Source organism: Triticum urartu, chromosome 4, assembly GCF_003073215.2.
Source record: "Triticum urartu cultivar G1812 chromosome 4, Tu2.1, whole genome shotgun sequence".
Taxonomy (NCBI): Eukaryota; Viridiplantae; Streptophyta; class Magnoliopsida; order Poales; family Poaceae; genus Triticum; species Triticum urartu.
The window spans coordinates 402,947,706-403,019,794 of NC_053025.1; positions in this window are offsets into that span (position 1 = coordinate 402,947,706).

The window sequence follows — 72,089 nt, forward strand, 5'->3', positions numbered from 1 at the left end:
GGTGAATTGTAAAGTCCACGCCTCTTCCCTCATTGGTTTCCCGCCACCAGCTAATGGCTTGCTGCATATAACCCAGGCAGCAATGCACCGTCACGACACTCTACGCAGATCTAGTCCTCACCCATCTACCATTAGTTATTCCAAGCATGCCAGGCAACGACCAAAGCTTCGATGTCGACCCCTACCTGCATTACATCTTCGGCGAGGAGAACGAGCCAGAGCAGATTTGGTAGCAAGAGCTTCATCGGCCGATGCAGGCACCAGGGCCCATCGGCAGTGACATCGGCGTGACAATCCTTGGGCACACAATCGACATATTGTAGAGGAAGTCTGATGAGCAGTTTGCCATCCACTGTGTAAAAGATCCAGAGCTGCTCTGTGGCATGATCGACGACCCACCCGAAGAGCCTTCATCACCAGTGCTCATCGAGAGCCTGATGCCCCCCAATGAATGGGCAGAGGACCTCTGTCATTCAGTCAAGACACAACCATCATATCTCTTCATCATTGTCGGCGGCGGCCATGTCAACCTCGATCCCGATGATGTGGTGGCCAGGCTCGAGCGCATGCTTGGTGGAGTTGACGTCCCCGACGAAGTAGAACATCGCCAATGTGGTATCTTGAGGATGCAGGTGATGGATGGAATTTGCTATCAGGCCAGAGACATGGAAATGGAGAGGTTTCGTGGAGATATCATGCGCGCGATTGCACACTGTCAAGCTCTTCTAGAAGAGGCCCAGCAGCCCCAAGAGCCTCCCAGCGCCAGCAGCTCCATAGGCGGGGCGGGTCGGGACACTTGGAATGAACGGCCACAAGGGTGCTATGCTGATCATGGAGTCCGAGAAGACCGTCGTCGGAAGGCCGCCAACTTAGCCTTTTAGCCAATATTTTATTATAATTCTATGCATATGTAGGTCATGAGTGTTTTGGGCGTTGCCGCATGTGGCATTTTAAATTATCCTGAATATGTAAGACAATTATTAACTATTGCCATTGTAAATTTGCCTCAACGGTGAGCAGAGCTTGCACAGGGGTGCCAGAGCGAAGCGCGCCGTGGCCGCCTCAATGGCAAGCAAAACACGCGGATGGACGTGAGCAAAGCGCACCGTGGTCGCCTCAATGACAAGGAAAACATGCGGATGGACGCGAGCAGAGCGCGCCATGGTCGCCTCAACGACGAGCAGAGCGCGCCGCGGCCACCTCAATGGTGAGCAACCACATGGTCAACCTTCTAGCACCCCGTGGGAGGTGCGATAGCGCATCGATCAGACATGATGGTGATATCTTGACCGCATGTGATAGTGGGCAGACACGTACACGTACATCCGAGAACACAGGCCCCCGTACGCCATCCGAGGAACGTTTCGGCCTTCTAATGCATGGCATACGGTTGATCCATAAGAACTGATTGCGATGAGCCAGAACAACAGACATGGGCTTTGTAGGCCCAGAACCATCAATAAAGTTTGACCTTTTTTCTCATCACATTGCTTATTACAACGCAATAAGTAATTGCAAATCTGTTCACACCGATCAAACCAATATGTGTTCACACTTAGCACCGGGCTATAAAAACTACCCACTCAAAAATTACTTCACAGTTCCTCTCCTCATCACCCACAAAACTGGTCTTTCCTTTCAAGTCATTCCGCCATGACCGGTAGGAGGAGTTTCGGATGGACATATAACCAGGGAGCAAAGACCAAGGCCGCAGAAGCACTAGAGAGGTCCCGCCGCCATGCAGCAGCCGCAGTAGAGATGTCTCATCGCACCGCGGAGCCCTCGAATGAGCTCTCACTGGCACGCAAGGGCTCTCACAAGTGCACTCGCAACGTCGGCGATCACGACGAGCTGGCGTTGCTGAAGTCCTTGGCCGGCGATGACGACATTCTCGCTGGCCTCATTAAACAACAGAAGCTGGTCGACAGCTTGATGAAGCTGCGCGAGATCAGTGATGCCTCAGTTGAGAAGGCAAGCGGCCTCGTCGAGCAACTCATGGGTGACAATGCAAAGCTCCTCAAGGCGCTCACCGAGAACGAGGAGGAGGTCGCTGGCTGGAAGATGCTGCATGAGGATTGAAGTGCCTCGGGGATGATGTTGATAACAGTCATCAAGGAACTGATGGGTGACTTGAGGAAGCTCCGGATCGAGCGCAGGCAGGAGGTGGAGGAATATGTGGCTGCTTTCAAGCAAAGTCATGAGGAATTGAATAAGGAGCTAGAGGATGTCATCGCTCGGTGATCCATCAAGGAGTAGAGACAGTAGCGACCCAGATCGTTGTCTGCAATTTCCTTCTTCTCTTGTCCCCGTGTGTTCCGGGCTTTGCCGCATGTGTCATTTTAAATTATCCGGAATATGTAAGACAATTATTATCTGCGCCATTGTAAATTTGTCATTGTATTATCCATTGCCATTTTATTTGTCATCGTATTATCCGTTGCCCTATGTGGCATTTTAAATTAGGCAGGAATATGAGTTGAAAACACAAACAAAGCAAATGCTAACATTGAGCGGGGCCATGAGATCAAAAGCAAACACCCTCCGTCCAGGTGCTTTAATTAACTGCATGTTAAACAGTGGCTCGGCCGCCATTAATGGAGAAGTTGTGAGCGAGGCGTGCGGCTGGTGGATGGAGGTCAAAGAGCTCGCTTCCCGGTGAGCATGGACGGCGTTGCTGCTCGCATGTGTCCCGTCGAGCCTGCGAGGTGGACAGGATGCACGTGTCCCGTCGAGCCTGCGCGGTGGACTGCTCGCACGCGTCCCGTCGAGCCTGCACGACGGACTTCTCACGCTCGTCCCGTCTAATCAAACAGTTGCATGAACGCCACCGAGTATGGTTAAATTTGGCACAAAATACAAACATGATCAATGAACGAGGACAGAGGTAGTACTATCCCATAAGAAAAGAGAGACACATGGCCGCACTTAAATGGTTACAGGAGCACACGGTTCATATAATACAACCATTTGTGATATTAACGTGTCAGCTATTCATTTCAAAAGGACTTTGTTGGCTATTAATGTGTGCGCCTTGTCTCAAACTGGACGATTTTTTACCATGGCATATATGCATCATGTCATGAAACCATGCCAAGTTTCATGTTTTTGGGTGAGTTTACGATTTAGTGGGATTTTGAAACCGAGACTCTCAATGTTTCAGGACGAACGTAAGTTTTTAATTCATTCCCATTCCTTCAATGAGACCTAAACATGCACCCAATGACACATGTACAATTTTCCACCCATTTTGCTTCACTGGAGCATGTGCTTGTAGTTCAAATTTCAATTATGGACTACATTAAATGCCTAGAAAACTCAATTAATATATATAATGGCCAAATGAAACCACTAGGGTTCTTGTGACATGCTCCGGTTTGTAAGAGCTTTGTAATAAAGCTTGGCCCAAATTGTACAATGTTTTTACCATGACATATATGTGCCATGACGTAACACCATGCCAACTTTCATGACTTTCTGGTGAGTTTTGGATTTACGGGGATTTAAAAACTGACATTTCAAATGTTTGAGGACAAGCCAGGACGCCGGTACGGTTGTAATTCATTCCCATTCCTTACATGGGAGCTAAACATGCACCCAAGGACACATGTATGATTTTTATAGCCATTTTGGTGAACTGGAGCATGTATTTGTAGTTCAGATTTGAATTATGGACATTAAATGCCTAGGAAACTCAGTGAGTGTATAAGAAGGCCAAACGAACCCTGAATAATTTTAAATTTTAGCACGGATATCCCGTTGTTCCATGTTGCCTATTGAAGAAAATACAAGGCGAAAAGAGGCAGTGATTATCGTTTCGCTATCGGAACCATGAGGCTTCTTGAGAGAAGCTCCAATTTGTAAGAGGCTTGTAATTAAACTTGCCCCAAAATGGACAAAATAATTCCTCGACATATATGTGCCATGTCATGAGACCATGCCAAGTTTCACGATTTTCGGGTGAGTTTTGGATTTACGGGGATTTAAAAACCGAGATTCTTCTCACGAAATGTTTTCAAATAGCACAAGGTTCACTCACGGAAGTCGTGTGCCTACAAAATTGTGGCCGATGCCCCTGCTGCGTGCGCGATCTGAGTCGTGCGTCCTGATTGGCCAGAGCCCAAACCCCACGAATCATACGTCTGCACCATTGGATGCTCCCAGATCGAATGGCAATCCTCATCCCTTTCAACAGTACATGTAGTTCTGGTTGTGATTTTATTTATATGGGTAAGCACTGTGCGCATGCGTCGTGCTAGCTCACGCTTCCTTCTCTACTAAGTTTTCTATATTAATGTTGTTATACATCCAAACACGCTACCAGTTTCTGCCACTCCTCCCATCGTTTTCCCGCTACCAATGTCAGTGCTCATAGAAGGCTAGGCGGTGACACACCGACCATGTAAATATAGCACAGAGTTTCTAAAAGCACAAATGTGTGTGATAGTAGGGAGTAGGCCCCATAGGGTGACCAGCGTGAAATGCCTTAAAGGCAAGGAGGCAATTCCTATCAGCAAGGGGCGGCTTCTCATCCGCTAGCCTCGAATAGAATGCAGAAGTTAAGCGTGCTCGTGATGGTGTAGTCTAAGGATGGGTGACCCGGTGGGAAGTTGCACATCTCAAGCTTCATTTAAACGCTATGATACAGTCGTTATAGAGATAAATGTCTCTATAGTGACCTGTCATGGCAATTATATAAACCTTGGGATCCTTGTTTTGTTAATTTGTAGACTGTGTTTTTCATTGGTTATTTTTTGTTCTCAAAAATCGAAGAATGATCGAATCTATAGTGACCTGTCATGGAGATTATATAAACCTTGGGACCCTTGTTTTGCTAATTTGTAGACTATGTTTTTATTGGTTTTTTTTGTTCTCAAAACTCAAAGAATGGTCGACATCTCTAGGCCCACACAAATTATCCCTTTGACTCAACGCATGAGAATGGTTTACTCTTTGCTCCGTGTGCTATGTTAGAGCAAATCAAGTTTCAGCACATGCGTTGGACGGCACCCGGCCCCTCCCCCCCCCACCCGCCTCGAAGTTGTGTTCCTGACATTGTACGTCTTTAACCTGGCCGCAAGGGTACGATGTTTAGTTTGTAATGTTACTGATGTAGTTGGTGCCCCGTCGAACTTGTGCTTTCAGGATTAGAACAAATCACACACTAGATCCATACATTTTTTTCAGGTCACATCCAGGGTATAGGGGGGCGGGTGTTCTGATTGAGCATGTCTCCCTTGTGCGGTTTATAGACGCCGCACATATCTGTGGGCTCCACAGGTATATATGTTATCCTTGACTGATAACGAGGGGGCCCACACAATCTATCCCTTTGACCCAACATACGAGAAGGGTTTGAACAAGATGGTTTCCTGTTTGCTATGTGTGCCATGTTAGACCAAATAAAGTTTGAGCACATGCATTGGACGACAGCCCCCCTCCAACCTCAAAGTTGGGAAACCGACATCGTACGTATTGAACCTGGCTTGGGGTCAGGTACGGTGATCTGTTTGTAATGTAGTTGGTGGCCCATCGAAGTTGTGCATTCGGGATTTAAACACATCACACACCACCGTACCCATGCATATTTTCGGGCCGCATGCAATGTATACGGGGTCTTCTGATCGACCTCGTCTCCCTTGTGGGTTTTTTGTGACGACACGCATATTTGTGGGCTCCCCAAGTGTATATATATCATCGCTTTGACCGAGAACAAGGGGGCATGTGTTGGCCATGAATGGATTCCTCCTAGTTCGTGTTAGGGCCGGTCACCGCCACATGTTGTTCAACCAAATCTCAAGCTCATGTGTTGTAAGGATTCCCTCCCACATGCTCGGATTGCTGGGTTCGACCGACACCGTACCCTGCGTATCTCGTCCTTAACTACCTGGCTTTCATGGTTGTTGTCTGTATCGAGAGGCAGGCGCCACATCTAAATTGTACATTATTCAACATTGAAAACACACATCACCCCTTCCAACGTACATCATTTTGGGCCGCATGCAGGCGGTGCTGGTTTGGTGGTCCCTCTCGTGCGATTTTTTATGATGGTTCAATCTATTGGCCCAAGCAGTTATGGACAACAATAGTTGTCGTTTGACCAAACGATAGATTCACTGGTATGTCTTATGGTAGGTCATGGCGACATGCATGTATGACCAAAGTATCATTACGTGCATCCGCCCCGCTGACACGAAGTGGGAGGTGGGTCAAGCATCCTAGGTGGCTACGACATTATGACATTACAGATATATCCAAGGGTGCTTTCAGGTTTGCGAGGCGAGTGCCACCAAAATTGTGCATTGTGTATTTAAAGTTTTAAACATCACACCCTATATTCCTACATATATTTGGCCACTTCCACGCGGTTCTTGACTTCTCGCCTCTCTCATCGATCTTTGACGACGCGCCCAACCGTGGGCCCATGATACTTCTCCATCGTATCTACTTTTCCTAACACCTTTCCGCTTATTTTGGACTCTAATTTGCATGATTTGAATGAAACTAATACGGAGTGACGCTGTTTTCAGCAAAACTACCATGGTGTTGTTTTTGTGCAGAAATAAAAGTTCTCGGATTGTAAGGGAACTTTGCGGGGAATTTTGATATAATAAAAGATAATTTCTGGAGCCAATAACCATCGGAGGGGCGCACCTGGGTGGGCACGACCCACCAGCCCCCCCCCCCCCCCCCCACCAGCCCCCCCCCCCCCCTTCAAGTGCGCCCAGGTGGGTTGCCCCCACCTGGTGGCCCCGCAGGCCTCAACCCTGATACTATAAAATCACATTTTTGGAGAAAAAAGTCAGGGAGGAGGAATTATCACGTTTCACGAGACGAAGCCCCCGACACCTCCTGTTCTTCATTGGCAGGCTAAATCTGGAGTCCGTTTGGGGCTCCGGAGAGGGGGATCTTCGATCTTCATCATCACCAACCCTTCTCCATCGCCAATTCCATGATGCTCCCCACCGGGAGTGAGCAATTCCTTCGTAGGCTCGCTGGTCGGTGAGGAGTTCGATGAGATTCATCATGTAATCAAGTTAGTTTTGTTAGGGCTTGACCCCTAGTATCCATTATGTTCTGAGATTGATGTTGCTATGACTTTGCAATGCTAAATGCTTGTCACTTTGGGCCCGGGTGCCATGATTTTAGATCTGAACCGTTTATGTTATCACCATTATATCTATGTTCTAGATCCAATCTTGCAAGTTATAGTCACCTACTACGTGTTATGATCCGGGAACCCCGGAGTGACAGAAGTCGGGATACTTCCCGGTGATGACCGTAGTTTGAGGAGTTCATGTATTCACTATGTGTTAATGCTTTGTTCTGGTTCCACTGGTAGAAAAAGGGCTTTTAGTCCCGGTTCGTAAGGGCCTTTAGTCCCGGTTCTGGAACCGGGACTAAAGTGTCGGTACTAATACCTCCCCCCTTTAGTCCCGGTTCAATCCAGAACCGGGACTAAAGGCCCTCCACGTGGCCGGTCCACCTTTAGTCCCGGTTGGTAACACCAACCGGTACTAAAGGAAATTTTTTGATTTTTTTTTGAAATTTTTTTTGAATTTCTTTTTTGAATTTTTTTTATTTTCAAATTTCTGAATTATTTTAACCTCTAATCTCTAATCACCCCTCATCACTGCTCAATTTAATCTCTAATCACCCCTCATCATTCCAAATCATCTCACTTCCCAAACGGTCACCCATCCTCTCACTACTCCAGCCTGAGCACGCTTAACTTCCGGGTTCTATTCTCCCTCGTTTCCAAGTCTGCACTTGTTGTTTTCCTGACAATAGTAAGATGTCAATCCTATTAACCCTCAGGAATTTAGCTTGAGCATGAAGTCACATATTTCACTGTTTGAGTTTAAAACTATTGTTCTAAAAAACAATAATTTTTTAGTAACACTAATATTTTTGAATAAGTAGTTTGACCATTGTTTGACCACAGTTTGACCATAGTTTGACCAGATTTGACCAAAATTCAAAAAAGGTGAAATAATTATTTAATAACACTAATATTCTTGAATAATTATTTAGTAACACTAATACTTCTTGAATAAGTATTTAAAAAAACTGAAATTTAAAAAAACTGAAATTTGAGCATAACTTTTTTTCCTTTTGGAATTTGAGGATTCTAGAAATTTGCAAATAGGCCATAGGCCGTCTCCATTGGATGTAACTTTTCGAGTAGATGATTTTTCATATAAAAAACTTTTTCATCCGAGTTCGTATGCAAAAGTTATGCCCATTTTACAAATTCCAGAGAGATTTTGTAAATAAAGTCGAAATTCATATTTGTAAATTTTCCCAACAACTAGACCACATATCACATGTGAAACTTATTTTCTTTTATTTTTTTGACATTTCCATCATTTTCTTTTATTTTTTTTAAAACTGAAAAGGCTGTCCACGGGGGGGGGGGGGGGGGGGGGGGGGGGGGGGTAGAGTTTGAAAATGGGACCTTTAGTACCGGTTCGTGACACGAACCGGGACTAAAGGTCTCATTCCCATTAGTCCCGGTTCCTGCCTCAAACCGGGACTAAAGGTCTAATCTTTAGTCCCGGTTTGTGGCACGAACCGGGACCAATGGTTGTGGGCCAGGAGCGAGGCCCATTGGTCCCGGTTCATCCCACCAACCGGGACCAAAAGGTCCAGATAAACCGGGACTAATGCCTTAGCCGCACGAACCGGGACCAATGCTCACATTAGTCCCGGTTCTAGACTGAACCGGGACTAATGGGCTAAGCCGGCCTGGACCATAGCCCTGTTTTCTACTAGTGTTCTCTATTAAAAGGAGACCTTAATATCCCTTAGTTTCCAATAGGACCCCTCTGCCACGGGAGGGTAGGACAAAAGATTCATGCAAGTTCTTTCCATAAGCATGTATGACTATTTACGGAATACATTCCGACATTATATTTATGAACTGGAGCTAGTGTCGTATCGCCCTAGGTTATGACTGCTATATGATGAATATCATCCAACGAATTCACCGATCCAATGCCTACGAATTTCGGTTATATTATTTCTGGTAAGTTACTACTACTGTTACTATTGCACTTGCTACAAAATTATTGCTATCATTGTTACCGTTATTATTATTGTTGCTACTACTATCAAAACTATTATACTAGTTTGCTACTGATCACTTTGCTATAGATAATTAATCTCCAGGCGTGGCTGAATTGACAACTCAGCTGCTAATACTTGCAAATATTCTTTGGCTCCCCTTCTCTCGAATCAATAAATTTGGGCTGAATACTCTACCCTCGAAAACTGTTATGATCCCCTATACTTGTGGGTTATCAAGACCTTTTTCTGGCACCGTTGCCGGGGAACATAGCTATATTTGTTGAGTCACTTGGGATTATTATCAAATTATCACCATGATGAATCTGAAGGATGCTCAGACTAAGATTTTTCCCTCCAAGACGAGGGGAGGTAAGGACTTTCCATCTAGCTCTGCACTTGATTCACCTTCTGATATAAGTAGACTTGCCACGCCACCACATGCTATTAATCCTGATATGTCGCAAGTTATTGATGATTCTACTTCTACTATGAATGATATTTATGATGGTGCTAGTACCTTGCTTGATGATAATGTGCCACTAGGTGAATTTCTTGATGAACAACTTGCTAGAACGAAAGCTTTTGAGAATGCTGAAACTAATGAAATTGTTGAAACTGATGAAGAGCTTGAAACTAAAAATCTTGAAAAACCTATTAGACCTAGTTCTCCTAGATATGAATTGCCTAAGGTACCAGAAGGTTATGTTATCGATGAGGAGACAACTAGAGTCTTTCTTGCTTGCAATGATAGGGATGATCTTAAGAAATTATTATGCAAACTAAAAGAAAAATCTTTGAATTCTATATTAAAATGTGATCCTAAATTTGCTACTTCACCTATCTTTGTAAATGACAAGGATTATGAATTCTGTGTCGATCCAGAGTTAATTACTTTGGTTGAATCTCATCCTTTCCATGGTTATGAAACTGAAACTGTTGTGGCACATGTTACTAAGTTGAACAACATAGCCACTCTTTTTGCTCATGATGAGAAAATTCGCAACTATTATATTCTCAAGTTATTTTCGTTCTCATTAAAGAGTGATGCTAAGACTTGGTATAATACTCTTGCTCCTGGTTGTGTGCGTAGTCCCCAGGATATGATTTGTTACTTCTCTGAAAAATATTTTCTTGCTCATAAGAAACAAGATGCCTTATAGGAAATATTTAACTTTGCGCAAATCAAAGAAAAGAGTCTCCCACAAGCTTGGGGGAGGCTTCTCCAATTGCTTAATGCTTTTCCTGATCAACCTCTTAAGAAAAATGAAATACTTGATATCTTCTATAATGGACTAATAGATGCTTCTAGGGATTTCCTAGATAGTTGTGTTGGTCGTGTTTTCAGGGAACGAACTGCTGAACAAGCACTAGTACGTGTCGGTGCTATACAAACGGTTTTAAACCCCTTTCCACAACGACATTTGGAACCGTTGCCTTGTGAGTGATGGCGATAGGAGGGTCCTTCCCACATGACCCAGAAACCGTCGGGGATATGCCCTCCTGGTACACACGCTCAGCAAAATGAGGTCGTGTATGACCGGCAAGCACTAAAATACGGAAATACATACAGTAGAGCTAAAAAATACAGGCGAAATTATTTCTGGACGCAAGTACATGCCACACAGTCACTCCCCGCTGTCGGTGTCAAAACCGGCGGATCTCAGGTAGGGGGTCCCGAACTGTGCGTCTAGGCGGATGGTAACAGGAGACGAGGGACACGATGTTTTTACCCAGGTTCGGGCCCTCTCGATGGAGGTAAAACCCTACGTCCTGCTTGATTAATATTGATGATATGGGTAGTACAAGAGTAGATCTACCACGAGATCAGAGAGGCTAAACCCTAGAAGCTAGCCTATGGTATGATTGTTGTCTCTATGGACTAAAACCCTCCGGTTTATATAGACACCGAGAGGGCTAGGGTTACACAGAGTCGGTTACAATGGTAGGAGATCTACATATCCGTATCGCCAAGCTTGCCTTCCACGCCAAGGAAAGTCCATTCCTAACACAGGACGAAGTCTTCAATCTTGTATCATCATAGTCCAGGAGTCTGGCTGAAGGTATAGTCCGGCTATCCGGACACCCCCTAATCCAGGACACCCTCAGTAGCCCCGAACTAGGCTTCAATGACGACGAGTCCGGCGCGCAGATTGTCTTTGGCATTGCAAGGCGGGTTCTCCTCCAAATTCCGTGTACCTGTCGAATAATGTCCGATTTCTTGTAAATGTAGCGCTCCTCGGCTTCTACGCCCAATAATGGCCGTCTTCCACGGGTCAAACGAATACGAAAAGTCAGGGTGTTTTTATATTTACACCCCTAGTCGCGTGAATGAGCCGCCTATTTAAGGGGACGAGGATTTAGATTCAAACCACACCTTCTCCCCTCCGCGAGTATTCATCAGAGCGTATCCAACAGAGGTCCATTCTATCATGGCCGGCCGCCGCAGCTCCTCCTCTCGCCCTTCCAGCCCTCAGCCTGGAGATTAAGAGAGATTCTCCATCCCGCACAGTGAGCTAGTGACGCTCCAGACCAAGGGATTTCTCCCCCCGGCCTATATGGTCCCGGTTCGAGCCGGACTTGCCACCTATAATGGCGGAGAGCAAGCGGAGAGCGCCCCCAATCCCTCCAAAGGAGAGCGGGTATGCCTTGTCCCTTACTTAATAAGAGGGCTCGGATTTCCAATTCATCCGTTTCTCCGGGGGCTCCTGGAGTTCTATGGCCTCCAGCTGCACAACCTCACGCCTGCCTCCATATTGCATATCGCGGGCTTCGTAGCCCTTTGCGAGCTGTTTTTGGGCTGCGAGGCTCATTTCGCGCTGTGGAAAAGGCTACTCTGCCTTGTGCCCCGTTCTCAGAAGGGGTCAATATATCAAGTGGGCGGAGCCGAAGTGTGGCGCAGCGCCGGGACCAGATATCTATCAGGAACCCCAAAGAAGGCGTCCGAGGACTGGCCTTCGGAATGGTTTTATATAGAGGACGTCCCGCTGCCGGATCCTGTCCGGATCGGCCTCCCTGAGTTCGACAGTGCTCCCCTAAAGAAGCGCCTAAGCTGGCGTCCACGGAGCCCTTAGAGGGAAAGCGACAAGGACGTTCTTTACCTGATGGGCCGGATAAGATTGTTAGCTCATTCCGGACTGACCATGATCGGGGTCATGGCCGCATGCATCATGCGAGGGGTGCAGCCGCTCCAGTATAGAGGCCACCCCATGTGGGACTTCAACGGGGAGGACGACGCCACCCGCCACGGCCGTAAGGGGCTGGATTCGGCTGTCGCTCTAATAAAGATCTTGTCCGCTTTGTACAAGGGAGAAGAGGAGGAATTTCTCCGCGTCAACCCACAGGGTGGATTTTCTATGTACAATCCCCCAAGTTGGGTAAGTGGACACTTTTACTTGCCCATCCATTTTATATTCCCATCGTTAAATATTCAGTCTAATGACTTCAATGCAGGAACTGCGCCAGGCTGTTAAAGAAATAAATAGCCCTCCTCCACAACCCGAGGATCCGGTACGGTCCCTCAACCCGGCCTCTCAAGAGGATCCGGACTTATCTGTGGAGCTGATTGACGGGGTGTTTCATCAATTGAGCAAGGATAACGCCTTGGTGGCCATTACGGCCGATTACCCAGGGCTACTCCCAGCCTCAAAGGTAACTGAGACTGAAGTCCCACACTTTGAAAAGGGATCTATCCTCGCGTGTTTTCGACTGCCGTATGACAACCGTGTTTTGCAGGGAAGGTCCTTGAGACGGGAGGCCGAGCCTGCGGCGACTAGCCAACGAGGGGCGGCAAGGCCCCGCGGGCTGAAAAGAAGTGCGGTCCGGACTGAGACGCCGGCGCAAAGGTATAGCGCGCCATCTTATTCCCAGGTGTTATTCCTTCAAGGCATATTAACGCTCGTGCTCTCTTCAGGACGAAGAGACCTCGCCGGACTATATCCGGAGGGGTTGCCAATCGCGTCTCCACCAGCCAGGCTCCAAAGCCTGGTCCGGAAGCGGAGGTGAACACAAGGCGCGCACCGGACGCTCCTCCGACAGAGGATGCGGACAGGCTGTCTGCCACCAATTCCGAGGTGGAGAGTGCCATGAACCACAGGCGTCGCCGGACAGTTCTTCGCGACGCTTGTTTCTCCCAAGAGGCATTGGATGCCTTCAATTCGGGAGATGCGTACCTCCGTGCCGCTCAAAATGGTCTAGCCAGAGCCACAGAGCAGTATGTAAAAGACATACGGGTAAGAAAATTTTGGTAATTATATATACCAGTAGCCCCCGAGACTTGAAACAGTTAGAATAACTGATTTAAGGATCATTTGTTATGCAGGTTCTTACAGAAAAGAATACCCTACTGTCCCAGGAGCTGGAAGAGTGCAAAGCCCAACTTGAGGCCGCACTAGCCGCGGTAGGGGAGCCCAAGGAGACCCCCTCTGGTAATATACGCTTCAAAAGATAAGTATTTTGCAAAGTGCGGCGTGGGTGCAAATCTGACAAATGACATTGCAGATGGCGCTGGATTAAATCCGGAAAAGCAACAACTCCTACGCCAGCTGAAGGCTGGTGAGAGTGTGCTGACAAAGGTGAGGCGGGAGAAGAACGATCTCCAAGATGCCAACACCAAGCTGGGCATTGAACTGAAGGATGTTCGTGCCCAGCTGTTGGACTCCGTTAAGGAGAATCAGCGGCTTCGACGCGGCATATTTAGTAAGTGCTTAAACGAACTTTGAAAAAAGAGTTCGACGAGGAAGTCAACTAACAGAGTAATGTCTGTAGGTATGATAACAGGTCGTCCTGCAGAGGAAATGCCTGGTTCTACGGGTGACCTTCTTCCCGAGCTCTCACAACTGCACGAGCGAGCTCGGCAGGTGATGCAAGGCATCGCCCAGGCCTTGTGGCCATCCGTCTCCATGCCCGAAGGCCTTGGAGAGCTTGTAGAGAAGCTGAAGGGAACGCGGTGGCGCTTCTGATTGTGGAAGATGTCGGACTGCCATCAAGGCACTAGGGAGGCCTGGGCCATGGTGAAGACGCGGTACACGAAGGCTGACCCAAACCGCATGGCCGAGGTCGGACCCGTGGGGCCCGATGGGAAGGAGATCCCTGTGAGCTTAGTATACGGCCAAGTAGAATTGGCCGCAAAGTATTCCCAATAGGACTGTAAGCTAGACAGCCTATTAGATGCTATTGAAGAGGAATACAATCAGTCAGATTGACTATGTAATTTTAATTGACATGTGTAATGCCTTCTAGCCGGATTGTAGATCGTTTGTCATGGACGGGCTTTTCGCTTCAACCTCAGGACCTGACGGTCCGGAGTGTGTCCGAATACCCTCGCGGTTATATAAGAACCGGGGTATGCATGGAGACCAGGCGTAGGGGTCATTAGTGCTTGAACAGACAAGTGCCCAACTAGTTATGTTATATTACATGGATAGTAAGAAACATCTTCCAGGGAGAATAGTTCCGTTAGGGGTTCCTTTCCCTGGGAGGCATGCCCTGAAGTGCATGTCCATTCTGCGAAAAGAGACACAGGAAAAACATCTGGGGGCGTATAGATAAATAAGTGAAAAAAGATCATCTTTAGTTCACCAACCGAATATTTCCTTAAGAACGCTAGCTTTCGGCTTCACCCAGTCTGAGGTACACATCCGGCTGACCCGGCAGTAACAATCGCAGAGGTGCTCCCTTTACCACCTAGCCAAACAATCGGGAACGTAGGGGTAAGCACAGGAGCCAGGCAACCCAGCTTGGCCAAAACTTAAGTCATATCGATGCATATAATGGTGAATAAAAGGTACATGTGGAAGTGTGACCCATGTGTTGGGCATGAAGCCCATATAAATAAGCTTCTGTTTAACGAAGCCCCCGGGTTTAATGAGCGCGGATAGCGCGTCACTTTATGAGCCTTTAAAGGCTATAAGAGAGAGAGAGAGAGGGGAGAAGGAGAGAAATGTAAGACAGAAAGTATATAAAAAATGGACAGAGGAAGGAGACGAACATAGAGTCCGGTGCTAGGCATAGAATCTTCGGAGACGGGCTGCGTTCCATGGGTTCGGCTCGAGTAAGTTATCCGATGCATCTCGCAGGCGGTACGCTCCACCAGTCAGGACTTGGTCAATTATGAAGGGACCTTCCCACTTGGGCTTGAGTTTGTCCTTTTTCTTGTCCGGCAAGCATAGAACTAATTTGCCAACGTTGTAATTTTTGGCCCGTACTTCTCTGCTTTGGTATCTTCAAGCCTGCTGTTGATAGAATGCGGAACGTGCTTTTGCCACGTCACGCTCTTCCTCCAAGGCGTCCAAACTGTCTTGCCGATCGAGCTCGGCTTCTCTTTCTTCGTACATGTGCACTAGAGGTGAGTCATGAATTATGTCGCAGGGCAAAACTGCCTCTGCGCCGTACACCATGAAGAATGGTGTGTATCCGGTGGTGCGATTTGGCATGGTCTGCAACCCCTAGAGTACGGAGTCGAGCTCCTCTACCCAGTGTGTATTAGATTCCTTAAGGGACCGCACTAATCTAGGTTTGATGCCGCTCATGATAAGACCATTTGCACATCCGACCTGGCCGTTGGTTTGTGGGTGATAGACAGAAGCATAATCGAGCTTGATGCCCATGTTTTTGCACCAGAGTTTTACCTCATCGGCCGTAAAGTTCGTGCCGTTATCAGTGATGATGTTGTGAGGGACACCGTAATGGTGTACAACCCCGGATATAAAGTCTATCACCGGTCCGGATTCGGCCGTCTTAACAGGCTTGGCTTCTATCCATTTGGTGAACTTATCCACCATGACCAGTAAGTATTTTTTCTTGTGGGCTCCGCCTTTAAGGGGTCCAACCATGTCAAGCCCCCAGACCGCGAAGGGCAAAGTGATGGGGATAGTTTGGAGGGCGGTGGGTGGCATATGGCTTTGGTTTGCAAAAAGCTGGCAACCGACGCATCATTGGACTAAGTCCTGGGCGTCTGCCCGGGCCGTCGGCCAATAAAAGCCTATACAGAAGGCCTTGCTTACAAGGGACCGAGCTGCAGCGTGATGACCGCCGAGTCCAGCATGAATTTCAGCCAGGAGGTTCCGCCCTTCCTCTTCGGAGATGCACCTTTGAAGGACTCCGGTAGTGCTTTTCTTATAAAGCTCTCCCTCATGGACTTCATAGGCTTTAGATCGCTGCACTATGCAGCGTGCCTCATTTTGGTCCTCGGGGAGTTCCTGCCTAGTAAGGTAGGCGAGGAATGGTTCTGTCCACGGGGCGATGACGGCCATTATTACGTGGGCTGAAGGTGTTATTTCATTGGCAGAGCCTCCAATTATGTCAGAGTGTTCGGTGTCAGGCAGTGCGGTTGGGTCCGGGCTGTTATTGCCGGGTTCCCCTTCCCATACTACGGATGGCTTGAACAGCCTTTCCAAGAAGATGTTGGGGGGGGACTACATCGCGTTTTGCGCCGATGCGTGCCAGGACATCTGCCGCCTGATTATTTTCCCGGGCTATATGGTGAAATTCGAGCCCTTCGAACTGAGCTGACATTTTTAGGACGGCGTTGCGATAAGCTGCCATTTTTGGATCCTTCCATTTATTTGGGATATTGCGAGGTTCGAGTCCCCGCGCACCTCTAGGCGTTGAATGCCCATGGATACTGCCATCCGGAGACCATGTAAAAGGGCCTCATATTCGGCTGCATTGTTGGAGTCTGTGTACATTATCTGGAGTACGTATTGAACCGTGTCTCCTGTGGGGGACGTCAAAACAACGCCAGCCCCTAGACCGGCCAACATTTTGGAGCCGTCAAAGTGCATGACCCAGTTTGAATATGTGCCGTACTCTTTAGGTAGTTCGGCCTCCGTCTATTCTGCGACAAAGTCGGCCAAAACTTGCGACTTGATAGCTCGCCGTGGCTTGTAAGTTATGTCAAACGGGAGGAGCTCAATGGCCCATTTTGCAATCCGGCCCGTCGCATCGCGGTTGTTTATTGAACACTCTTGAAAGTAGTGTCGCAGCTTCCGGGATGCCATAAATACCGCGTACGCAATGTTTTGATAATGCGGGTACCGTGACTTGCACAGAGTAAGGACAGTGGACACATAGTAGACCGGCTTTTGAAGGGGGAATTTGTGTCCGTCCATTTCTCGTTCGACGACGAGCACTGCGCCTACGACCTGATGGGTTGCTGCAATGTATAATAGCATTGGTTCGCCAATGTTTGGCGCGGCCAGGACTGGGTTTGTTTCCAAGATGGCTTTTATTTCGTCGAGTCTGGCCGTGGCTGCATCCGTCCACTCGAAGTGTTCGGTGCGCTGAAGGAGGCGGTAAAGCTGTAGGGCCTTTTCTCCCAAGCAGGAGATAAAGCGGCTTAGAGCTGCCACGCATCCGGTTAATTTTTGTATTTGTTTGAGGTCCTTCGGGATATCCAATTGTGACAGAGCTCGGATCTTGGCTGGATTTGCTTCAATTCCTCTACCGGATACAATGAAGCCCAAGAGCTTTCCGGATGGAACGCCGAAAATGCATTTTTCTAGGTTGAGCTTGATGTCATATGTTCGGAGGTTATCGAATGTTAGCCTCAAGTCGTCTACTAGAGATTCGACATGTCTTGTTTTAACGACCACATCATCTACGTATGCCTCCACTGTTTTGCCGATCTGGTTTGCCAGACATGTCTGAATCATGCGCTGATATGTTGCGCCGGCGTTTTTGAGCCCGAAGGGCATTGTGTTGAAGCAGAATGGGACGTATGGTGTGATGAATGCCGTTGCGGCTTGGTCTAACTCTGCCATTTTTATTTGATGGTAGCCGGAGAATGCATCGAGGAAACACAACGAATCGTGTCCTGCGGTAGCGTCGATAATTTGATCGATGCGGGGGAGAGGGAAGGGATCCTTTGGGCAAGCCTTGTTAAGGTCTTTAAAGTCAATGCACAGGCGCCAGGATTTGTCCTTCTTAGTACCATCACCAGGTTTGCTAGCCAGTTCGGGTGTTTTATATCTTTGATGAATCCGACCTCCAATAGCTTGGCTAGTTCCTCTCCCATGTCCTGTCTCTTAGGTTTGGAAAAACACCGAAGAGCCTGTTTGACTGGCTTGAATCCTTTTAGGATATTTAAGCTGTGTTCGGCCAGCCTGCGTGGGATTCCTGGCATGTCTGAAGGGTGCCAGGCAAAAATGTCCCAGTTCTCTCGTAGGAACTCTCGCAGTGCAGCGTCTACATCAGGGTTTAACTATGCCCGATGGAAGCTATTTTATTGGGGTCCGTTGGATGGACCTGGAATTTGACTATTTCGTCCGCCGGTTTAAAGGAGGTGGACTTGGATCTTTTGTCGAGTATCACATCATCCCTATTCACCGTGGAGCATAGCGCAGTCAGTTCCTCAGCCGCTAGGGCTTCGGATAGCGCCTCGAGGGCCAGTGCGGCTGTCTTGTTTTCGACACGGAGTGCTATGTCCGGATCACTAGCGAGAGTGATGATTCCGTTAGGCCCGGGCATCTTGAGCTTCATGTACCCGTAATGGGGTATTGCTTGGAAGATTGTAAACGCTTCCCGCCTAGCAGAGTGTGATATCCGCTACTGAATGGGGCCACTTGGAACGTGACCTCTTCGGACCTGTAATTATCTGGCGTGCCGAACACCACATCTAGTGTAATTTTTCCTGTACAGCGCGCTTCCCGACTGGGGATTATTCCTCTAAAGGTTGTGCTGCTTCGCTCAATGCGGTTCTAGTCTATTTCCATTTTTTGAAGGGTTTCCTCATAAATGAGGTTCAATCCGCTGCCGCCATACATGAGTACCTTGGTAAGACGAAAGCCGTCCACTATTGGACTGAGGACCAATGCGGCTGGTGATCGGGCTGTTCGGAATTTAGGTTCATCACTGGCATTAAAAGTAATAGCCGTGTCACTCCATGGGTTTATTGTTGCTACTTGGTAGACTTCGGCAAGGCTGCGGAGTGTTCTTTTTCACATATTATTTTACGTGAAAGTCTCGAAGACTGTTAATACCGTACTAGTGTCTCTAGGGTGGCTTTCTGTGGCTTCTGGAATTAGAAGATCTTCGCCAATTTTTGCCACCTGCCGGAGTATCCAACATGCTCTAAGGCTGTGAGTTGGTGTGGCGCCCTCTGCACTGTGAATTTTACAGGGTCCATTAAGCCATCCTTCTAGTACGGTTCCGTGCCCTGTGGAGGGCTTTTGCTTTTTGGTATTGAACCCGGTGTCTGGTGATGATGCACCCTTTTATTTCGGACTGGGTTTGTATGCAGGGCCGGATTGTCCCAAAATTTTATTTCGTTTTTCCAGGCGCTTTCCATCGCACAATACTTTCGTACTATGGATGCCAAGTCAGTGAAGCGTGTAATATCACGGCGGCTTATGGCGTTGAGGATTCCCTTGTCCGTGCAATTATTGCAGAAGAATGAAATTGCGTCTTCCTCGCGGCAATCCTTTATCCTATTCATAACCAGGAGGAATCTGGCCCAGTAATGATGTACTGTTTCTTCGGGCTCTTGCCTAATTTGGGATAGATCGCTTATGTACGGGTGAGTGGGTGGAATCAAATCCGAAACCTCACCCAATCTGAGACCCGGGGGCCAAGGAGTTTCCGAACTCGGAAGTTTGGATTCTTGGATGCTGTCCAATGAATCTAGCCCGTTGCCTGACTTTAAGTTCAGGTCTTGAGTGATGTCCTCCCCTCGCGGGTATCCGGCTTGGAGGGATCGGGAATCCGGACATAGCTAGTCCTTAAGATAGATGAAGGGTCGCCGCACTATCCCTCTACCACGACAACGTGATGGGTGACCTAGGGAGAGTTAATCTCTCTCAGATCGGGTTTAGGCCCAATCTGGTCGTAATCCGTAGTGACTCCCAGGGCGGCGAAGCGATCCAAGAGCTCGTTTAGGGAAGAGAGCTCCATTGGATCTAGCTGCTCGGCGAATTCCGAGCTGACGTGAAGATTGCTTTCGATGACCCGAGAGGTCATCATCGGCGCAGCAGCCGAACGGGCGGTCATAAGGAAACCACCTAGCCTGAGAGTTTGGCCGACAGCCAAAGCTCCCTTAGCAACAGTGCCGTCTTTAAAGACAGGATGAGGCATCCTTCCTGATGGCAGTGGCACAGAGGAACTCTCAATGAAAGCACCAATGTCGGTGTCAAAACCGGCGGATCTCGGGTAGGGGGTCCCGAACTGTGCGTCTAGGCGGATGGTAACACGAGACGAGGGACACAATGTTTTTACCCAGGTTCGGGCCCTCTCGATGGAGGTAAAACCCTACGTCCTGCTTGATTAATAGTGATGATATGGGTAGTACAAGAGTAGATCTACCACGAGATCAGAGAGGCTAAACCCTAGAAGATAGCATATGATATGATTGTTGTCTCTACGGACTAAAACCCTCCGGTTTATATAGACACCGGAGAGGGCTAGGGTTACATAGAGTCGGTTACAATGGTAGGAGATCTACATATCCGTATCGCCAAGCTTGCCTCCACGGCAAGGAAAGTCCCTTCCGGACACGGGACGAAGTCTTCAATCTTGCATCTTCATAGTCCAGGAGTCCGGCCGAAGGTATAGTCCGGCTATCCAGACACCCCCTAATCCAGGACTCCCTCACCCGCTAAACGTTTCCATTCGTATGTACATCCCACATAGTCGGTCCAAGGAAAACGTTTCCATTCACAGGTACATCGCACACAATTTTTCCCATAAAATCATTTGTGATAGCGTTGCCATTGCACACGATATTAACAATTTTATCGTTTGCGTTATTGAATGCATCACACACGGTGCGTAGAAGAAACTGTGTGGCAAAGGTTGTCGATCACACACAATTTTTATGTGGTAAATGTTTCTGCAAGGTGACCTAACGCAAACAGTTTCAAGAGGATGTCGTGTGTGCAGTAGAGATTGATCACACACGCAGTGGATCCTAGAAACATTTCTGATCTCCATGTCTATCCAGACATTTGTCTTTCACAAACTGTGTGCAGTGTAATCCCTAATTAATCCCTAATTTAAAAATCACATGTTTTGAATTTGAAAGTAGGCAATCACTTATTTCATATCCAACCATGTTTATTACAAATATAGGTTCAACCACAAATGCATAATTTGATGCGCAGGTACATATACTGAAGAACTACAGAAGCACCAGGTAAAGAATGATGACCCATAGTTGTACTAAAGGGTGTAAAGAGAGAGGCGAAAGAAATTTTGGTTACTGGAGAAGGTGAAGCGGAATGCCCATATTGTGCCCTCCTCCATGCATAATGCGTGCACGACTCTAGGGCAACCCCTTGTGATGGTTGCCCGTCCATCCTTCACTGTCTTCATTACGACTTCTCAATGCTCATTGTAGTCTAGATGAAATACTTTAACATTCATTGTGTGTCCACCAATCATGTACTTTGCGAGGTAATCTTGAGTGAACTGCTTCGGTAACCACTGGGAACGAAAAGGATTCAGACATTGTTGTCTAACAACTCATTACGTGCAGTAAAAAGGGAAGGCTGCGGAGTTTGTAGTTACCATCCTACAGCTCACTATTGTGTTGGATAGAGCATAAACAAATAATTTGCTTGCCACCATTCGTATCTTTTTGCTAATAATCCTTATCAGTTTCCACACTTGATGCTTGTTCATGAATATCTCATTGCCCCAAACGCAAAAAGGGTCAATGCGTGGATCATTGCCAAGGGCATATGTACCTACAAGCAACAAGTCAATATTAGAAGCTAACAAGTGTCCAGGCCTGGATCTATATGCACTACATTATGGAACGACGGGGGGAGTACAAGCTGAGGGATGAAGCTAACCTCGGTGGAAAATGGTGGCCACTCCCGTTGTTGTCCTGCATAAGTAGTGGAAAGGCATGATAAGTACAGCAACATTAACATCAAACAAATATAGCAAAGGTAAACAACAACATCTCCAAATGATAGCTTGAATGTGTTGGTTTCAGCATGCTGTTAAAGCTGATATAAAATGGAAGGCAATGTTACCGACAGCAGGCTTAACAGCCATCAAATATGGCAATTCAAATTGGTATTTTGAAAATGAATAGAACGTAGGTAATGCTTAAATATCACACTGGATAAATGTGTAAAACTGAAATAAAGGGCGTGTGTTAACTACACCAGGAATAACTGGAACCAAATATAGCCGTTCAAACTGGTATTGATGTAGTCGAGCGGCACAGTTCCGACTTGCACATAATGAACAACACATTGTGAATGACTGAAATAAATAGGGCATAAATGACCAGTATAACAACCAAGTATAGCCATTGAAAACAGGACAGAGTCTCACTGCAACCAACCTAACAAGCAAATACAGATAAACAGGGCATATGCTTGAAAACTGGACAAATGCTCACTACAACCAACCTAACAAGCAGATAAAGATAAACAAGGCATCTGCTTGATAACTAGACAAATGCTAAAAAAGCAACCTAACAACCAAATACAGATAAACAAGGCATCTGCTTGATAACTGGACAAATGCTCACTGCAACCAAACCAAGAACCAAATACATATAAACAAGGCATCTGCTCGATGACTGGAAAAATGCTCATTCCAACCAACCTAACAACCAAATACAGATAAACAAGGCATATACTCACTATAAACAACCAAATATAGCCATTCGTGAAACTGAAGTAGACAATTCATACTTAAACATCACATAGCCCTATTGAACAACATATTTTTGCATAACTAATATAATTAAACATGGCACAGTTAAAGCGCCGCACAGCAAATGCTACTACAACAAAGGGTACAGGTTGCCAAGCTGGAAAAGGTAAGATTTGCTGATAGAATGTTGCCTCACATTCTCATGGACGGGATCCTTCCAGTTGGAAGAGCATATACCCATGGTGCGCTCTCTAATGTCACAGATGGGTTGTTTCACCTTGGAAGAACCTTCGTGGGTGCCCTCCTCGTGGTCGTGGTCATGGTCGTGGTCGATGAGATCTGACTTGGCAATTGAGGATCCCAAGCCGCCGCCGTAGAACGTGTCCTTCAGAAATGAAAAAATGGGCTTGACGACGTATAAAGCTCACAAATCCTTGACCAGTTGGCAAAGGAGATTAGCGGCAGGGCTGTCGAAGAGATAGACGGCGGTTAAACCAGAGGGGTTGGGGATGGACCACTTAACATGTGGCATGGCCAGTGTGAAGTCGTCGTTGTGGACGAGCTTGATGTCGTAGCCAGCTTTCCCGAGATACAGTAATACGATAGCCCGCTGACATGAAGCCTTCGGCATGGCAACATAGTCAACGTCTTCGTCGGCTTCCGCAGAAACGTGTTGCTCCGGGATCGATAGGTCAGGGCGAACGGCGGCCATTTCGCCAACATCCGCCGAAGAGGCCATGATAAACCTCTTCTTGACCGAATGCTTGTCGGGCTCCTCGAGATACGTGTTTGAGCTTAGTTTGTGACATTTTGGAGCAGGGGATGTGGATTTGGCAGGGAGGGACACCGCAGGCCTCATCTAAAAACTCAGGGGAGTGGGGTGACAGTATGGGAATCGCTAGGTAACCTGAACTTTATTATCTAAGCTAGGAGGAACGGGTAGACCGGCAGGGGTTGGCGGCGACTGTGAGCTAGGGTTCAAGGGGGGAGGGGGCTGGTGGGGAACTGTGGAGGGGGGTTGGTGTTTGAGGATACGCCACGGCTACTGAAAATTTTAGTAATGGTGGGTGGAGATGGTGGTGGACGAGGGAGGGCGACGGTTCAAATGCCTCACCTACTACAATTTTACTATAAGGTCGGTGCTGGAGGAGTGTGGGCGACGGTTGAAGTACGACTGCTACTAAAATTTGGGCAAAGGAATTGATGCGGGGTGGGAGTGCCCAAGATCGCGCACGGTCCAATAACAATATGCGTGTATGGTAATATGGGAAAGTGGCGCGGAACCGTCGATTTTTGCAATGCTCAAGGTGGGTAGTTTGTTTTTATATTTCTAGCTAGCTGGTATATCGCACACGGTTTGTCCTAATTTCCAAATAAATTCACCCACCTTTAGCTTGCACAGGTGGTGGTTTTACAGCGCACTTGCATCGCACACAGTTAAGCCAGTACCTCCACCCTTTGCTCGCGCTTGCACGGTCGTGGTGATTTGACAGCGCACTTGCATCGCACACGGTCGAGCTAGTACCTCCACCTTTGCTCGCGCTTGCGCAGGCGTGGTGATTCACAGCGCACTTGTATTGCACACGGTTAAGATATCATACTCGTGTCTGTTGAGCGTCCTCAGAGTCTTTGCAGCAAAAAAAATGTTAGAGGGGGTCAGAAGACAGCTACACCAGCATGTGGCCCAAATATATATGAGGGTCTGTGATGTTCAAAATTCCAATGCACAACTTTGACCGTGCGGGCCCATGGTTGGGCACGTCGTCGAAGATCGATGAGAGGGGCCATAAGTCAAGAACCACCTGGAAGTGGCCAAATATATGTAGGAAATATTGGGGATGTTTAAAACTTTAAATACACAATGCATAAGTTTGGTGGCACCTGCCTCGCAAACCCGAAAGCATCCTTGGATATATATATATATGCATATATATAATGACATAATGTCGTACCTAGCTAGGATGCTTGGCCCGCCACCTCTCACTTCGTGTCAGTGGGGCAGATGCACGTAATGATCGATACTTTGGTCATACATGCATGTCGCCATGACCTACCATAAGACGGACCAATGAATCTACCGTTTGGTCCAACGACAGTTGTTGTTGTCGATAAACCGCTTGGGCCAATAGATTGAACCATCATAAAAATCGCACGAGGGACCACAAAACCAGCACCTCTTGCATGCGGCCCAAAATGGTGTACGTTGGTAAGGGGTGATGTGTGTTTTCAATATAGAATAATGTACAATTTAGATGTGGTGCCTACCTCTCGATACAGACAACAACCATGAAGGCAAGGTAGTTAAGGACGAGAAACGCAGAGTTTGATGTAGGTCGCACCCAGCAATCCGAGCATGTGGGAGGGAATACTAACAACGCATGAGCTCGAGCTTTGGTTGAGCGACATGTGACGGTGACCGGCCCTAACACGAACCAGGAGGAATCCATTCAAGGCCAACACATACCCCTCATTATTGGTCAAAAGGATGATATATATATACACTCGGGGAGCCCAAGATATGTGTGTCGTCACAAAAAACCGCACAAGGGAGACGTGGTCGATCAGAAGACCCCGTATACACTGCATGCGGCCCGAAAATATGTATGGGTACGATGGTGTGTGATGTGTTTAAATCCCAAATGCACAACTTTGATGGGCCACCAACTACATTACAAACCGAACACCGTACCCGACTCCAAGCCTGGTTCAATACGTACGATGTCAGTTTCCCAACTTTGAGGCGTCGATGACAAGGGGGGTCGTCCCATGCATGCACTCAAACTTTATTTGGCCTGGCATGGGACACCTATATATATACACACACCTATATAGTGTGCGAATAACTTTAAAAGTTGGTCGTTGGATGAAGTCAATCCGACGGTATAGAGATGGCAAATCCGAGCACTACTGGCCATTGGATATCATCTACATTCCACCAGATTCTGCCACATGTACAATCTAGAAGACTCCATGGTTGAACTTAATCATAATGCACAAACCTCAAAACACAAGCACTTCTCCTTTCTTCTCTAGAATCTTCCATATCTTAATTGCCCAAACTTTTTTTTCTAAATGAATTGTCACCTTTTGTTTTTACCTTTACAATGCACAATTCCATGAATCTTAAAATAGATTTTTTTTTATAAAACTAATTGATTTTGGATGAGATGAAATATAAGAATTAAATGAACATCTACATCATGCATATAATCAAAGCTTACATGCTATAGTGTGGTATTTATTCATAATTTGGTTACCAAATCTCATGCGTGCAATGCACGTGTACCTCACTAGTATCAATAGGAAACCATCATGGTCAAACCTTTCTTGTTGTTGGGTCAAAGGGATAGATTGTGTGGGGCCCCCTAATTGTTGGTAAAGGATAGTATATATACCCGGGGAGCGCAAGGATATGTGCCGCGTCTATAAGCCGCACAAGGGAGACATGCTTGAGAAGAACACCCTGCCCCCTATACCCTGCATGCAACCTAAAAAGGTTTATATAATCGCCATGACAGGTCAAGTCAATCATTCTTTAATTTTTTAGAGGAAAAAATAACCCATAAAAACATAGTAGGTTTATATAATCGCCATGACAGGTCAAGTCAATCATTCTTTAATTTTTTAGAGCAAAAAATAACCCATAAAAACATAGTCTACAAATTAGCAAAACAAAGATCCCAAGGTTTATATAGTTGCCATGATAGGTCACTATAGAGATATAATATATCTCTATAATGACCGTGTCATGGCATTTAAATGAAGCTTGAGATATGAAACTTCCCACCAGGCCACCCATCCTTGGACTACTATAGCCCGAGCATGCTTAACTTCTGCGTTCTATTCGACTAGGCAGCGGATGGGAAGCCGGCCCTTGCTGATAAGAATTGCCTCCTTGCCATTAAGGCATTTCACGCTGATCACCCTATGGGACCTACTCCCTCCTATCACACGCATTTGTGCTTTTAGAAACTGTGTGGGATATTTTACATGGTCGGTGTGTCGCGGCTAGACTTCAATGAGCACTAACACTGGTAGCGCGAAAACGATGGAGAAAAGGTGGGAAACCGATGAGAGGAGTGCTACCTCTTGAGCACTGCGTTGGATTTCCTTGAAAAGGAATGGATGATGCACCAAAGTAGTGTAAGTATTTCCCTCAGTTTTCAGAACCAAGGTATCAATCCAGTAGGAGGCTGCACGCGAGTCCCTAGTACCTGCACAAAACAAATAACTCCTCGCAACCAACGCGATAAGGGGTTGTCAATCCCTTCACGGTCACTTACGAGAGTGAGATCTGATAGATATGATAAGATAATATTTTGGTATTTTGTGGTAAAGATGCAAAGTAAAATAAAAGCAAAGGAAATAACTAAGTATTGGATGATTAATATGATGAAGATAGACCCGGGGGCCATAGGTTTCACTAGTGGCTTCTCTCAAGAGCATAAGTATTTTACGGTGGGTGAACGAATTACTGCCGAGCAATTGATAGAATTGAGCATAGTTATGAGAATATCTAGGTATGATCATGTATATAGGCATCATGTCTGAGACAAGTAGACCGACTCCTGCCTGCATCTACTACTATTACTCCACTCATCGACCGCTATCCAGCATGCATCTAGAGTATTAAGTTCATGAAAACAGAGTAACGCCTTAAGCAAGATGACATGATGTAGAGGGATAAATTCATGCAATATGATAAAAAAAACCATCTTGTTATCCTCGATGGCAACAATACAATACGTGCCTTGCTGCCCCTACTATCACTGGGAAAGGACACCGCAAGATTGAACCCAAAGCTAAGCACTTCTCCCATTGCAAGAAAGATCAATCTAGTAGGCCAAACCAAACTAATAATTCGAAGAGACTTGCAAAGATAACCAATCATGCATAAAAGAATTCAGAGAAGATTCAAATATTGTTCATAGATAATCTTGATCATAAACCCACAATTCATCGGTCTCAACAAACACACCGCAAAAAGAAGATTACATCGAATAGATCTCCACAAGAGAGGGGGAGAACATTGTATTGAGATCCAAAAAGAGAGAAGAAGCCATCTAGCTAATAACTATGGACCCGAAGGTCTGACGTAAACTACTCACACTTCATCGGAGAGGCTATGGTGTTGATGTAGAAGCCCTCCGTGATTGATTCCCCCTCCGGCGGAGCTCCAGAACAGGCCCCAAGACGGGATCTTGTGGATACAGAAGGTTGCGGCGGTGGAATTAGGGTTTTGGCTCCGTATCTGATCGTTTGGGGGTACGTAGGTATATATAGGAGGAAGGAGTACGTCGGTGGAGCCACAGGGGGCCCACAAGGGTGGAGGACGCACCTGGGGGGGTAGGCGCGCCCCCCTACCTCGTGGCTTCCTCCTTTGTTTCTTGACGTAGGGTCCAAGTCTCCTGGATCATGTTCGGTGAGAAAATCATGTCCCGAAGGTTTCATTCCGTTTGGACTCCGTTTGATATTCCTTTTCTTCGAAACCCTAAAATAGGCAAAAACAACAATTCTAGGCTGGGCCTCCGGTTAATAGGTTAGTCCCAAAAATAATATAAAAGTGGATAATAAAGCCCAATAATGTCCAAAACAGTAGATAATATAGCATGGAGCAATCAAAAATTATAGATACGTTGGAGACGTATCAAGCATCCCCAAGCTTAATTCCTGCTCGTCCTCGAGTAGGTAAATGATAAAAATAGAATTTTTGACGTGGAATGCTACTTGGCATAATTTTAATGTAACTCTTCTTAATTTTGGTATGAATATTCAGATCCTAAAGATTCAAGATAAAAGGTTAATATTGACATAAAAATAATAATACTTCAAGCATACTAACAAAGCAATCATGACTTCCCAAAATAACATGGCCAAAGAAAGATATCCTTACAAAATCATATAGTCTGGCTATGCTCTATCTTCACCACACAAAGTATTTAAATCATGCACAACCCCGATGACAAGCCAAGCAATTGCTTCATACTTTTGACATCCTCAAACTTTTTCAATCTTCACGCAATACATGAGCGTGAGCCATGGATATAGCACTATAGGTGGAATAGAATGGTGGTTGTGGAGAAGACAAAAAGGGAGAAGATAGTCTCACATCAACTAGGCGTATCAACGAGCTATGGAGATGCCCATCAATAGATATCAATGTGAGTGAGTAGGGATTGCCATGCAACGGATGTACTAGAGCTATAAGTATATGAAAGCTCACAAAAGAAACTAAGTGGGTGTGCATCCAACTTGCTTGCTCACGAAGACCTAGGGCATTTTGAGGAAGCCCATCATTAGAATATACAAGCCAAGTTCTATAATGAAAAGTTCCCACTAGTATATGAACGTGATGAAATGAGAGACTCTCTATCATGAATATCATGGTGCTACTTTGAAGCACAAGTGTGGTAAAAGGATAGTAGCATTGTCCCTTCTCTCTTTTTCTCTCATCATCATTTTTTTATTTGGGCCTTTCCTCTTTTTTTATGGCCTCTTTTCTTTCCCCCTTTTTTATTTTTCGTCTGGAGTCTCGTCCCGACTTGTGGGGGAATCATAGTCTCCATCATCCTTTCCTTACTGGGACAATGCTCTAATAATGATGATCATCACACTTTTATTTTCTTGCAACTCAACAATTACAACTCGATACTTAGAACAAAATATGACTCTATGTCAATGCCTCCGGCGGTGTACCGGGATATGCAATGACTCATGAGTGACATGTATGAAAGAATTATGAATGGTGGCTTTGCCATAAATACGATGTCAACTACATGATCATGCTAAGCAATATGACAATGATGGAGTGTGTCATAATAAACGGAACGGTGGAAAGTTGTATGGCAATATATCTCGGAATGGCTATGGAAATGCCATAATAGGTAGGTATGGTGGCTGTTTTGAGGAAGGTATATGGTGGGTGTATGATACCGGCGAAAGGTGCGTGGTATTAGAGAGGCTAGCAATGGTGGAAGGAAGAAAAGTGTGTATAATCCATGGACTCAACATTACTCATAAAGAACTCATATACTTATTGCAAAAATCTACAAGTTATCAAAGCAAGGTATTACGCGCATGCTACTAGGGGGATAGATTGGTAGGAAAAGACCATCCTCGTCCCCGACCGCCACTCATAAGGAAGGCAATCAAAAAATAAATCATGCTCTGACTTCATCACATAAAGGTTCACCATACGTGCATGCTATGGGAATCACAAACTTTAACACAAGTATTTCTCAAATTCACAACTACTCAACTAGCACATCTTTAATATCACCATCTTCATATCTCAAAACAATTATCAAGCATCAAACTTCTCATAGCATTCAACACACTCATAAGAAAGTTTTTACTATTCTTGAATACCAAGCACATTAGGATTATTTAAGCAAATTACCATGCTATTTAAGACTCTCAAAATAATCTAAGTGAAGCATGAGAGATCAATAGTTTCTATAAAACAAATCCACCACCGTGCTCTAAAAGATATAAGTGAAGTACTAGAGCAAAACTATATAACTCAAAAGATATAAGTGAAGCACATAGAGAATTATAACAAATTCCAAATCATGTATGGCTCTCTCAAAAGGTGTGTACAGAAAGGATGATTGTGGTAAACTAAAAAATAAAGACAAAAATAATACTAGAAAGACGCTCCAAGCAAAACACATATCATGTGGTGAATAAAAATATAGCTCCAAGTAAAGTTACCGATAGAAGTAGACGAAAGAGGGGATGCCTTCCGGGGCATCCCCAAGCTTTGGCTTTTAGGTGTCCTTAGATTATCTTGGGGGTGCCATGGGCATCCCCAAGCTTAGGCTCTTGCCACTCCTTGTTCCATAATCCATCAAATCTTTACCCAAAACTTGAAAACTTCACAACACAAAACTTAAAGTAGAAAATCTCGTGAGCTCCGTTAGCGAAAGAAAACAAAAGACCACTTCAAGGTACTGTAAAACTCATTATTTATTTATATTGGTGTTAAACCTACTGTATTACAACTTCTCTATGGTTTATAAACTATTTTACTAGCCATAGATTCATCAAAATAAGCAAATAACACACGAAAAACAGAATCTGTCAAAAACAGAACAGTCTGTAGTAATCTGTAGCTAGCGCAAGATCTGGAACCCCAAAAATTCTAAAATAAATTGCTGGACGTGAGGAATTTATCTATTAATCATCTGCAAAAATAATTAACTAAATATCACTTTCCAAATAAAAATGGCAGCAGTTCTCGTGAGCGCTAAAGTTTCTGTTTTTTACAGCAAGATACAAGACTTTCCCCAAGTCTTCCCAACGGTTCTACTTGGCACAAACACTAACTAAACACAAAAACACAACCAAAACAGAGGCTAGATAAATTATTTATTACTAAACAGGAGCAAAAAGCAAGGAATAAAAATAAAATTGGGTTGCCTCCCAACAAGCGCTATCGTTTAACGCCCCTAGCTAGGCATAAAAAGCAAGGATAGATCTTCTAGGTATTGCCATCTTTGGTTGGTAATTCTTCAATGAGGCATCTACCATCCTTAGGAATTTCTTTATTTTTAGTTATTATCAAACTTTTAGGCACAAGATCGAAAAATTCATTTGTAACAAATGGTTCCTTAATAATAGCAACAAGATTAGGATGAATACTTATAGATTTCAGATCCGCAGTTTCCTTACTAGAGGATTCACCCTTATTTTTAGGAATATACATAAGCTTGGAGATTTTAGTAGGAGGACTTGGAGTATTCTTTATGGAAGAAAAAGCGGTTCCCAAGTTGGTAATGATATCTTCAAGTTTATCGATCCTAGTGGAATCATGATTTATTTTTTCATTAACTATGGGTTCCTTCTCTTTAATATTTTTCAAAGTGACTCCTACTTTAGATCCATATTGAGAGATTCGATTGTGGATCTTTTTATCCAAATTTTCAATTAACTCTATGGTAGCAACCTTATTTTCAATAATTTCGAGCCTTTGCATTACATGCTCCAAAGTTAATACAGTTCCATTAACCAAAAGAGGTGGTGAGCCAAATAAATCTACCATAGCACTATAAGAATCAAAAGTGTGGCTACCCAAGAAATTCCCTCCGGTAATGGTATCAAGGACATATCTGTACCAAGGAGCAACGCCTACATAAAAATTGCAAAGAAGAATGGAAGTAGATTGCTTCCTGGTAGATCTATTTTGATCATTGCAAATTCTATACCAAGCGTCTTTTAGATTTTCTCCCTCCCTTTGCTTAAAATTTAGAACTTCATTCTCGGGAGACAACGGTGAAGATAGAGGACTCGCCATAACAACAAGCAAACGGAAAAGAGGCAAACGGAAAAGAAAGGGAGGATAGAGAGAGAGAGAGAGGGCGAATAAAACGGCAAGGGTGAAGTGGGGGAGAGGAAAACGAGAGGCAAATGGCAAATAATGTAATGTGGGAGATAAGGGTTGTGATGGGTACTTGGTATGTTGACTTTTGCGTAGACTCCCCGGCAACGGCACCAGAAATGGCTCGTTGTCGGGAGTAAAATATTGACTTGCGCGAACCTCCCCGGCAACGGTGCCAAAAATTCTTCTTGCTACCTCTTGAGCACTGTGTTGGATTTCCTTGAAGAGGAAAGGATGATGCAGCAAAGTAGCATAAGTATTTCCCTCGATTTTTGAGAACCAAGGTATCAATCCAGTAGGAGGCTGCACGCGAGTCCCTAGTACCTGAACAAAACAAATAACTCCTCGCAACCAACGCGATAAGGGGTTGTCAATCCCTTCACGGTCACTTACGAGAGTGAGATCTGATAGATATGATAAGATAATATTTTTGGTATTTTTGTGGTAAAGATGCAAAGTAAAATAAAAGCAAAGGAAATAACTAAGTATTGGAAGATTAATATGATGAAGATAGACCCGGGTTTTACTAGTGGCTTCTCTCAAGAGCATAAGTATTTTACGGTGGGTGAACGAATTGCTGTTGAGAAATTGACAGAATTGAGCATAGTTATGAGAATATCTAGGTATGATCATGTATATAGGCATCACGTCTGAGACAAGTAGACCGACTCCTGCTTGCATCTACTACTATTATTCCACTCATCGACCGCTATCCAGCATGCATCTAGAGTATTAAGTTCATGAAAACAGAGTAACGCCTTAAGCAAGAAGACATGATGTAGAGGGATAAATTGATGCAATATGATAAAAAAAACCATCTTGTTATCCTCGATGGAAACAATACAATACGTGCCTTGCTGCCCCTACTGTCACTGGGAAAGGACACCGCAAGATTGAACCCAAAGCTAAGCACTTCTCCCATTGCAAGAAAGATCAATCTAGCAGGCCAAACCAAACTGATAATTCGAAGAGACTTGTAAAGATAACCAATCCTACATAAAAGAATTCAGAGAAGATTCAAATATTGTTCATAGATAATCTTGATCATAAACCCACAATTCATCGGTCTCAACAAACACACCACAAAAAGAAGATTACATCGAATAGATCTCCACTAGAGAGGGGGAGAACATTGTATTGAGATCCAAAAAGAGAGAAGAAGCCATCTAGCTAATAACTATTGACCCCGAAGGTCTGAGGTAAACTGCTCGCACTTCATCGGAGAGGCTATGGTGTTGATGTAGAAGCCCTCCGTGATGGATGCCCCCTCCGGTGGAGCTCCGGAACAGGCCCCAAGATGGGATCTCGTGGATACAGAAGGTTGCGGTGGTGGAATTAGGGTTTTGGCTCCGTATCTGATCGTTTGGGGGTACTTCGGTATATATAGGAGGAAGGAGTATGTTGGTGGAGCAACAGGGGCCCACGAGGGTGGAGGGCGCGCCCCCTACCTCGTGGCTTCCTCCTTTGTTTCTTGACGTAGGGTCCAAGTCTCCTGGATCGTGTTCGATGAGAAAATCACGTTCTCGAAGGTTTCATTCCATTTGGACTCCGTTTGATATTCCTTTTCTTCGAAACCCTAAAATAGGCAAAAACAACAATTCTGGGTTGGGCCTGCGATTAATAGGTTAGTCCCAAAAATAATATAAAAGTGGATAATAAAGCCCAATAATGTCCAAAACAGTAGATAATATAGCATGGAGCAATCAAAAATTGTAGATACGTTGGAGACGTATCAAGGAGTGGCGAGAAACGGTAGCATGTTTTGAAAACCTAGTAGAGAAGGAAGCGTGAGCTAGCATGACGCATGCGCACATCGCTTGCCCATGTACTGCATGTGCTGTCGAAAGGGATCAGGGTTGACGTTCGATCTGGGAGCATCCAACAGTGCACACGTACAATCCGTGGGGTTTGGGTTCTGGCCAATCAGAACGCACAACTCAGATCGCGCGCGCAGCAAGGGGGAAGAATATCATACGGAAACCAACATTCGGTGGAAACCGGTGGAAACCACGAGAAAAATATGTTTTGAAGTTTCAAAAAAATTGAAAAAAATGCGGAATGTGAAGAGGATGATGTTTTATTGCCACACAAAATTTCAAGTTGAAACACATTACGAGATGTGAGCTATGAAAAAGACAAAATCAGCAATGAATAGTGTTGAATAGTAATGTAAGTATTCAGGGCTCAATTTGTCTTTTTCATAGCTCATATCTCGTAATGTTTTTCAACTTCAAATTTTGTCTCACAATAAAACATCACCTTCTAAATAGCCCACATTTTTTCAGTTTTTTATGAAACTTTAAAATATGGTTTCCACGAAGTTTTCATTGAATATCGGCTTTCATGAGTGAACCGTGTGCTATTTGAAAACATTTTGTGAGAAGAACCTCGGTTTTTAAATCCCCGTAAATCCAAAACTAAGCCAAAAATCATGAAAACTGGCATGGTGTCATGACATGGTACGTATATGTTGAGGAATTTTTTTCGTCCATTGTGGTGCAAGTTTTATTACAAGCCTCTTACATACCGAAGCTTCTCTCAAAGAAGCCTCGTGGTTCCGATAGGGAAACGTGTCCCCCTTGTGGGCGAAACATAATCACTGCCTATTTTCGCCTTGTATTTCTTCTACGGGCAACATGGAACAACAGGATATCCGTGCTGAAATTTAAACTTATTCAGGGTTCGTTTGGCCTTTTTATACACTAATTGAGTTTCCTACGCATTTAATGTCCATAATTCAAATTTGAACTTCAAATACATGCTCAAGTTCACCAGAATGGCTAGAAAATTCATACATGTGTCCTTGGGTGCATGTTTAGGTCCCATGCCAGGAATGGGAATGAATTATAACCGTACCCGCGTCATGGCTCATCCTCAAACAACTGGAATCTCGGTTTTTAAATCCCCGTAAATCCTAAACTGACCAGAAAGTGATCAAAGGTGGCATGGTGTCACGTCATGGCACATATATGTCATGGTAAAAACATTGTCCAATTTGGGCCAAGCTTTATTACAAACCTCTTACAAAAACCGAAGCTTCTCTCAAAGAAGCCTCGTGGTTTCGATAGGGAAACGTGTTCCCCTTGTGGGCGAAACATAATCACTGCCTCTTTTCGCCTTATAGTTTCTTCCATGGGCAACATGGAACGACATGATATCTGTGCTGAAATTTAAACTTATTCAGGGTTTGTTTGGCCTTTTTATACACTAATTGAGTTTCCTAGGCATTTAATGTCCATAATTCAAATCTGGACTACGAATACATGCTCCAGTTCACCAAAATGGCTAGAAAAATTATACATGTGTCCTTGGGTGCAAGTTTAGGTCCCATGCCAGGAATGGGAACAAATTACAACCGTACCGGTGTCCTGGCTCGTCCTCAAACATTCCGAATCTCGGTTTTTAAGTCCCCATAAATCCAAACTCACCAGAAAGTCATCAAAGGTGGCATGGTGTCACGTCATGTCACATATATGTCGTGGTAAAGACATTGCCAATTTGGGCCAAGCTTTATTACAAACCTCTTACAAACCGGAGCCTGTCGCAAGAACCCTCGTGGTTTCGATAGGGAAACGTGTCCCTTGTGGGCCAAACGATAATCACTCCCTCTTCTAGCCTCGTATTTTCTTCTACACGCGACACGGAACAACGGGAGATTCTCGCTGAACTTTGAAATTATTCAGGGTTCGTTTGACCTTTTTTATTCATTAATTGAGTTTTCTAGGCATTTAATGTCCATAATTCAAATCCGAACTACAAATACATGCTCCTGTGCACCAAAATGGCTAGAAAAAACGTACATGTTTCCTTGGGGTGCATGTTTAGGTCCCATGGAACGAATGGGAATGAATTCAACCGTCTCACCGTCCTGGCTTGGCCACAAACATTGCGAATCTTGGTTTTTAAATCTCTGTAAATCCAAAACTCACCAGGAAATCATGAAAGTTGGCATGGTGTCACTACATGGTACATATAATTGTCCAATTTGGGCGAAGCTATATTACAAGCCTCTTACAAACTGGAGCATGTCGCAACCCTCGTGGTTCCGGTAGGGAAACATGCCCCTCTTGTGGGTGAAGCGATAATCGATGCCTCTTCTCGCCTTGAACTTTGTTTTCTACAGGCAACATAAAATAACAGGAGTGTTGGGTTGAATTTGAAACTGTTCGGGGTTCGTTTGGCCATTGTATATATATTACTAATCGCTAATTTTTCTACGCATTTAATGTAGTCCATAATTCAAATTTGAACTACAAGCACTTGCTCTAGTGAAGCAAAATGGGTGGGAAATCGTACATGTGTCATTGGGTGCATGTTTAGGTCTCATTTAAGGAATGGGAATGAATTGCAAACTTGTCGTCGTCCTAAAACATTGAGAATCTCATTTTTTAAATCCCAGTAAATCAAAAACTCACCCAAAAAACATGAAACTTGGCATGGTTTCATGACATGACACATATATGCCATGGTAAAAAAATCGTCCAGTTTGAGAAGAGGCACGCACATTAGTAGCCAACGAAGTCCTTTTTGAAACAAAAAGCTGACGCGTTAATATCACAAACGGTTGTATTATATTAACTATGTTGAAATTTAACCATACTCGGTGGTGTGCGTGCAGCTGTTTGATTAGACGGGACGAGCGTGAGAAGTCCGCCGTGCAGGCTCGATGGGACGCGTGCGAGCAGTCCGCCGCGTAGGATCGACGGGACGCGTGCATCCTGTCCACCTCACAGTCACAGGCTCGACGGGACACGTGCGAGCTGAAGGAAATATGCCCTAGAGGCAATAATAAAGTTACTATTTATTTCCTTATATCATGATAAATGTTTATTATTCATGCTAGAATTGTATTAACCGGAAACTTAGTACATGTGTGAATACATAGCCAAACAGAGTGTCACTAGTATGCCTCTACTTGACTAGCTTGTTGAATCAAAGATGATTAAGTTTCCTAGCCATAGACATGAGTTGTCATTTGATTAACGGGATCACATCATTAGAGAATTATGTGATTGACTTGACCCATTCCGTTAGCTTAGCACGATGATCGTTTAGTTTGTTGCTACTACTTTCTTCATGACTTATACATGTTCCTCTGACTATGAGATTATGCAACTCCCGAATACCAGAGGAACACTTTGTGTGCTACCAAACATCACAACGTAACTGGGTGATTATAATGGTGCTCTACAGGTGTCTCCGATGGTACTTGTGTTGGGATCTACAGTAGGGTGCGTCAACTGCAAATTAAAATTTCCTACGCGCAGAACAACCAAGAACATGCTACGAGAGATGGATCACAGTTCGTTACCACTAGACGCGCAGTGTCGTGCAGCGGAAGAAGAGTTGGGGCAGCCCGTCCGTGTGGATCGTCTCCTCCTCGTCCTATCTCCCTCGTACAACCGGTGGTCGGTTCCCACGTGCAGGTTCGCCGGAGCGGCGCAAGTGCACCGCCTCTAACGATATCCGTGCATGCAGGAGGAACATCGTGCGACGGACTGCTAGGTCTCCGATCAAACAACGGGCGGTGAGTGGAGGTGTCTATTCGCAACACATGCAAACCCTAGTGACAGCGCCGAAGCGATCAGCCGTGTGAGTGTGCGGCACCTCCACTACATATAGGCGTCCGTCGCGGGCTCAACACTCGGGCCTCGCACGGACCCTAAAGCCCATAAGTCTACTCGGCCACAATCCGAATACAATTCGGATCACATCTGACCAGTGTCCTCGGATCCAACCTCGTAGGTTCCTTCCCTTAAGCGCGTGACCCCTTAGGTTCAAGTCAGCTTGGTCGCAGTTTGGATCACCTACGAACTGCACGGTTGGTAGCGGCCTCTAGCAAGGCATGCCGAACACCAAGCAGACTATGAAGCTGGTTAGCGAACGTGTACATCACACTTCCATTCCTTTTTTCCACACGATATATGTTGTCGAGCTCAAGGCGAGTCTGTCATCCTTGTGCTAGCCCGACCTCTTTCTCGTTCCAGTGATGCCGACCACAAACCGTATTATCTCATAATCCTTGTCGCATGGCCATGCTTATCCTGGTCGGATCACATGAGGGGCCTAGAGTATATCTCTCCTGATCGGAGGGGCAAATCCCATCTTGCTCGACCACGTCTCGCAGCATGGTTCTGGACAAACCCGAAACCTACCTTTATAACTACCCAGTTATGGAGTAGCATTTGGTCCGCCCGAAGCAAGTCTGTCACCATTCTGAGTACATGCGTCAACGCAGGTCTTAGGACATAGAACATATGTTGTACTAGAGACTCACAGATGACATATCGCTGCGTCTCATAGTTGGTTCTATCCGACTTGGACCTTATCTCGACTCGGATCCGACTACGTCGAATCCAACCAGATCCTTCCAAGTCCATATTATCCGGTTAGCATCCAATGCTCCATGGCTAGTGAGACAATGCCATCGACCGTGTCATATGCTAGTCTAGTTGGCTGCGCGTCCACACAGCCCTTTCGACTAGGGACCTTTTAGGACAGTCATCATACAATGCATAGTCCCACAAACAAGTCACGTACTTATTGATACACATCATTGATAATGTCCAAGGACTATCTTTATTCATAAACACATAGGAAATACCATCATACATGATTGCCTCTCGGGCATATCTCCAACAAAGTCCCACTTGCACGAGAGTTAATCAAATAGACATCGAATGCCCATAGCTCTAACGTGCCCCTCATGCTTGGGTTGTGGAAGCGGCTTAGTCAATGGATCCGCAACATTTGCATCCGTGTGAATTTTGCATAACTCTACCTCACCACTCTTTATGATCGTTCGTATCAGGTAATATTTCCGATCTATGTGTCTGACCTTGTGGTGATTCCTCGGCTCCTTGGCTTGTGCGATGGCACCAGAATTATCACAATAAAGGTCCAACTATTTTACCGAGGCTGGAAAAATACCAAGATAATCCAAAAAGTTCCGGATCCAAACACCTTCCTTTGCAGCTTCACAAGCCGCAATGTATTCGGCTTCTGTAGTAGAATCTGCCACTGTATCTTGCTTGGAACTCATCCAGCTCACTGCTCCTCCATTCATGACGTACACGAATCCATACTGTGATCGACAATCATCTCTGTCGGTTTGGAAACTAGCATCGGCATAACCCCTTACGACGAGCTCTTCCTCACCTCCATAAACTAGGAACATCTCTTTAGTCCTTTTCAGGTACTTCAAAATAGTCTTTACCGCTTCCCACTGACTCTCACCTGGGTTGGCCTGCTATCTACTTGTTAGGCTTATTGCAAAAGCAACATCGGGCCGCGTACATATCATGGCATACATGATGGATCCGATTGCCGAGGCATATGGAATCCTACTCATCCTGCTTCGCTCATCAGATGTTGAAGGACTCTGAGTCTCACTTAGCCTTATACCATGTGAGAGTGGCAAGAACCCTTTCTTTGCCTCACTCATGTTGAACCGCTTCAACACTTTATCTATGTACGTGCTCTGACTTAAGCCGAGCAGCTCCTTGATCTATCTCTATAGATCTTAATGCCTAAAATGTACTTTGCCTCACCAAGGTCCTTCATCGAAAACTTGCCATTCAATGACTCCTTGACCGAGTTCAGCATCGAAATATCATTTCCGATCAGTAGTATGTCATCCACATACAAGATCAAAAACACTATCGAGCTCCCACTTAACTTCTTGTATAAACAAGAGTCCTCTTCGCTTTTGATGAAGCCGAAACCAGTGACGACCTCATCAAAACGAATGTTCCAGCTCCGATATGCTTTCCTTAACCCATAAATAGATCTCTTGAGCTTGCATACCATACTAGTGCTAGTCAGATCAACAAAACCCTCGGGCTGTATCATATACACGTCCTCGGTTAAAATTCCATGAAGGAAAGCCGTCTTGACATCCATCTGCCATATCTCGTAATCGAAATATGCAGCTATAGCTAGTATGATCCTCACCGACTTCAGCATCGCTACCGGCGAGTAAGTCTCGTCGTAGTCAATTCCTTGAACTTGTCCATAACCCTTAGCGACAAGCCGAGCTTTGTGGATCTGAACATTTCCATCCACATCGGTTTTCTTCTTAAAGACCCATTTGCAACCAATGGCCGTTACGCCAGGTGGTGGATCAACCAAGTCCCAAACTTGATTCTCATCCATGGACTTTAACTCGGATCTCATGGCCTTCAGCCATGCCTCGGAATCTGGGCTCACCATTGCTTCCACATATGTGGCCGGCTCGTCGCTTTCTAGCAACAATACATCGCGCACTCTGCGCAATCTTTCCGACCTCCGTGGTTCCGGTGCCGCTTCCACTACGGGTTCCCTGACTGACTCCGGTATGATATCATCACCAGCTGAGCCGTCCCCGAGTGGTCCTCGAATTTCTTCGAGTTGGACCGTCCTCCCACTGGCCTCCCGACTGAGAAACTCTTTCTCAAGGAAAACCCCGTTCCGAGAAACAAACACTTTGTTCTCTTCCCGGTTGTAGAAGCTATATCCCAAGGTTTCCCTCGGATATCCCACGAATATGCATTTATCTGACTTGGGTGTAAGCTTGTCTGACATAAGTTTCTTGACAAATGCTTCACAACCCCAAATCTTTAGAAAAGACAAACTGGGACTCTTCCCGGTCCACATCTCATGTGGTGTCTTGTCTACGGATTTTGATGGTGCCCTGTTAAGTGTGAAAGCTGCAGTTTCTAGAGCGTATCCCTGGAATGACAAGGGTAAATCCGACTTGCTCATCATAGATCGAACCATGTCCAACAAGGTGTGATTCCTCTATTCTGATACACCATTTCTCTGTGGCGTACCCGGAGGTGTGAGCTGAGGTACTATACCTCTGCTTTTCAGATGATCATCAAACTCCTGGCTCATGTACTCACCTCCATGATCAGATCGTAGAAGTTTTATAGTCTTTCCAAGCTGATTCTCCGCCTCATTTTGAAACTCTTTGAACTTTTCAAAAGTCTCTAATGTGTGCCTCATCAAATAGATATATCCATATCTACTCAAGTCGTCGGCAAAAGTCACGAAGTACTAATAGCCACCTCTGGCAGTTGTGCTCATTGGTCCACAAACATCACTGTGTATCAGTTCCAATAGCTCGGATGCCCTCTCACAACTCTTTGCGAAAGGAGACTTAGTCATCTTGCCGAGTAAGAATGATTCGCATGTCTCGAATGACCCAAAGTCGGTCGAAGTTAGGAGTCCATCATCATGGACCTTCTTCATGCGTTTCAGACTAATGTGTCCAAGCCGGCAATGCCAGAAGTATGTCGGATTTATCTCATTGGGCTTATGCCTCTTGACATTCATGTTATAGACCGGTTCCTGTTCTAGATTCAATATAAATAACACATCAAGAATGGGTGCATAGCCGTGGAACATACCATTCAAATAAATCGAACAACCATTGTCCTTTAAATTGAATTCATAACCCTGACTCATCAAGCATGAGGTAGAAATAATGTTCCGACTAAGTGCAGGAATGTAATAACAATTATTCAATTCCAAAATAAATCCAGAAGGAAGCTGGAGCTGCATCGCGCCGACCTCCAACGCAGCAACTCTTGCTTTGTTGCCGACCCTGATGTCAATCTCCCCTTGTGCCACACGCCTAGTTCTTACCAGCCCCTGCATCGAGTTGCAAAATGAACAACCGACCCGGTATCAAATACCCAAGAGCTACTAGGTATGTCAGCAAGGTAAATGTCTATAACATATGCAACAAGTGTACCTTTGCCTGAAGCAGCATTCCCGGCCTTCTTACCATGCTCTGCAAGCCACTTGCTACAGTTCCTCTTCTAGTGACCAGTTTCCTTGCAATGATAGCAAATGGTCTTTGAGTCCGGTCCAGACTTGGGCGCAGCGGCGGAGGTTACCATCTCCGTGCCCTTTGCCTTAGCCTTCTTCTTAGACCAACTCTTCTTGAACTTAGCTGATTTCTGCACCATCAACACCTGATGCGTGCCTTTCTTAATATCCTGCTCTGCCATTTTGAGCATCCCATGCAATTCAGTGAGCTTCTTATCCATGCCATGCATATGATAGTTCAAGATGAACGTCCCATAGCTGGGCGGAAGAGAACCCAGAACTGCATTAGTAGCCAGCTCATCCAAGAGCGGGAAGCCCAACCGATCCAAAGCTTGCACATATCCGATCATCTTGATCACATGCGGGCTCAGTGGATCACCTTCCTTCAGCTTACAATCCATCAAGGATCGCCAGAAGTTGAACCTTTCGGTCCTAGCCTGCACCTGAAACATGCTCTTGAGACTCTCGATCATATCGAAAGCCCCAACGTCTTTGAAATGCTGCTGGAAATCGGGCTCCATACAAGCCAGCATGAGGCAGTTGATCTCGTTTGATTCATCAACGAGTTTCTGGTAGGCATTCTTGGTTGTGGTACTAGCATTATCGGCAGGTTCCTCTGGAAGCGGATCCTCTAGAACATGTTCCTTTTTATCATGCTTGAGAACAATTCTCAAATTTCTATACCAGGTAGTAAAGTTTGTTCCATTCAGTTTATCCTTTTCCAGAATTGATTTCAATGCAAAGTTGGGTTGAGCAGGTGGTGCCATTGATCTACAATAGAAAAATATGCAATCACTAAGCAATGTGTTTATGTAGAGTAATTCTAGCCTTAAACAGAAATACTCCCACTGAAGTCAGCATCCCTCCGCAAACTCTCAGTGATTCAGGATCCGACTAGCACATGCGAGTAGTGAGCTTTAGCATCACTGCTAGACAACATGCATATCCGGTAAGCAACTCCTTGCTAATCGTATCTCCATACGACTCCTGTCGGTCGGGTAGGTATCTCATACCCCGGCCCCCAACCTTCTTTCCCACAAGGCCCAAAACCATTTTGATTGCCTTGTCAAGTCAACCTAATGCAGTGCATGTCCGTATCCGACACGAACCCTTCAGTTCAAGGACACCTAGCAATACCCCAATTTTATGAGCCCACCACTAGACGTACTTGACGTGCGAAGGTGCAACATCTGGGATGGCAATTCGCTTGATATTCATGAGGGATCTTTCTACCATTCTAACATGCATAGAAAACAAGGAAGTATAACAATCACAAATAAACACATATTGTGAAATAGTATGGCTCCTTCATGGATGTTCTTCCAGGTCGGCTCCAACTCCGATGACCATCTAGAAACTCCATCTTGTTTGTCACGCCGGGACACCAAGCCACCAACCTGATCTCTAGTATCCAACTACTACAACTAGTAATGAATTTTACATAGAGTCACAAGTCGACACGCAGGTCGTTATACAATATAATGACAACACTTTGGTTCCTGCCGGCTGCCAAACATGACACGCAGGCCATGTATAATTTACACACATGCATCACATACACATGAGCCACACTATTCACATCAAACCATGCAAAATAAAGTTATGCATAGAATCGCATTCTACCGGTTTGAGTGATCATGTATGAAATACAAGGCGCTACGCACACGGCGGTCCCGCTAGCCAGTTTTCGGAAATCACAGATCACATCTGAACTCCGATCACGCAGAATTCTCTGATCTGACCGATCTCATCGATCATCACGAATCCGATTCGGATTTACGTTTCACTGTTAACCCCGATGGCGGATAACTGACCGGTAGGGGTAGATCGTGTCACGACCTCATCGATCCCAATCAACAGAAAACATAGCCACATTGATCCCCATGTGCAGTTGATCTCATCAACCGTGCACACAGCCAATCTTATCAATGACAACAGATCTCATCTATTGCCTCCACATATCTAATATGCATATGATCTGAATCCAAATCCTATAGCAGAGGCTCTGATACCACTGTTGGGATCAACAGTAGGGTGCGTCGACTGCAAATTAAAATTTCCTACGCGCAGAACAACCAAGAACATGCTACGAGAGATGGATCACAATTCGTTACCACTAGACGCGTAGTGCCGTGCAGCGGAAGAAGAGTTGGGGCAGCGCGTCCGTGTGGATCGTATCCTCCTCGTCCGATCTCCCTCGTACAACCTGTGGTCGGTTCCCACGTGCAGGTTCGCCGGAGCGGCGCAAGTGCACCGCCTCTAACGGTATCCGCGCGTGTAGGAGGAACGTAGTGCGGCGACTGCTAGGTCCCCGATCACACAACGGGCAGCGAGTGGAGGTGTCTATTCGCAACACATGCAAACCCTAGTGACAGCGCCGAAGCGATCAGCCGCGTGAGTGTGCGGCACCTCCACTACATATAGGCGTCCTTCGCGGGCTCGACACTTGGGCCTCGCATGGACCCTAAAGCCCATAAGTCTACTCGGCCACAATCCGAATACAGTTCGGATCACATCCGACCAGTGTCCTCGGATCCGACCTCGTAGGTTCCTTCCCTTAAGCGCGCGACCCCTTAGGTTCAAGTTGGCTTGGTCGTAGTTCGGATCACCTCTGAACTGCACAGTTGGTAGCGGCCTCTAGCAAGGCATGCCGAACACCAAGCAGACTATGAAGCTGGTTAGCGAACCTGTACATCACACTTCCATTCCTTTTGCCACACGATATATGTTGTCGAGCTCAAGGCGAGTCTGTCATCCTTGTGCTAGCCTGACCTCTTTCTCATTCCAGTGATGCCGACCACAAACCGGATTATCTCATAATCCTTGTCGCATGGCCATGCTTATCCTGGTCGGATCACTCGAGGGGCCCAGAGTATATCTCTCCTGATCGGAGGGGCAAATCCCATCTTGCTCGACCACGTCTCGCAGCATGGTTCTGGACAAACCCGAAACCTACCTTTATAACTACCCAGTTACGGAGTAGCGTTTGGTCGGCCCAAAGCAAGTATGTCACCATCCTGAGTACATGCGTCAGCTCAGGTCTTAGGACATAGAACATATGTTGTACTAGAGACTCACAGATGACATATCGCTGCGTCTCATAGTTGGGTCTGTCCGACTCGGACCTTATCTCGACTCGGATCCGACTACGTCGAATCCGACCAGATCCTTCCAAGTCCATATTATCCGGTTAGCATCCAATGCTCCATGGCTAGCGAGACCATGCCATCGACCGTGTCATATGCTAGTCTAGTTGGCTGCGCGTCCACATAGCCCTTTCGACTAGGGACCTTTTAGGACAGTCATCATACAATGCATAGTCCCACAAACAAGTCACGTACTTGTTGATACACATCATTGATAATGTCCAAGGACTATCTTTATTCATAAACACATAGGAAATATCATCATACATGATTGCCTCTAGGGCATATCTCCAAGAACTTGTTGAGTTGGCATGGATCGAGATTAGGGTTTGTCACTTCGATTATCAGAGAGGTATCTTTGGGCCCACTCGGTAATGCACATCACCATAAGCCTTTCAAGCAATGTGAATAATGAGTTAGTTGCGGGATGATGCATTACGGAACGAGTAAAGAGACTTGACAGTAATGAGATTGAACTAGGTATTGAGATACCGACGATCGAATCTCAGGCAAGTAACATACCGATGACAAAGGGAACAACGTATACTGTTATGCGGTTTGAGCGATAAAGATCTTCATAGAATATGTAGGAGCCAATATGAGCATCTAGGTTCCGCTATTGGTTATTGACCAGAGATGAGTCTCGGTCATGTCTACATAGTTCTCGAACCCATAGGGTCCGCACGCTTAACGGTCGATGACGATCGGTATTATGAGTTTATGTGTTTTGATGTACCGAAGGTTGTTCGGAGTCCCGGATCAGATCAGGGACATTACGAGGAGTCTCAAAATGTTTGAGACGTAAAGATCGATATATTGGAAGGCTATATTCGGACATCAAAAAAAGTTCTGGGTGGTTCGGGTATTTATCGGAGTACCGGAGAGATACGGGAATTCGCCGGGGAGTATATGGGCCTTATTGGGCTTTAGGGGAAAGAGAGAGGGGAGGTTGCGCGCCCCCAAGGCCTAGTCCGAATTGGACTAGGGGGAGGGGCGGCGCCCCCTCCTTCCTTCTCTTCTCTTTTCCCTTTCCTTCTCTCCTACTCCTACTACATGGAAGGGGGGAATCCTACTCCCGGTGGGAGTAGAACTCCCCAGGGCGCGCCATAGTAGAGGGTCGGCCCTCCCCCTCCTCCACTCCTTTATGTACGAGGGAGGGGGGTACCCCATGGGCACACAAGTTGATCAGTTGATCTTTTAGCCATGTGCAGTTCCCCCCTGCACCATAATCCAACTCGGTTATATCTTAGCAGTGCTTAGGTGAAGCCCTGTTTCGGTAGCATCATCATCACCGTCATCACGCCATCATGCTGACGAAACTCTACCTTGAAGCTATACTGGATCATGAGTTCGCGGGACGTCACCGAGCTGGACGTGTGCAGATCGCGGAGGTGTCGTACGTTCGGTACTAGGGATCGGTCGATCGTGAAGACGTACGACTACATCAACCACGTTGTCATAACGCTTCCGCTTATGGTCTACGAGGGTACGTGGAAGACACTCTTCCCTCTCGTTGCTATGCATCACCATGATCTCGCGTGTGCGTAGGATTTTTTTTGAAATTACTGCGTTCCCCAACAGTGGCATCCGAGACAGGTTTATGCGTAGATGTTATATGCAGGAGTAGAACACAAAGGAGTTGTGGACATGGGTACATACATATTGCTCGCCGTCACTAGTTGATTCTTGATTCAGCGGCATTGTTGGATGAAGCGGCCCAGACCGACATTACGCGTACGCTTACGCGAGACTGGTTCTACTAACGTGCTTCACACACAGGTGGCTAGTGGGTGCCTGTTTCTCCAGCTTTAGTTGAATCGAATTCAATGAACAGGGTTCTTTCTGAAGATCAAAAAGCAATCACTATACCGTGTTGTGGTTTTTGATGCGTAGGTAAGAACGGTTCTTGCTCAGCCCATAGCAGCCACGTAAAACTTGCAACAACAAAGTAGAGGACATCCAACTTGTTTTTGCAGGGCATATTGTGAGTTGATATGGTCAAGACATGATGCTAAATTTTATTGTATGAGATGATCATGTTTTGTAACACAGTTGTCGGTAACTGGCAAGAGCCATATGGTTGTTGCTTTATTGTATGAAATGCAATCGCCATGTAATTTCTTTACTTTATCACCAAGCGGTAGCGATAGTTGTAGAAGCAATAGTTGGCGAGACGACAATGATGCTTCAATGGAGATCAAGGTGTCAAGACGGTGACGATGGTGATCATGACAGTGCTTTGGAGATGGAGATCAAAGGCACAAGATGATGATGGCCATATCATATCACTTATATTGATTGCATGTGATGTTTATCCTTTATGCATCTTATTTTGCTTAGTTCGGCGGTAGCATTATAAGATGATCTCTCACTAATTTCAAGGTATAAGTGTTCTCCCTGAGTATGCACCATTGCTACAGTTCGTCGTGCCAAGACACCATGTGATGATCGGGTGTGATAATCTCTACGCTCACATACAACAGGTGCAAGCCAGTTTTGCACACGCAGAATACTCGGGTTAAACTTGACGAGCCTAGCATATGCAGATATGGCCTCGGAATACTGAGACCGAAAGGTCGAGCGTGAATCATATAGTAGATATGATCAACATAGTGATGTTCACCATTGAAAACTACTCCATCTTGATAACCCACAAGTATGGGGGATCGCAACAGTTTTCGATAAGTAAGAGTGTCGAACCCAACGAGGAGCTAAAGGTAGAACAATTATTCCCTCAAGTTCTATCTACCACCGATACAACTCTACGCACGCTTGACGTTCGCTTTACCTAGAACAAGTATGAAACTAGAAGTACTTTGTAGGTGTTGTTGGATAGGTTTGCAAGATAATAAAGAGCAAATAAACAAAAAGTAGGGGATGTTTAGATAAAGAAACAATAAAGTAAATATAGCGAGTGTGGAAAAGTGGTGGTAGGAGTTGCGAAATTGTCCCTAAGCAATTGACTACTTTACTAGACCGATAGCAAGTATTATGTGGGAGAGGCCACTGCTAGCATGTCATCCCTGACTTGGAATTCTATGCACTTATGATTGGAACTATTAGCAACCATCCGCAACTACTAATGTTCATTAAGGTAAAACCAAACCATAGCATTAAGATAAATTGGTCCCCCTTCAATCCCGTATGCATCAATTTCTATGCTAGGTTGAAGCTTCTGTCACTCTTGCCCTCCAATACATAGTCCTATCAACATACAAACTAACCCTAGGGTGTGATCCACGCGCGCAATCATATGATGGGCACCAAAGGACAGCAACATAACCACAAGCAAATTAAATCAATCATAGCAATTCATCAACCTCCGATAGGACAACGAAAATCTACTCAAACATCATAGGATGGCAACACATCATTGGATAATAATATGAAGCATAAAGCACCATGTTCAAGTAGAGGGTACAGCCGGTTGCGGGAGAGTGGACCCGCTGTAGATAGAGGGGGGAAGGTGATGGAGATGTTGGTGAAGATGGCGGAGGTGTTTGTGAAGATCGCGGTGATGATGATGATGATGGCCACGGCGGCGTTTAGGCGCCACCGGAGGAGAGGGGGAGAGGGGCCCCCTTCTTCCTCTTCTTCCTTGACCTCCTCCCTAGATGGGAGAAGGGTTTCCCCTCTGGTCCTTGGCCTCCATGGCATGGGAGGGGCGAGAGCCCCTCCGAGATTGGATCTATCTCTCGGTTTCTCTCTGGTTCTGCGTTCTGTTCTGGCTCTGTTTCACCGTTTCGTGTATATATGGAGATCCGTAACTCCGATTGGCCTGAAACCTTCGCCGTGATTTCTTTTTCCGAAAATTAGCTTTCTTGCGGCACAAGAAGAGCGTCAACCGCCTTACGGGTGGCTCACGAGGGTAGGGGGCACGCCCAGGGGGGTCAAGCGCGCCCCCCTACCTCGTGACCACCTCGGGCACCGTCTCGCGTGGATTTTTCTTCCGGAATTTTCCAAATATTCCAAAAATAAGCTCTGTCCGTTTTTATCCCGTTTGGATTTCGTTTAGTATGGATATTCTGCGAAACATAAAACATGCAACAAATAGGAACTGGCACTGGGCACTGGATCAATATGTTAGTCTCAAAAATAATATAAAAAGTTGCCAAAAAGTATATGAAAGTTGAATAATATTGGCATGGAACAATCAAAAATTATAAATACGACGGAGACGTATCAGCATCCCCAAGCTTAATTCCTGCTCGTCCTTGAGTAGGTAAATGATTAAAAAGATAATTTTTGATGTGAAATGCTACCTAGCATAATTTTGATCATATGTCTAATGATGGCATGAATATTAAGACACGAGTGATTCAAAGCAATAATCTATCCTTTGACATAAAAACAATAATACTTCAAGCATACTAATAAAGCAATCATGTATTTTCAAAATAACATGGCCAAAGAAAGTTATCCCTACAAAATCATATAGTTTGGCTATGCTCCATCTTCACCACACAAAATATTCACATCATGCACAACCCCGATGACAAGCCAAGCAATTGTTTCATACTTTTGACGTTCTCAAACCTTTTTAACTTTCATGCAATACATGAGCGTGAGCCATGGACATAGCACTATAGGTGGAATAGAATATGATGGTGGAGAAGACAAAAAGGAGAAGATAGTCTCACATCAACTAGGCATATCAACGGGCTATGGAGATGCCCATCAATAGATATCAATGTGAGGAGTAGGGATTGCCATGCAACGGATGCACTAAGAGCTATAAGTGTATGAAAGCTCAAACTGAAACTAAGTGGGCGTGCATCCAACTTGCTTGCTCATGAAGACATAGGGCATTTGAGGAAGCCCATCGTTGGAATATACAAGACAAGTTCTATAATGAAAATTCCCACTAGTATATGCAAGTGATAACTCAAGAGACTCTCTATATGAAGAACATGGTGCTACTTTGAAGCACAAGTGTGGTAAAAGGATAGTAGCACTGCCCCTTCTCTCTTTTTCTCTCATTTTTTTGTTTTTTTATTTTTTTATTTTTTGGTGGGCTTCTTTGGCCTCTTTTTTTTTTTGGGCTTCTTTGGCCTCTTTTATTTTTTTGTAAAGTTCGAAGTCTCATCCCGACTTATGGGGGAATCATAGTCTCCATCATCCTTTCCTCACTGGGGCAATGCTCTAATAATGATGATCATCACACTTTTATTTACTTACAACTCGATATTACAACTCGATATCTAGAACAAAGATATGACTATATATGAATGCCTCCGGCGGTGTACCAGGATGTGCAATGATCTAGCGTAGCAATGACATCAAAAAACGGACAAGCCATGAAAACATCATGCTAGCTATCTTACGATCATGCAAAGCAATATGACAATGAATGCTCAAGTCATGTATATGATGATGAAAGTTGCATGGCAATATATCTCGGAATGGCTATGGAAATGACATGATAGGTAGGTATGGTGGCTGTTTTGAGGAAGGTATATGATGGGTTAATGGTACCGGCGAGAGTTGCGCGGTACTAGAGAGGCTAGCAATGGTGGAAGGGTAAGAGTGCGTATAATCCATGGACTCAACATTAGTCATAAAGAACTCACATACTTATTGCAAAAGTCTATTAGTCATCGAAACAAAGTACTACGCGCATGCTCCTAGGGGGATAGATTGGTAGGAAAAGACCATCGCTCGTCCCCGACCACCACTCATAAGGAAGACAATCAATAAATAAATCATGCTCCGACTTCATCACATAACGGTTCACCTTACGTGCATGCTACGGGAATCACAAACTTAAACACAAGTATTTCTACAATCCACAACTACTCACTAGCATGACTCTAATATCACCATCTTTATATCGCAAAACTATTGCAAGGAATCAAACATATCATATTCAGTGATCTACAAGTTTTATGTAGGATTTTATGACTAACCATGTGAATGACCAGTTCCTGTCATCTCTCTAAATAGATATAAGTGAAGCAAGAGAGTTTAATTCTTTCTACAAAATATATGCCCATGCTCTAACAAATCTAAGTGAAGTAAAAGAGCATTCTACAAATGGCGGTTGTCTATGTAAAGAGAAACATGCAATCCAAACTTCAAATGATATAAGTGAAGCACATGAAGCATTCTATAAAGTCATACTCAAAAGATATAAGTGAAGTGCAAAGAGCATTCTATAAATCAACCAAGTACTATCTCATACCAGCATGGTGCATAAAAGAAAAATGAAAACTAAATGCAAAAGACGCTCCAAGATTGCACATATCGTATGAACGAAACGAATCCGAAAACATACCGATACTTGTTGAAGAAAGAGGGGATGCCTCCGCAGCATCCCCAAGCTTAGACGCTTGAGTATCCTTGAATATTTGCTTGGGGTGCCTAGGGCATCCCCAAGCTTGAGATCTTTCCTCTCTTCCTTCTTCTCACATCGAAACCTTCTCGATCATCGAACACTTCATCCACACAAAACTTCAACAGAAAACTCAGTAAGATCCGTTAGTATAATAAAGCAAATCACTACTCTAAGTACTGTTGCAAAACAATTCATATTTTTTTTGCATTGTCTCTACTGTAATATAACTTTTTCATGGCTTAATCCACTAATAAAAATTGATAGGTTCATCAAAACAAGCAAACTATGCATCAAAAACAGAATCTGTCTAAAACAGAACAGTCTGTAGCAATCTGAATATTCACCATACTTCTGATACTTTAAAAATTCTACCAAAATTAGGAAAAATAAAAAATTTGTATAGGAAGACAGTTCAAAAAGAATCAGAACCATTTGAAATTCCAACTAAAAATGTAAAATCAGGCACTACAGCCAAAGTTTCTGTCCTACACCGTACAAACCATCAAGCAAATGTAAACATCCTAAAGGCAAACCTTGGCACATTATTTTTATAATACAATGGAATTGTACAAGGGGATAATTATTTTTATTGAAAAGTTTATGTAATCAAGATTCACAAAGTTTCCATGGGCATGAACAAAGTTCAAGGACGTCCCCCACTTTCACAATGCTCGTCTCTCTCACTTTCACTTTTCTTTTAGAAAAAGTTTTGGGTTCCCCTCTTTATTTTTGTTGTTTTTAAACTATATGAAAGCACTCAATAGAAATAAATGACTCTCTAAAACTTCCGGGTTGTCTCCCTGGCAGCGCTTTCTTTAAAGCCATTAAGCTAGGCATATAGTGCTCAAGTAGTGAATCCACCCGGATCCCAAGGTATATCAAAGCCAATTTTAATTAGCAATTATTTGTAATTTAGTAGTGAGCACAAAGTAACATATATCATGTAATGACGAAGTCTAACTCTTTTCCTATGCATCGGCATGTCATAAAAGAACAATTCATGCACACAAAGTAAAGGCCAATGCATAGTATAAACAGTTTCTTGCAATTTTATCGTGTTGGAGACATAGAGAGGTGGAGATATAGCTCCTCTCTCATAATAATTGCAAGTAGGAGCAGCAAGCACATGCATATTATATCTATCAAAATCATCATGTGCAAAGGTAAAAGTCAACCCATCAATGTAATCCTTAATAAGTGCAAACTTCTCTGATATAGTGTAGTTTGGAAAATTCAAAAAGATAATAGGACTATCATGCGTGGGTGCAATAGAAACAATTTCATGTTTAACATAAGGAACTATAGCAAGTTCATCTCCATAAGCATAATTCATATTGGCATCTTGGCCACAAGCATAATTCATATTGGCATCTTGACCATAAGTATAGCAAGCATCATCAAAAAGGGATATTTCAAAAGAATCAAAGGGATCATAATAGTCATCATAGCAATCATCCTTCGGTAAGCACGAAGGGAAATTAAACAATGTATGAGTTGAAGAGTTAATCTCATTAGAAGGTGGGCATGGGTGATCAATCCGTTCTTCCTCCTTTTGTTCTTCGCTCTCCTCCTCATCTTTTTCATCCAATGAGCTCACGGTTTCATCAATTTCTTCTTCCATAGACTCCTGCAAAATATTAGTCTCTTCTTGGACAGCGGAGACTTTCTTAATAAGTGCATTAATTTCATAATTGTATTCATAGTTCTAATAGCAATATTTGAGGATAGCTAAATTTTCAGATCTATAACAAGCATCATCAATATCATCAAACTCTTTAAACATAGATTCAATTTCAATAGCATCCATAAAAGCAACAAATTCTTCTATTTGTTCCACATCATAGTAATCATATATACCTCTAGCATAAGAAGCCAAGGTTTCATTATCATTAAATCAACATGAAAAGGGGAGGTGTGGAGAATTCATCCTAGAGAAACAAGTATAATCATATTCCGAGCATAGTTGTCTAGCATACCACTTCAATATATAAATTTGATCCCATAATAGTTTCACTTTTTGTGTCAAGCGATAATCCCTAAAGTATTCACGTTGATCCAACGTTACTCCCATTACATAATTAAATGGGGTTTTCTTAGGATTATTAAAGTAGTACATAATATCTTTCACATAACTAGCATCGAGGGTTTTAGGAGGTTCCCCATCTCCATGAGTAGCAAGTACACCTAATTGTTTTTGGTATTTTGTGTTCCATATCCATAAGTAAAGATAAAGAACAACTAAGAACAGAAAATAAAAATTTCTTAGTGATAAAGCAAACAAGCACACACGAGAATATTCACCCCACGCTATTGCTCCCCGGCAACGGCGCCAGAAAAAGGTCTTGATAACCCACAAGTATAGGGGATCGCAACAGTTTTCGATAAGTAAGAGTGTCGAACCCAACGAGGAGCTAAAGGTAGAACAAATATTCCCTCAAGTTCTATCGACCACCGATACAACTCTACGCACGCTTGACATTCGCTTTACCTAGAACAAGTATGAAACTAGAAGTACTCTGTAGGTGTTGTTGGATAGGTTTGCAAGATAATAAAGAGCAAGTAAACAAAAAGTAGGGGATGTTTAGATAAAGAAACAATAAAGTAAATATAGCGAGTGTGGAAAAGTGGTGGTAGGAGTTGCGAAATTGTCCCTAAGCAATTGACTACTTTACTAGACCGATAGCAAGTATTATGTGGGAGAGGCCACTGCTAGCATGTCATCCCTGACTTGGAATTCTATGCACTTATGATTGGAACTATTAGCAAGCATCTGCAACTACTAATGTTCATTAAGGTAAAACCCAACCATAGCATTAAGATAAATTGGTCCCCCTTCAATCCCGTATGCATCAATTTCTATGCTAGGTTGAAGCTTCTGTCACTCTTGCCCTCCAATACATAGTCCTATCAACATACAAACTAACCCTAGGGTGTGATCCACGCGCGCAATCATATGATGGGCACCAAAGGACAGCAACATAACCACAAGAAAATTAAATCAATCATAGCAATTCATCAACCACCGATAGGACAACGAAAATCTACTCAGACATCATAGGATGGCAACACATCATTGGATAATAATATGAAGCATAAAGCACCATGTTCAAGTAGAGGGTACAGCCGGTTGCGGGAGAGTGGACTGCTGTAGATAGAGGGGGGAAGGTGATGGAGATGTTGGTGAAGATGGCGGAGGTGCTGGTGAAGATCGTGGTGATGATGATGATGGCCACGGCGGCGTTCCGGCACCACCGGAGGAGAGGGGGAGAGGGGCCCCCTTCTTCCTCTTCTTCCTTGACCTCCTCCCTAGATGGGAGAAGGGTTTCCCCTATGGTCCTTCGCCTCCATGGCATGGGAGGGGCGAGAGCCCCTCCGAATTGGATCTATCTCTTTGTTTCTCTCTGGTTCTGCGTTCTGTTCTGGCTCTGTTTCACCGTTTCGTGTATATATGGAGATCCGTAACTCCGATTGGCCTGAAACCTTCTCCGTGATTTTTTTCCGAAAATTAGCTTTCTTGCAGCACAAGAAGAGCGTCAACCGCCTTACGGGTGGCTCACGAGGGTAGGGGGCGCGCCCAGGGGGGTCAGGCGCGCCCCCCTACCTCGTGACCACCTCGGGCACCGTCTCGCGTGGATTTTTCTTCCGGAATTTTCCAAATATTCCAAAAATAAGCTCCATCCGTTTTTATCCCGTTTGGATTCCGTTTGGTATGGATATTCTGCGAAACATAAAACATGCAACAAAAAGGAACTCACACTGGGCACAGGATCAATATGTTAGTCCCAAAAATAATATAAAAAGTTGCCAAAAAGTATATGAAAGTTGAATAATATTGGCATGGAACAATCAAAAATTATAGATACGACGGAGACGTATCACATCTCACGTGATGATCGGACATGGTTTAGTTGATGTGGATCACGTGATCACTTAGATGATTGGAGAGATATCTAACTAAGTGGGAGTTCTTAAGTAATTTGATTAATTGAACTTTAATTTATCATGAACTTAGTCCTGATAGTATTTGCAAATATTTGTTGTAGATCAATAGCTTGCGATGTAGCTCCCCATTTATTTTTTGATATGTTCCTAGAGAAAAACTAAGTTGAAAGATGTAGTAGCAATGATGCGGATTGGATCCGTGATCTGAGGATTATCCTCATCGGTGCACAAAAGAATTATGTCCTTAATGCACCGCTAGGTGACAGACCAATTGCAGAAGCAGATATAGACATTATGAACGTTTGGCGAGCTCGATATGATGACTACTTGATAGTTTAGTGCACCATGCTTTACGGCTTAGAATTGGGGCTTCAAATACGTTTTGAACGCCATGGAGCATATGAGATGTTCCAAGAGTTGAAATTAGTATTTCAGACCCATGCCCATGTCGAAAGGTATGAGACCTTTGACAAGCACTTTGCCTACAAGATGGAGGAGAATAGCTCAGCTAGTGAGCATGTGCTCAGAATGTCTGAGTACTAGAATCACTTGAATCAAGTGGGAGTTAATCTTCTAGATAAGATAGTGATTGATAGAGTTCTCTAGTCACTATCACCAAGTTACTGGAACTTCGTGATGAACTATAATATGCAAGGGATAAAGGAAATGATTCCCAAGCTCTTTGTGATGCTGAAATCGACGAAGGTAGAAATCAAGAAAAGCATCAAGTGTTGATGGTTGACAAGACCACTAGTTTCAAGAAAAGGGCAAAGGGAAGAAGGGTAACTTCAATAAGAACGGCAAGCAAGTTGCTGCTCAAGTGAAGAAGCCCAAGTCTAGACCTAAGCCTGAGACTAAGTGCTTCTACTGCAAAGGGACTGGTCACTGGAAGCAGAACTGCCCCAAGTATTTGGCGGATAAGAAGGATGGCAAAGTGAACAAAGGTATATTTGATATACACGTTATTGATGTGTACTTTACTAGTGTTTATAGCAACCCCTCAGTATTTGTTCAGTTGCTAAGATTACTAACTCGAAACGGAAGTCGCAGAATGAACAGAGACTAGTTAAGGGTGAAGTGACGATGTGTGTTGGAAGTGGTTCCAAGATTGATATGATCATCATAGCACACTCCCTATACTTTTGGGATTAGTGTTGAACCTAAATAAATGTTATTTGGTGTTTGCATTAAGAATGAATATGATTTGATCATGTTTATTGCAATACGGTTATTCATTTAAAGTCAGAGAATAATTGTTGTTCTATTTACATGAAAAAAACCTTCAATGGTCATACACCCAAGGAGAATGGTTTATTGAATCTCGATCGTAGTGATACACATATTCATAATATTAAAGCCAAAAGATGCAAAGTTAATAATGATAGTGCAACTTATTTGTGGCACTACCGTTTAGGTCATATTGGTGTAAAACGCATGAAGAAAATCCATGTTGATGGGCTTTTGGAATCACTTGATTATGAATAAGTTGATGCTTGCGAACCATGCCTCATGGGCAAGATGACTAAGACTCCGTTCTTTGGAACAATGGAGCGAGCAACAGACTTGTTGGAAATAATACATACTGATATATGCAGTCCGATGAGTGTTGAGGCTCGCGGCAGGTATCGTTATTTTCTGACCTTCACAGATGATTTGAGTAAGATATGGGTATATCTTCTTGATGAAGCATAAATCTTAAACATTTGGAAAGTTCAAATAATTTCAGAGTGAAGTGGAAAATCATCGTAACAAGAAAATAAAGTTTCTACGATCTGATCGTGGAGGAGAATATTTGAGTTACAAGTTTGGTCTTCTTTTGAAACAATGTGGAATAGTTTTGCAACTCACGCCACCTGGAACACCACAGCGTAATGGTGTGTCCGAACATCGTAACCGTACTTTATTAGATATGGTGCAATCTATGATGTCTCTTACTGATTTACGACTATCATTTTGGGTTTATGCATTAGAGACAGCTGCATTCACGTTAAATAGGGCACCATCTAAATCTGTTGAGACGACGCCATATGAACTGTGGTTTGGCAACAAACCAAAGTTGTCGTTTCTTAAAGTTTGGGGTTGCGATGCTTATGTGAAAAGGTTTCATCCTGATAAGCTCAAACCCAAATTGGAGAAATGTGTCTTCATAGGATACCCAAAGGATACAATTGGGTACACCTTCTATCACAGATCCGAAGGCAAGACATTCGTTGCTAAGAATGGATCCTTTCTAGAGAAGGTGTTTCTCTCAAAAGAAGTGAGTGGGAGGAAAGTAGAACTGGATGAGGTAACTGTACCTGCTCCCTTATTGGAAAGTAGTTCATCACAAAAATCTGTTCCTGTGACTCCTACACCAATTAGTGACGAAGCTAATGATGATGATCATGTAACTTCGGATCAAGTTACTACTGAACCTCGTAGGTCAACCAGAGTGAGATCCGCACCAGAGTGGTACGGTAATCCTGTTCTGGATGTCATGTTACTTGACCATGACGAACCTACGAACTATGAGGAAGCAATGATGAGCCCAGATTCCGTGAAATGGCTTGAGGCCATGAAATCTGAGATGGGATCCATGTATGAGAACAAAGTATGGACTTTGATTGACTTGCCCGATGATTGGTGAGTCATTAAGAAAAATGGATCTTCAAGAGGAAGATGGATGATGATAGTAGTGTTACTATCTACAAAGCTCGAATTGTCGCAAAATGTTTTCGGCAAGATGAAGGTGTTGACTACAATGAGATTTTCTCACTCGTATCGATGCTTAAAAGTCTGTCCGAATCATGTTAGCAGTTGCCACATTTTATGAAATCTGGCAAATGGATGTCAAAACTATATTCCTTCATGGATTTCTTATAAGAAGAGTTGTATATGATGCAACCAGAAGGTTTTGTCGATCCTAAAGGTGCTAACAAAGTGAGCAAGCTCCAGCGATCCATCTATGGACTGGTGCAAGCATCTCGGAGTTGGAATATATGCTTTGATAAAGTAATCAAAGCATATGGTTTTATACAGACTTGTGGTGAAGCCTGTATTTACAAGAAAGTGAGTGGGAGCACTACAGCATTTCTGATAAGTATATGTGAATGACATATTGTTGATCGGAAATAATGTAGAATTTTCTGGAAAGCATAAAGGAGTGTTTGAAAAGAGTTTTTCAAAGAAAGACCTCGATGAAGCTGCTTACACATTGAGCATCAAGATCTATAGAGATAGATCAATACGCTTGATAAGTTTTTTCAATGAGTACATACCTTCACAAGATTTTGAAGTAGTTCAAAATGGAACAGTCAAAGAAGGAGTTCTTGCCTGTGTTGCAAGGTGTGAAGTTGAGTAAAGACTCAAAACCCGACCACAACAGAAAATAGAAAGATAATGAAAAGTCATTCCCTATGCCTCAGTCATAGGTTCTATAAAGTATGCTATGTTGTTTACCAGTCCTATTGTATACCTTAGCATCTTTCTAGCAAGGGAGTACAATAGTGATCTAGGAGTAGATCATTGGACAGCGGTCAAAATTATCCTTAGAGGACTAAGGAAATATTTCTCGGTTATGGAGGTGATAAAAGAGTTCGTCGCAAAGAGTTATGTCGATGAAAGCTTTTTACATCGATCTACATGACTCTAAGTCTCGATTTGGATACATATTGAAAGTGGGAGCAATTAGCTAGAGTAGCTCCGTGCAGAGCATTATAGACATAGAAATTTGCGAAATACATATGGATCTGAATGTTGCAGACCCGTAGGCTAAACTTCTCTCACAAGCAAAACATGATCACTCTTTGGGTGTTAATCACATAGCGATGTGAACTAGATTATTGACTCTAGTAAACCCTTTGGGTATTAGTCACATGGAGATGTGAACTAATCACATAAAGATGTGAACTAGATTATTGACTCTAGTGCAAGTGGGAGACTAAAGGAAATATGCCCTAGAGGCAATAATAAAGTTATTATTTATTTCCTTATACCATGATAAATGTTTATTATTCATGCTAGAATTGTATTAATCGGAAACTTAGTACATGTGTGAATACATAGACAAACAGAGTGTCACTTGTATGCCTCTACTTGACTAGCTCGTTGAATTAAAGATGGTTAAGTTTCCTAGCCATAGACATGAGTTGTCATTTGATTAACGGGATCACATCATTAGAGAGTGATGTGATTGACTTGACCCATTTCGTTAGCTTAGCACAATGATCGTTTAGTTTGTTGCTACTGCTTTCTTCATGACTTATACATGTTCCTCTGACTATGAGATTATGCAACTCCCGAATACCGGAGGAACACTTTGTGTGCTACCAAACGTCACAACGTAACTGGGTGATTATAAAGGTGCTCTATAGGTGTCACTACTAGGAAAAGGCCAATTAGTGGCGCACCTGTTTTGGCCATTAATAGCACACTACAGGTGCGCCACTATCAGCACGCCACTAGTAACTAATACTAATGACGCGCCCTGGTGCGCCATTAGTATACCAGACAATAGTGGCGCACAAGGGAGTGCGCCATTAGTATGTCAAATGGTGTGCCATTACTATGCCTCCCAGGGGGCCATATTTACCTTGTGCTCTGGGTTACTAATGGTGCACTTCTAGGTAGTGCGCCACTAGTGTGTTTATTGCAGTGCGCCACTAAAGTGCAGTGTGGTGCTCCACTAGTATGAATATTAGGAATTATTATTTTTTATTTTCTGATATTTGCACGGGTTACAAAATATATTACTGCACAGAATATAGACAGCACAACATATAAACAGCAGATTCATCAAATACAATAGAAGATTAGTCTCTGAATACAATTCATCATATTAGTCTCCGAATTCAAAAGACTGAATAAAGTTAGAACATTACAAGTCTCGAGACCGCGAGTAGCGAGTTTGTCTTCACATTACAAGTCGATATCGATCATCTAAACTACCATCACATAGAAGAGAGATGCGGTCATCATGATGAGCATCATCGCGATGAAACTGGTCTTCATCCGGTTCCTCCTCCGCTCCCTCCTCTCTCCCGCTAGATAGCGCGCGTATCTAGCTTCTGCCTCCACCCTAGTGGTGTACCATTTGTAACTGTTACCACTAAAACGGTGAACCTGTCTCCGACACTCCTCCCAGTCGCCGTAGACTCCGGGAACCTTAACCTTGTACATGACATACGACGGCATCTCTATGCACTAGCCAAACAAAACGTTATTAGCAATTCACAGACAATACATAAGAAATATATAAGTATGCAACAAAAGGATCAGGAGAGAAAAGCAAGACATTAATAGCACGATTCATGGTCCTACTAATAAATAGCATCGATTACATATAAGTTGAACGACTGTCCAAACCAAAGAGACATACAAGTTCATTAAAGTTTAATTACAACATGAGCTAATCGATATTTTAGAACTACACATAGCATCACTACTTTCAACTCGACTTAGGGACCGGAGCGTGGATGAATTTGTCGTCTATCGTGATGGTCATGAAATCGCGGGCGTTGTCAGCCTGCATTTGTAGCATTGTTTCTATCTCACTGTTGGACGGTTGATATCTGAGGTAGAACTGCCCCGAGGTACGAAGGACATCTTGATGGATGATTTCCGCAAACTCCGACTGGATGCGAAAGAATTCTTGTCTGATGTCCGCATCCTGGATTGCCGACAAGCTTGCGGCCCAATGTTTGAGATTATTTGGTAGCAGAAGGTGATTATGGTCTCGTACGATCGCCCGCGTGTGATGGAGGGCGTAGTAGGCATCCTTGTGACTGCCATGTGGCTGCTTGATGTAGGGGAACGTCGTATTTGGGCAAACACGTGCTTGTTGTACCTATGAATTGGCCTGCTGAAGGTGCCTCTAGATCTGCCGTAGCCGGGGAGAACATCATCAAGAACTTTCTTGATATTTGTGTAGTCTTTCTTCGACTGACGGACCGAGTTGAAATACGTGGCCATGGAATATTTCGGGCTTAAGAGGATGAGTGTGCAATGTGTGTCACTCACAAAACATGGGATGTTAGAAAAAAAAAGAACGATTGAAATCTAAGAAATCATATGTTATGGGGCGGTGAGGGGATGACTTACTCAGGAAAGTAAGGCACGAGGAAGTTATCCTTATCTGGGTTTGCAAGAATGACGCCTTCGAGGTATGAACTCGCGACTTGAAGGTCCCCAGCGCTGCCCAAGATCTTGGCACGCATGTAGAAGGGGTCGACTATCATGATGTCCGGGGTCTTGTCTCTAATGATCCGCATCTCCATACTCAGCGAAAATAGCCGAACGAAGGTGTAGTGCAGCAAATGAATGTCAAACATAGCGAAGATGACATCAAACCGCGGGACGATCATACCCCCGATGGCGCTATCCACAAAGCCCTTGCCCTCTGGCACCTTGGCCATGAAAACTGGGTATGCCACATCATTCTCTCGGAGACGCCGCTTCTCCAAAGAAAGAACACTGTCATGCAGACTCCGCATAGCACCGGTTGCAGCATTGAGCAGATTAGTCGGTAGCATCGGCCTACCCACCACATGCACCCTCCTCGAGATATCCTTAGGTGAAGGTGGCCCGTCCTAAGCACGGATCGTACTCGGTGCCGGCTGGCTCGCACCCTTTTTACTCTTTCTTTTCCGTCCCTTCTTCTTTTGCTGTAATGGGATCGAGTTCTGCTCACAGACAGCCTTCTTGAGTGTGTTGGGGCTGATAATATTTCACACCTCGGCTATCTGAGGCTCAGTGAAGGCGGCAGCTCGAGGCGTCTCCTGAGAACTAAACGCCAGACGACGCCTGTTGCAATTGGGTTTCTCCGCGGTACCAGCTAGATCGTCTTTTGCAGGGTTGGGTTCTTGAGAAGGAGCCCCAAGAATTCGTCACCGTACCCATGTTCGTTGAAGTACTTATTGACATTGGTAAATGTACCGTCATTGTCGTCGACGGCGTCGTCCGGATCCTGTGCCATATCCATGTCCGGCATGTCGAGTAGCGTTGCGGGGGTCTTGCCATGGCTTGGCGCCGGCACGACTGGCGGTGTTGTCTGTGGGGTGGTGTCCCCCGCCCCCAAACGAATCTGGCTCTTCGGCCAAAGCATGGGCCAGCTTATGCAGGCGCTGAGGGTCATCACATCATCTTCGTCGGCCCCATGGGGTCGATACGGAGGTAACATGTCATCGAAGCCCGGCAGCACCCGGACCAGTTGAACCCTATAAACGGTGGGTGGCATCTGATTACCATGGAACACACGCCTGCCTAGTTGAACGATTCTGCCCTTGGCGACATCGACCAACTTGTCGTTCACGAAGTGTAGGAGAGTGCACGGAATGTTGGCGGCGCCCTGCGAAAACATGTAGGGCGTCAGGGATGCCCAGTCAAAGGCAAGGAGATGAAGTCATCGGTCGAGAGGCTTAATTAGTTACCATGATGGCGTCGAGTTCGGCTAATGTCGAGGCACCACCAACGGCAGGCGTGCAAGTGACGGAGGGGCTGCTTGCTGCCGAGGTGCCGGCCGGCGTATTCTTCCCACACCCGGGTGTATTAAGCTGCAATGTCGGCGCCGCTGCGGGAGACACCAATGCCGCCTCCGCGGAGGCACCAATGGCGCTGCCGGCGCATTGCACGAGTTGCTGCCCGTGAAGCTGGGAATCGGGGACGGCCCCTATTGGCCGCCGGCAATCCATGCCTGCAGCCCAGAAACCAAGGTAGGAATAATGGCGGTGATCGTCGCTCCCAGTTGGTCTCGCACTTGCTCTTCGACGATCTCCGAAATCCGCGCCACTTGTGCCTTGAGTTGTTGAACCTCGCGCTCCTGGCTTTCCGAGCTGGTCTTTCTCTCCTTTCGCCCAGCGGTATAGTGCTCCGACCATTTCGTGGACAAGCCTTTGCCGGCCACATGACCAGTTGACGCCGGCTTACTGAGCTTATCCTTGTGTTACATTACGTTCAACGCCCTATTTAAAGGGGTGTCGAAAGGGGAGCTCTGAGATGACCCTGCGCTACTGCTTTCAGTTTCGTGTGGAAGGAACGTGAACCATTTAGAAAATTGGCTTCATTAATTAGAATGCAACCATATGGAGCTAATTACGCGGGGGTGTATTCCTTACCAGAACATGCTCAAGCACCTTGGTCTTCGGATCCGCGGTAAGCTCCTTGGTTACCGGGTCCACCTTGTACCGGGCCCTGACATAGTTCCTGGTCTGCTTGTCACGGTATTTCCCGGAGAGGGGCGGTAGGCCTTGCTCGGCATGCTCCACGTCCTCCTTGTCACATATAGGTTCCGCCACTCTGTAACCGCCGGGACCGAGTTTGTGGACCCCTAAGTTCAAGTCCCGCATCTCTTTCCCCCACTGACTTGATTCCACGGTTGCGTCGCTCTCGCACTTGATCTTGAACTCCAAGTAGTCATCTTCGCTGATCGAAGGATGTTTCTCCTTGATCTTCTCATAACTATCACCTTTTTGAATCATTCTCTTCACCGCGGATCTCCAAGTAGCCAGGTCCGTGCTCATCTTCGTGAGGGCGGCACTGTTCACTTTATTCCCTGCGAGGCTTGTGTTTGCAAAGTCACCCGGGAACTTGTATCGTTCGTGCAGCTTCGTGAAGAGGAGGGTGCACAAATTCCCTCGGTCATGATGCCTTAGGTTCTCGGTGTTGATTGAGACGGTGCTCCGGAGAATGCACCCGAGCTATCCCGCGTACCCCTTGACTATTTCTGAGGGCGTCGTTGGATGCCCCTCGGAGGACACTTCAGTAAATTCCTCCTTGACGATGTCGAGCATGTTCGGGCTCCGGTCCTTCCGTTGCCTCTTCGGTTGGCTGCCATCTGTGCGTGCGCTGCCATCATCAATGGTGGCATCCTCGGCGGCACCATCAGTGGTGTCATCCCCGACGCCACTAGGGGTTGTGTAGTCAGGATCGGTGTCTTCCGCGGCGTCCTCATAGCGGTGAGGTTCTTCCTCCATCTCCCGGGACATCTCCCAGAATGCCTTGCCTGAACCGCCGGCCTCATCATTGTGGGCCATGTTTCGCTCTAAATAGGAAAAAAGTTTGGTCAAAAAGTTGGTTGTTGTCAAGGAACAAGATGTCTAAGTTGACCAAATAACCTAATTCTCGAGGAATGTCACCAAAAAGTTGGCTTCGGTGTGTGGTACAAAACTGAATTTTGGAAATCTACAGAATGAACAAGCTAAGGGCTGCAAATGTCCGCAAGGCTTCAAGGGTGACGGCATAATGGCTCAGTGTTATTTAAGGGTTGGTTTGTGAGGAATTATCATGGTCTCATCATTTAGGGTTTGTCGACACCGAGGCATCCTAAAATCTAAGCTTTTATCATTTAGGGTTTGTCGACGCTGAGGCACCCTAAATGCTAAGTTAAGTTTTCATCATTTAGGGTTTATCGATGCCGAGGCACCCTAAAAGCTAAGGTTTTATCATTTAGGGTTTGTCGACGCCGAGGCACCCTAAAAGCCAAGGTTAAGTCATTTAGGGTTTGTCGAGGCACCCTAAAACATTTATTTCTTTAAGCATGCTACATCCATCTCAAGTATTTATGGTCAAGGGTTAGCAAGGCCATCCAAATAGAATATGTGGTATGGGCTTTTTTAGTAGGTCATCCTACCAGATTAGGGTTTATCGATGACGAGCAACTGACATTAGTAATAACTATGAGTTGATATCACACTTCTATATGTATAACACAAGAGGCAGTTGATCCTACTTAATTAAGTACTAAGATACCCCGGCCCATGGATTAGTCGCAAGTACCCCATATGTCCTATTTTTAGCAAAGTCATTCTAAAATTCACGGAAAATTTCAGCATGACCTTTGCTGAAAATAGGACATATGGAGTACCCGAATTTGCCGGAACGGAAGTTAATCGACATTCCGGCAAACTCAAGGGCCTCTCAGGGTACAACAGCAGCATCACAAGTTGACAAAATTCCCAAGTAGTACAACAGCAGCATCACAAGTAGTACCAATGAAGGCAACAACCTATAGCAGCATCACAAGTAGTACCAACAGGATCTTCATAGGAGTATACAACAATGCAGGCAAAAAGAAGGAACTTAATTTCGATAGTTATTTGACCAAGTTGTGTTATAAAATGCGGACCGAGTATCACAGAGCAGACATGATACTACCACAAAACCTATAGTTCTTGCAAAGTGGAAGATAAGTATGGGAGGCAAAGCAAGTTGATTGACCTATAGGTTCAGTGCTTTGGGCTAGGTTCTAACAGAATGTATCACAATATTACAGGTCATGTACAAAACTTGAATACAAATCATGTGCAGAAACAAGATTTAAGTTTCCACTGTTGGAGCCTGAATTTTGTTGACAGGTTATTCAACGCAAGTAAAATGGGCTAAATCAAACTGATATCACCATCTTTTGTGATATCAAATACTTATCTACAAGATTACAATAGCAATCTAAAACTGCTTAATAGATTCAGATCATCTAATTGTGAATCATCTGATTTGGGGTTTCAATTTCAGATCATCTTTTGCTTATCGACAAGATTGCAATAGTTGCAGACACCTCACACTAACAGTTTCAGACTTGAACAGATCCATGCAGCTAGCAGCGCAAGAAGAAAAATTCAAGTAACCATGAAAAAAGTGGTTTGCAATGGAATTAACTGGCAACCTGAGTTCTAATTTACAGTTCAATGGTAAGTCAGGCACAAATTGTTGACAGTAAGATGCACGCACAAGTTAATTTAGTGTTCAGCGGCATCCTCAAACCACATTAACTCTATGAAACAATACAAATCAATGGTGATGTTGAATCACGTACGGTGTATGTCCAAATCAGATTATAAAATATCTGTGACACTAGACATGAATGATCACCGCATGGTCATCAAATCCACTGCATCCTAGCTATAACAATTAACATGGCACACCAAGCAAAATCTGCACAGAAACTTTCAACAAAGATGCAGCAGCCGAATCCAGCATCCAATCAATTCACAACACAATCATATACGCCCCGGTTGTACAGAATACTACTGACTGACCCCAAAACAGAGCATCTCGCAGCAAAACACTTCACCAGGAGCCATGAAGAATCACACACAGGCCCTACCATCCCGAGACCTCAATTCTGACGAAGGTAAGTAAGCAAGAAGAACATATCCGGAGGAGGGAGGGAGGATGGGGGTGTGTTACCTTGAGGCGCTTGGAGAGGACGGAGGGCGTGATCTGCTTGTACTTGGGCACCTTGGTGAGCAGCTTGTCGTAGGTGGCCTGGTCGAAGAGCACCGCGTTGTTCACCTTCTCCTTTTGCTTACCCTTGCTCCACTTCGTCTTCTTCTGCTTCCCGCCGCCCGACTGGGCCGGCTTTGACGACGCCGCCGGGGCCTTCTCCTTCTTCGGTGCCTATGAGCGACGATAAATGAGGGGGCGCCAGTACTCAGTAGACGGGGCGAAGGGGGGAGGCGAAGGGGGCAGCTCCGACAGCGTGGCTGGGTCACCTGCGGCGGTCGGAGGAGGCCCTCGCTCGGCCGATTCTGTTTGGTGGAACCGAGCGAGGAGACAGGGGAGGGTGCGGGGGTCGGCGGCAGCGGTGGAGCGGGGGAGGGTGCGGGGGGTCGGCGGCGGCGGTGGTGCGGGGGAGGGTGCGGGGGGTCGTCGGCGACGAGTGGGATCTGCCGAGGGGGGAGATGGCGATCGAGAGATGTGGAGAGGATCTGGCGCGGGGGGCGAGGGGGAAAGGGACAGAGGGGGGTGCATCTAATAGCAATGGCGCACCACCGAGGGGTGCGCCATAAGTACATCCATAGCAATGGCGCACCACCGAGGGGTGCGCGATAAGTAACTTTTTTTAGTTTCATCTAATATTTTTTTAGAAAATGATAATCAAATTTGAAAACATTTATGAATGTGAAAAAATATCATCAAATTTCTTATTTGAAAATATTTATGAATATGAAAAAATATCATCAATTTTGTTATTTGAAAATATCATCAAATTTGTTATTTGAAAATATTTGAAAAAATATCAAAAAAAATTGAAAACATTACCAATGGCGCACCTCCTAGGGGTGCGCCATAAGTACACTGATAGCAATGGCGCACCGCCTCCTGGTGCGCCATTAGTAACCTTTTTATTTTTAGTTGCATCTAATTTTTTTTAGAAAATTACAATCAAATTTGAAAACATTTATGAATGTGAAAAAATATCATCAAATTTGTTATTTCAAAATATTTATGAATATGAAAAAATATCATCAAATTTGTTATTTAAAAATATCATCAATATTTTTTTGGATTTTTAGTTGCATTCATTTGTGAATTGGTAAAACATTTATGAATATGAAAAAATATCATCAAATTTGTCAAAATATTCATGAATTCAAAAAGTGCCCATAAAATTTAAAAATATTCATGAGTTCAAAAAATATTAACAAATTCCATACTTTTTGTGAGTTAGAAATTCAATACCATAATAAACATAAATAAATATTCATGAGGACTAGAACAAAAGAAATATCATTTCAAAATGTCGAAATACAATCGAGAAATGAAGACTACGATTTAAATACAGTCGATCTTAGCTAGCTATCTTTTCACAATCTTCTTGCCCTTCTTTTTCGCAAACGAAGTTCTTCTGTGGAACGGACGTCCTTTAGGTAGGGTGGTCCTGGTTCTTCTTGTGGTGTATGGCACTTCATCGTCGTCGTCATGTTCCATCTTTGGGTCGCCGTACTTGTGGAAGTCTTGCTCATTGGCGACTACATCCATTCCAATGATCTTCCTTTTGCCTCTCCTCACGTCAACATGACTGGGCTTTGACGGGTCGGTAATGAAGAAGCATTGGTCCACTTGGGAAGCCAGTACCCATGGCTCATTTTTCACGGTGACGTTTGCGCCCGCGGTCTTGGATTTGGCTTCGGGTATAACCATGGTGGTGAAATACCGGTCATCTTTTAGGACGCTCTTGGCCCATCTGACACGGAACATCGGGACCTTCTCTCCAACGTAGCTCAGCTCCCAGATCTCCTCGATCCTTCCATAGTATCTGTCCTTGTCGTTACTAGTGTAGGATTCCATCGTTACCCCAGAGTTGTGATAACCATCGCTCTTCATGTCCTTGTCCTCGGTGTAGAACGTGTAGCCGTTGATATTGTACGCCTCATAGGTCATCAGGTTATGCTCGGCGCCCTGTGACAAGGCGAATATGAGTTTTTCTTCCGTGGAAGAATCCTCATGTAAAGGGTACGACAGAAGCTTCTCCTTGAACCAACGCGTGAAACATGAGTTATGCTCTTTGATTATATCTCCGTCCATCCTTTGTTGGCCTCGGTCATTGTACGTCTTCTCAATAAAGGTTTTGTGCTCTACCACCCAAGGATCGACCACGTCTATGTGTTGTAGCGCGACTAGGTTTGCTCTTTCAAAGTCGGCGAGTCAACCCTTGAAGTCGACATGCATTTCGCGGCGACCATCGCGGTGACCCCATCCAGCGAGCCTGCCAAGGTGCCTGTTGATGGGTAGACCAACGGGGTTCTCGATGCCTAGATAATTCGTGCAGTAGGAGATGCACTCTTCGGTCAGAAAGCCCCTGGCTATGCTTCCCTCTAGACGTGACATGTTGCGAACGTATCCTTTGATGACACCATTCATCCTTTTGAACGGCATCATGTTGTGCAGGAACGTCAGCCCGAGTTGGATGATATCCTCCACGATATGGACCAGCAGATGCACCATAACATCGAAGAATGCAGGCGGGAAGTACATCTCAAGCTCGCATAGTATCACCACGATCTCTTCCTGTAGCCTTCTGAGTTGCCTCATGCCAACCGACTTCCGAGAGATGACGTCGAAAAAGTTGCATAGGCCAAATAGCGTTTCACGGACGTGCGTGTCCATGATCCCACAGATTGCAACTGGAAGTATCTGCGTCATCAACACGTGACAGTCGTGAGACTTCATCCCGCTGAACTTCTGCTTCGCTGAGTCTAGGTATCTGCTTATCTTCCCCGCGTAACCGTAAGGAAGTTTTACTCCTACGAGGCAGGTGAAAAACTGCTCGATCTCCTCCTGACTTAGAGTGAAGCACGCGAGAGGCTAGTCATTTCCGGTCTTCTTGGCCTTTTTGCCTTTGCGACGACTTTCCATGTCCTGTTTCACCTCATCATCATCATCATTAGCGTAAAGCTCCTCCCTGATGCCCATTGATTTCAAGTCTGCCCTTGCTTTCGGCCCATCTTTGGTCCTCTCTGGCATGTTGAGCAGGGTACCAAGCAGACTCTCGCACACATTCTTCATGATATGCATGACATCAAGGCTGTGAGGCACACGGTGGATCTTCCAGTACGGCAAGTCCCAGAAAATAGACCTCATTTTCCATACCTTCAGCAGTGGCTCTGGTGCCTTTCGCTTCTTTCCCGGCTCTGGCGCCTTTTGCTTCTTTCCCGGCAGTGGGCAATCTTTCCAATTTTTCAACAGCTCGTCTATTTCCTCGCCGCTCCTCGTACGCGGGCGTCTTCGGGGTTCGGTTTCACCATCAAACAGATCCTTGCGTTTTCTCCATGGGTCATCGTCGCGAAGCCACCTTCGATGTCCCATGAACACGGTTTTCGAAGACCCGGGATCTCTATCTAGCTGGCGATACGTCATGTCATCCATGCACCTGACGCATCCAGAAAATCCGTGGACCACCTGCCCCGCGAGATATCCGTAATCGAGATAGTCGTGCACCGTCGTGAGCAGTGCGGCTCTCATAGGGGCGTTTTCCACAGCGTGTCTAGCTCCTCTTTCAGTAGCCCTAGATACAGATTGATGTCGTTCCCTGGTTGTTTCGGCCCTTCAATTAGCATACTCATGTGAATGTACTTCCTCTTCATGCACAACCAAGGGGGAAGGTTGTACATCCACACAAACACAGGCCAGGTGCTATGTGTGCTTCTCTGGCTGCCAAACGGATTGACTCCATCGGTGCTCGCGCCCAGCATGATGTTCCTTGGATCGTCCCCAAATTCTGGGTGTTTGAAGTTCAACGCTTGCCACTGGATCGCATCCTTACGGTGACTCAGCATCTTGTCTTTTTTATTTATCTCCGGATCATTTCCGTCATCTTCTCGCTTCTTCTCCTCCCTATCCGCGTGCCAACGCAGGAGCTTTGCTAGCTTAGGGTCCGTGAAATACCGCTGCAGACGAGGAGTGATCGGAAAGTACCACACCACTTTTCGAGGAGCTTTCTTCCTCTTCTTGTATCGAGTGATGTCGCACACCGGACATATGGTAGACTCCACGTGCTCGTCCCGTTAAATGATGCAATTGTTCATGCACACATGCTATTTCACGTGCGGTAAATCCAGAGGACACACGATTTTCTTCACCTCCTCGAAACTGGTTGGGCACTTGTTCCCCTTGGGAAGACGTTCATGTCAGAATGACATGTTCTCGTCGAAGCATGCGTCGGTCATTTTGTGTTTTACCTTCATCTCCAGAGCCATGAGCGTTACTTTTAGGCAGGTATCCTCGGGCCTGCATCCTTCATACAATGGAGTAACCATGTCTATCTCTAGTTGATCCAGCTTGGCTTTCTCTCGGGCGACAGCTCTTGCGTTATCCGTCTACTTGAGAAGCAGCTCTTGAATATGAGGTTCATGCACCGGCCCATCGATGGTCCATCATCGTCTGCTCTGGCATCTTCATCTTCATGATCATGCCCTTCGTCTTGATCTTCCTCATCATCATGCCCGGCATCTTCTACATGAAGACTGTGTACTGCATCACCGTTGTGATCATGTCCTGGAGATTCTTCGTCTTCTCGCCCGCCCTCGCCACGGTGGTTGTCTTGCTGCCCTTCCTCATTTCTTGCCCGGCCCCCATGGATGACTTCATAGTCATCTTCATCACCTTGCCACCGATAGCCATCCATGAAACCCCACAAGAGCAGGTGGTCCCGCACCTGCCCGGAATCCGGGTCCGCAATAAGGCTCTTCAGCTTGCATCTTTGACACGGACATCTTATCTCCGTCTCGTTCTTTTGAAGCATCTCGGCCTTCACGGAGCTCAAAAACCTATTCACGATGCCTTCGATCATCGTGCGGACCATGGTCGCCTGCGGGGTAGAGCAAAATGATATTTTAGAACCAAGAAAAAATTTGGCATGACTTTGCCTAAAAATAGGACCAAAAAGAATGTATGGTGCTAAATTCTCGCCGAAACGGAAATTAATCAACATTCCGGCAAAATATTGGCAACTATCGCATTTCAAATACCGGTACCTGCAAACACAAACATATATGCAACACCACAAACATATGCAACACCACAAACATATGTAAATCTATCTAGGCCATAAAAAGTGCATGTGCACGTTGTTGGAGGGAGAAAAAGTAGATCTACAACATAAAGAAAGCTTTCCCCTTACTTACCTATCACAAAAAGGTAATTTAACCACTTAATTTGGGTGAATCTATGGTGCAAATGAGGTGAGGAGGAGGAGGCAGCCGAGACAAGCTTGGAGGAGGTGGAGAGAATGAAGTGAGGAAAGTGAGTGTGGTAGGTGGCTGTCCAAAATATCTAGCCGGTCTCAGGTTACTAATGGCGCACCACCTAAAAATGCGCCATTAGTAACCCTGGTTACTAATGGCGCACCAGTTAGAGGTGCACCATTACTAGTTTTGCAAAAAAAATTGTTAGTAGTGGCGCACCGTGGTTGTGGTGCGCCATTACTAGTTTGAACTAGTAATGGCGCACTTCACACAGGTGCGCCATTACTAGTTTTGAAAAAAAAGTAAAAAAATTATTAGTAGTGGCACATAGAGCGTGTGGTACGCCATTACTAGTTAAAACTAGT